Consider the following 72089-nt stretch of genomic DNA (forward strand, 5'->3'; position numbering starts at 1 on the left):
ACTCAGGCCAAAAGCTTTGGATTCATGCTTGACATCTCCTTTCTTCTTAGATCACAAAACCAAGTTATTAACTATTCCTGTTGCCTTCATATTCAGCATATATCTAGAACCCAACTACTTTTCGTCAGTTCCACTGTTTCCATCCTGGTGGAAGCTACCATGATCCTTGGCCCAGATTATTGTGATGTACTCCTTATCATTCTCTTTGATTCTGCTCCAACACACTATTATCTCAAAAGAGCAACTACAGCAACACTCTAAAACTGTAAGTCAGATCATGCTGTCCATTTACTCAATGACTTCTTATCTTACAGAGGGCAAAGGCCAAGATCCTTGCAGTGGCTGAATAAAAGTAGGTGGCCATATAATATAATCAAATCAGAATACTTACAAGAGTTCTAAGATGCTGAATGTCACGAGACATCAAGAAAATGCTCACAGACAGTGCTTTCTGAGGAAAAGCTGGGCCTATGGTCATCCTTCCTCTAAGACTCCATACTATCTGTCTCCTGTCTATTTCTTTGGTCTTTTCTCATATTACTCTCCCACATGCTAACTGCTCCAACTATGCTCCCTTTCCTGTCCCTCGAACACATCGAGAACATCCTACTCTCAAGACCTTTGCAATTGCTATTCCCTCTCTCTGAAGTGATCTTCTTCAAGGTATCCATCTTGCTTGCTCCATGAAAGATATTTGGAAATTTTAGTGGGGATTTCATTTAGGCCATTGAATACATGGCTCATTTGTTCTACTAACTGCAGATGTAAATTTGTGAGTTATCTTCAGTGAAAGTGCTGACTAAAGTTTTGGGCATAGATAAGATTGTGCAGGGGAGACATTAGAGAGAATAATGGCACTCTAATGACTGATGAGACAAAGATAATGGAGATGGAGAAGGAATTTCCCCCAAGACCTGCATTTACCCTTTCTCCAGTGCACCACTAGCACGGTAACTTTTAGGCTGTGGTCATGACTTGTAGTATTAGATTGCTTGGGTTAAAATCTTAACTCCAGACCTTAACCTCTAACTAGCTAAGTGACAGTTAGCAATTTGCCTAATTTTTCATGATTTTTTACTTTAAAAAAATAAAATAAAATGAAGATAATAGTACTCATCGGATTGGAGTGAATTGTACATTAATTAATAAATTTAAAGTGACTAGAACAATGCTTAGCCATATTCATGATGCTTGGCTCAGTAGTTATGTTGTTATCGTAGGAGACGTCCTCCAAAGCTCTGAACTTCTATTTAATTCAGGGCGCTGGCTCTATGAATTGTCTCATAGTCTGGAAACTGGGTGGAAAGTCATGTCTTGCATGATTGTTCACCCAAGCTCTCTTTCTATGCGCAATGGAATTTTCTGTTATAATTGTTTAGAAAAAACTATGTCCAACTCTCACAGTCAGCCCATCAAATAGGATCCAAATAATAGGACCTTTATCAATTACCCACCACCAAAGATATTATATTATGCAGGGTTTTTTTTTTTTTTTTTTTTTATCATTTTAGCCCTATTGTCTCTTAACAACTTTGAACTGTTATTCTCACTTTGTTTCTGGTGACCTGGTGATCTAGAGATGCACTTCGGCCTCTGCTCACTCCTGTCATCTTCTTTGAACCAAGGAGTTTATTTCAGCTGGTCTTTTTTCCACTTCCATCTCCAGACTAAAAACACACTTATGCGGAGGTTTTCCAAAGCACTGGCAACACTTCACTCTGTATCTCTTGAGCCCTTGATGGTCCATCCTGAGAATATGGTTAGAAAGTATGTCATGTCTCACATAGGTAAGCCATTCCAACATTTCTATCTTAAGTTATTTAATTCTCCAGCTGGAAGGAATTTTGTGATGTCTCAAATCATTTTGTTCAATTTGGGCTGTCTTAGAGGGCCGGTTCAGTCAATCAACCATGTTAATAATTATAACCTAGGTTTTTCTGTTAACTTTCACATATTGGTACATTTTGTCTGATCTGAATTGCACAATTCTTCTTTGTCTAGTACCTCAAAACCCACTTCCACACATATTATCCAGATTTAGAACATATTGTTTATTTTTTTCTTTCTTTTTATTCTTAAGTCTCCTCCTGCGATTGACTTTTTAATTGTTACATTTGTCCTTCAATGTGTTCTGACTCTACTTATAAATCTGGAGACAATAAGCAGTGGTGGGAGCAAAACATGAGGAGAATCGTTCTGTTTTAGACATATTTTCATTTCAAGAAAGGCAGAGATATTACCAGGAAGGAAATAAAGGGTATTATTTTACATAGCTAGAGTAATTTAATGTGAAATAGGAATATTTGAAGAGGATTCTTTCAAAAATCTCATGCAGACTTGTGGGTCCTATTATTTCCTACTTACATTTTGTTATACAAGGAATTTGAAAGCCCATTTAGATTTATGTTGGATTTTGCTGATCTGCAAAATTAAGGTTTATATTTGCTTTTTGGTTATCTCAAACATGTGCAAATACATGTGTTTTAAAATGTGTTTTTTTATATTTATATATTTATTTTTATTTTATTTTAGCACACTTAGAGAAAGGCCATAACTTTCTTCCTGCACCTTGAGTCAAGAAGTTAGGGATATGAACTTGTCATTCTCTTCCTGTGCATCACCAATGAAGCAGACACACTCACATGCAGTCCTGCAATTTCTCATGAAATTTAAATATCCTGCTGTGTAGCAGATGTCACTCATCCTCTTCAGCCTTAGCTTCAAAGTGCAAATCATCCTGGGTGATCACAGATGTGAGTCTTATCTCCATAGGCTGCCAAATTCTCATTTCTGCATACAAATTATATTTTCGTATATTTACCCCTAACCAGCATAAACATTTGATACCAGAGTTTTTCCATTTTCCTGATTATCTGTTAACTGCCATCACTGATATTACCAATTGCTGGTCTAGTTGGGGTTCTTTTTTACAAACAACCTAAATCAACTTAGGCTGTTTTAAGTAGAAATGTAACATATAGATTTTGTCTAATGTTCCAGGAAATTCAGAGAAAGTTATAGAACCCAGGCTCATAAATAAGCAGAAATGAAGAGAATGCTGACATTCAGAGCCATATTCAAAATCATACCCCAAAAGCAGTTTGGTGAAACCTTCCTAGCACTGAACATTAGATGCTATTTTGGGCATAAGGCTGCAGATAGAATTAAGATTGCTAATCAACTGACCTTGAGATGGGGAGATTATCAGAAATTGTCAAAGTTCCACGCAATGTAATTATAAGAATTCTGATAGGGGCACCTGGGTGGCTCGGTCGGTTAAGTGTCCGACTTCGGCTCAGGTCATGATCTCACAGTTCGTGGGTTTGAGCCCCGCATCGGGCTCTATGCTGGCAACTAGCTCAAAGCCTGGAGCCTGCTTTGGATTCTGTGTCTCCCTCTCTCTGTGACCCTCCCCTGCTCACGCTGTCTCTCTCTAGCTCTCTCTCAGAAATTTAAAAAAAAAAAGAATTCTTATAAATAAAAGAGAGAGGAGAGTCAATGTCAGAGTGATGCAATGTGAGGAAGATTTAGCCAAATATTTCTGGCTTTGAAGATGCCTAAATTTAAAACTTCACATCATTTAATTAAAATGTGTAATGCAAAGTGGCTTTTTCTCTGTCTCTCTGTCTCTGTCTCTCTCTTTTCTCTACATGAGAAAGAGATATATACACACATATATGTATCAGCACAGTTTGTGGGTTTGAGCCCCATGTTGGGCCTCTCACTGACAGTGCAGAGCTTGCTTGGGATTCTGTCTCCCTTTTTCTCTGTCCCTCCCCTGCTCTCTCTCAAAATAAATAAATAAATAAACATAAACATTAAAAAAAAAATTTTAGGGCCCCCGGTGGCTCTGTCAGTCAAGTGTCTGACTTCAGCTCAGGTCATGATCTCACAGTTCGTGGGTTCTAGCCCCGCGTTGGACTCTGTGCTGACAGCTTGGAGCCTGGGGTCTACCTCCAATTCTGTGTCTCCCCTCTCTCTTTCTGATCCTCCCCAGCTCATGCTCTCTCTCTCTCTCGAAAATAAATAAACATTGAAAAATTTAAAAACATTTTTTAAATAAATAAATCACATAGAGTAAGCAAACTTCAAACTATAAAGTCAAATGTGCAAGACTATACTTATAATAACTAAAAGAATTTGATGGTAGACAAGGGCCTGACTCAAGAGGGCAATGAGGCAGTGTGCAGTGGTGATAGAAAAGCCTCAACTTGCAATTATTCTTAATACTAATGTTTGTTTTCCCAGATCCTACTTACTTCCAGCAAATTACCAGCATCCTCTTCCTTGATTACTCCCACTTTGGAGACCACCGAATTTACAATGTTATTATTTCCAGGGATTGACTCAAATAGAATGTCCTCAGTTTTCAGTATGCCCCAGAGTTTCACTAAATCTGATGTAAAAATATGCGAGATTCCCCACTGAGCATTATCTCTCTTCTGCTCAGAGATTATTATCTCATATTCCTGAGGTCGTTGCATTATTAAGCTAGAGAGTTAGAATTCAACATGCTTTTTTCAAGTATGCTTGAAGAATTCAATATGCTCCAGGGTTCTTGAGTGTACACATCCATTTCTTATAGCTATGAAAAGTGACAAAAACCAGGAGTGTTTTATTATGATATTTTATTATGGGTGTCTGTAAGAAAAAAAGATCAACAACCACATACAAGCTTACAAAGTTAAATTTCAACACATTCTCTGTGTTACTGTGACAACAGCAGCCCCATTTGTTTCTTGTTGTTGTTGACTTTTACAGGATCAAGGGACAGAGTCCTCTGAAGTGACACGCCAATAAATCATTTTGACAGGAGACAGGTACAGATGGTGTGCATTTACGTTTTGAAGGCAAGGCAACAATTCTGACCTAGGGTTTTTAAAGTGAAAGTACATTAGCACCATATATGTGTCTTTAAAGCCTTCCCAAATATCGGTAATCTTGATCATTTGAGCAATGACAAGAAAAGAGAAAAGCACCTTTAAAAGCAGTAGATAGCCAAGATTCAAATAATTGTGGATTTTAAAATATTTCCTTAAATTCTTGTACTATACTGTTTTTTTTTACCAATGTTTTGGGAAGTGAATGAGTGAAATTCATAAGTTTTGCTAGTTTATATAATTTTTCTCATCTTCTTGGACTTCTATAGTTCAACTGTATTTCTGACCAGGTTGAGGTAGTTGAAACAGGGAGGTCTTTCCTAATTTCATGTTTGACTATTTCAGAAAGAAAGGTTATCTTTTAATGGTAAGCCTAGTCATTGCTCTGCAAATGGGCTAGGATTCAAAGAATATAACACAGTGTTATTTTAAGAGTGTTGAAGTTTATTTATTATAGCACCATTGAGACATTTTGAAATTGGAATTGGTAAAAAAATAGAACAAAAAGTATTTGAACTGTATTTGGTGTAAGAGCAAAAAAAAGTATCCTTTTTTGCCAAATTATACTTTTTCCAAAACTTTTGGAAATAAATAACTGGAATTGAGTTGGTCACTTGTACTGGTTGACAAGGTTAGAACGAGAGGAACACATATGGAGTGTGAAATTTTTTGCTGGGGTTTCAGATAGAGTTTGGTTTATAAAAAGCAAACGGGGCCAATGTCCACACCAAATTCTTGATCAGGACCACCAATATCATAGGGCGCAATATCTACAATAGGTAATCTCACAGCCTTGCGTGTTCGGTATTCGAAGACCGTCTTGCCCCATTCCCCAGTGTGTTTCTGTAAAAAAAAGCAAAACAATGTAAGTGATCATGACATTACAATTATTTAAAACTTCCTCCGACTGACCAAGTTGCAAAAAAATAGTTTGCTCTAAGGGAATTGCCAACTTGCCACGTTATCTTCCATGCATCTGTTCCATTTTAAAGCTATAATCGTCCCAGATAATAAGCCATATTGTTCAACAAAACCTTACAGAGCTTCAAAGTAAACCCAGCAGAGGGATCACTATTAGGCCAGCGCATTCTCAGGAGGCCTGGTTCTGTCTGGTCACTGCTGCTGGGTATATGGTAGGTTCACTAAGAAGTGAATAGATCTCTCATAATGGAATTTGTGGTATTAGAAGTATTTTCTCCCTTTGGTTGTAAGTGATAATAACAAAGAACAGATATAAAGTTAACCTTGAAAATTGAAAAGAAAGTAGAGATTTTAGATTTGAGTCCATATGATGGCTATTATGCAGAATGTATAGTAACCACCCAGATTATCTGATAAAGTTTATATTATGGATTTAAATTTTAATTGCTTTCATTTCAACTGGTTTCACCTGGAAGTTGAGAAGATAGATTTTTTGCAACGAATCAGTAGATTCTATGTAACTCGCACCAAATGCCATCTTTTGTTCACCCTCATTATTTTCCTTTCTGCTTTTCAAAATAACACAATTAAACTAGAAATGCTGAGATCATTGTGACCCTTGCTTTTAAAAATGTTATTACTTACAGTGCAACCGTCCTCCAGAACTGTGTATGTGAATTTGCTATTCCCTTCAGCCTTGAATTCACCTTCATTTGACCCCATCAGCCTCAGGGCTTTCTTTACATTTCCACTGGCCTGATCCATGTATGCAATGCTATTCTTGCAGTGATACGTGATGTTCTGGGAGGCCCGACTGGAGAGAAGTCGGAGGAATGCCAGCTGGACATCGAGGACATCTTCAGGAAGTTCGGGGTTGCCATAGCTAAACTGTGGAAGGGAACAAACAGGACTGCTTGAATGTCTTAGTTGCAACCATATGTCCTACAGGATTCATGCAGTATAGTATGGTCATTATAATGTAGGTTATTCGTATATTTCATACATGAATAGTCTATATAATTAATATATATACGTTTTTATTACACGTATAACATGAAGTGCGTAGAGTAAAAAAAAGGTATTAAGAATTGAAGGAGAGGTGGTTGCATAGAAGAATAATTCAATCTAACCTGGCTTTGGGAGAGAAGTTATAAGTTATAAAATTAGTCACCTGAATACATAAAATCATTTGGGCTCTTCTACTTATTAACTAACTTGTTTGTGATAAAAAATTGGGTGGAAACAAGAAAAGCCAGGTAAATAGGAATGATTTAGTTTAAAAAAAATATGTCCTTTATACCTGAAAACCACCATCCATGGATTCTCCAAACCAAACATATTTCTTCTCGGCACCAGAATCTATCCACCAGTTCTTACGTGGAATACTCAGAGGACTGGCATTTATGCATGTTTCCCCAGTTTCCATATTACAGAATACTTTAATAGCATCCAACTTGCAGCCTTGGTTAGGATCAACCCAGTATTCTCCTGAAGAGTCACACACACAAAAAAGAATGGGAATTGGTTATAAAATCCAGTAATTAAGTTTGGGCCAGAATGATGTTGTTTGTTTACCTGGTAAAGTATACAAAATGCCACTTGCTAATGCGTTTGTATTTTATAATACAATATAATACAGAAACTTTTAGATTGAAATTCTTGAGGTAAAAAGGGTTAGTTTGTTAATTAGAAAGCATGGGAGTAAAATATAGCTTCCTGATATTGAACAATAATGACATACTAAGCCAAGGCATTTTGATTGGTATTTTGTATTTATTGAAATCTCTCTCTCTTTTTTTAAGATAATTATCTATTTAATGTGGATTTACTAAATAACGTATGTTTTTTGTCTAATTTAGAGCTATGCCAGTTGGTTTAACTCAAAGTCCCTGTGACTGATGATTAGTCTCTATTTTAAGTAATTTTCAGAAATGACTCCTAACAAAGGCAATGTTGCATTGCCAAGATACTTGAAAGCCTGAAATAATCTTTGCCTTTCAGAAAGAATTAACCCAATATATGCAAAACCTTACAATATTACAGTACTGGATTTTATTTTATATAAATTTGGGATTTTTCATTTAATTGTTTCTTAATATGAAAAATCTAATAATTAGACTTATTTAAAAATTAATTGCATTAAATAAATATTGCAAGAGTTAAACTGCAGATGATGTCTGTTATCAGATTATATAAATTTTATCCTGTAAACACCGTGATATATGTTGCTTTATCACTCAAAAGAACTTTGGAAAGATATGCAGAAACATACCAAACTATGATTTATATTAAAATTTCCACAAAATCCTGTCTTAAAATTTTCCTACATTTGGAATATTTTCAAGGCGTCTATGCTACAGCTAAGGTACACCTACAGTTTATATTTTCTTAAAGTATCAAGCAGTTTCAATTCAACTAGCGTTCTTTAAGTACTGTTTTGGCTATAAAAGTTTTTCTATTCTCAGTGAAGGTTTTTTCTTCCCCAAATTCTAATATAAGCAGCTTTCTCTGGGGTCCTGTTGCCATGAGTGCGAAAGACTCCCCAACATACCACTCTGGAGTTCAGGATGGCAGAACTTCAGGTCTCTGCAGTTCCGAGCGGGGTGTTTCCGGGACCCATCAGGACTAATGAGGCTTTCTATCTGTCCATTGACTGATTTGAGTGAGGTCATAATCTCCTCAGTGTTGATTTTGAAATCCATTGGTTCATCTCCATAATATGGGGCAAATCCACCAGCTTTTTCAGCTCCAAGACCAGCAAAGGCAGCGCCGCCAGCACCACCACAGCATGGACCAGGGGCACCAGGGGGTCCGGGAGGACCCGGTTGTCCTGGGTGGCCTGGGGAGCCCTAGGATGGGTAAGAACAGGCATCAGTGAGGTGTACTTGGTCTTTGCGGAAAGAATATGTTGCTAGGCTAATAAAATGCATTAAAAATAGTCATGTTATGTCATCAAATTACATTAAGAAAGATTTATTTGAGTTGTTTCATAATCAAATGATAACCAACTTATAATAAATTCGTTACCATAAAATGTATTGTGCTCCCCTGTATATGAATCAGTAGAGTTAGAGCACAAACTTTACTCTGTCACGTTTCCTTCTGAATAAATGATGTAAACAATTCTAATTCTTTTGTGACAGAGGGAATGTGATCAGAAACCTAGATCCTGACCCCAGAATTGCCATTAACTTTGTGTCTTTGGGTGATCACTTAATTGCATTTCAATTATCAATTTCAATTATGTGTAACTTGGGGCGGATAATAATTTCATTCCATTCATGCCAAAGACATGGGAGAGGAAGGTAGTAGGAGTGATGGTATCAGTAACGAAACAGGAGTCACGGAAGCCATTTGAGCCATTTGAGAAATGAGATGCACCACGTGCTTGCAAATTATAAGGATTATCATAAGTGTGAGATCTCTAGTGTGAGATCAACGCTGTTGGCAGAGTTCATTTGGTTAATTGGGCTCTTGCCTTTATTCTGATATAACTGCTCTCTGATCCAACTGTTAAAAGGTTTTTTCTCTTGTGGTTATAGTGTGCCGGAGAAAGTCTTAACGGGGTAGAGAACGTCTTAAAGTCATTGTTCATTTTCTAAATTAAGTTGGATGCTTACGTTGTGTTTAACTCACTATCTCAGTTTTAAAATCTTGCAAAGTGTTTCTGAAAATGTGAAGACTTGTAGCGGATTAAATACACATATTTGCAAGTGATGTCTTACCTCGGATCCTCTTTCACCTCTGTTACCTCGAGGCCCTGGGGGTCCAATGGGACCTGGATGTCCACTCGTTCCATCTTTGCCGGGGGGCCCGCTGGGTCCAACAGGTCCCTAAAAGTGTCATGATATCACAATGCTAGAGTATCTTTCTCCCGCGCTAACATTTTAAAAACACCGATCTTCCCATATCGTTCTGTGGCACTTACTCTGGGGCCCGCGGGTCCTGGACTACCAACTGCACCTTGGTGACCAGCAGGACCCTGCAAGGAAGAGAAGTGTGAATATGAATGAAGACTTTTGAAGGGTTTATGAAACTGTACATTCAAGATCAAATCAAGAAACATGGGGATCGTTATGGAGTATGATTTCCCCCTCCCTTAATCTCCCCATTGTCTCATGCCAACTACTATTTCAAATAAGCCCTTGAATCCCTTTCTCACCTCTGTTAGCATATTCTTTTAAAGAGGAGCATTTTTCTTTGGCCTCTATGATTTGCCTATCTCCTCAGTTAACACACACCGAAGGGAATTTTCTAACAAAAGGGATGTACTTACTGGTGCACCTGGGGCGCCTGGATTACCAGGGAATCCTCGATGTCCTTTGATGCCAGTAGAACCACGTTCACCTGTTTCACCTTTGTCACCACGTGGGCCTTGGGGACCCTTTACAAACACATTTCAAGGTAAGGTCTTAAACACACATATGTATTGGCAAAACAGAACCGTTTATAGCAATTAAGTCCATTTGATGACATTCTGTTAGCTACAAATCCCATCGACACTGCATACATGCAACACTAAAGATTGTTCTTGTCATTATGGTTTTTGGACGGATCATGGCATAAAACCCCAGTGTCTGATACATAAGCCCTTGGCCGCAAGAAACTTCTAGATCCTGAACTGCTTTCTGCATCATCAAAGGAAAGTTAAAATTCTGTTCCATAGACGTGTCTTTTGTCATCTCCTTTTCCCGAACAGGCCAGTCAATAGAACATGTCTTATACCGTGGAATGAGTTAAAACAAAAACAAAAACAAAAACAACTCACAGGAGCACCTCGGGAGCCAGCAGGACCTGGAGCCCCAGCAGGACCAGCAGGGCCCTGAAATAAAAACAAACAACAGGGAGTTGTTTACTGATTGATCTGGTTTGTTTTCTTTAAGAGTGAATCATTTCATGGTGATGGAAGAATGCGATGCACACTAGCATTGAAAGTTAGTGCTATTTTCTCCTTCAAAGAGCGTCCCCTGTGCACATCCTTACCAAGAGATCTAAACAGGAAAGCCAAGCAGGCTTGTTAGTTCAGCCTTGTATGAACCCAGTGAATATACAATTGGTCTGGTTAATGCTGCTTTGAATTTACTAATGAATTCCTCACTGATTCCTGCCAGAAACTTATCAGACCCCCTATTACCACAGTTACCTAAGGAAAGACTAGCATAAAAACTAAAACAAATGATAGTAGATCATTTGGTTGGCAGATCTGGAGGAAAAGAGGTAAACAAAGAAAGAGAGTGCTCATTAGGACTCACGGTTTCTCCTCTGTCACCGCTCTTCCCAGCTGGACCGACGGGACCAGGTGGGCCTGGATGACCAGGGGCACCGGGAGCACCAGGAGAGCCGTTTTCTCCACGGTCGCCCTGAGGACACATTCACAGATCCAAAATAAATATGATCAATAGTTACTGTTTTTAGTGCACAGACCTGGATTATGGGTTTATTATACCTTGCCACCAGGAGCTCCATCTCGGCCTGGCAGACCATCTGATCCTGGGTTTCCCTGGTTAAAAAAAAAAAAAGGAGAAAAGAAATCAAACTCTTTGGAACCATTCAAATACTATCCAAGCCATGTATTCTCAATGGTAGCAATAGCATCCAAAGAGCATAAAAACTGGTTCTCAGCGGGGCACCTGGGTGGCTCAGTGGGTTAAGTGGCCCATTTCGGCTCAGGTCATGATCTCAAGGTCCATGAGTTCGAGCCCCACATCAGGTTCTGTGCTGACAGTTCGAGCCCCACATCTCAGAAACTGCTTGAGATTCCGTGTTTCCCTCTCTCTCTCTGCCTCTCCCTCACTCTCTCTGTCTCTGAAAACTGAATAAGTGTTAAAATAAAAAACAAACGAACACCTGGGTCTTAGGACTGAAAAATCTTAGATATTACAATGGCTATGACCCTTCAAAGGGTCACAATATATAAATAGATAAGCAGTATGCCTATAGCACTAAAATTTCACAGATGAGAGGGGGAGAGTGATTAGGGGGAAAAAATGTTTAAAAGGAATTCCTAGGAAAGAAATAATAGAGAAAAGCTTGAAAAACGGGTGCACCTGGGTGGCTCAGTTGGTTAGGTATCTGACTCTTGATTTCAACTCAGGTCATGATCCCATGGTTTGTGAGTTCGAGCCCTACATCAGGCTCTGTGCTGACATGTGCAGAGCTTGCTTGGAATTCTCTCTATCACCTTCTCTCTCTGTCTTTCCACCTTGACATTCTCTCTCCTCTCTCTCTCTCTTTCTCTGTATCTCTCTCAAAATAAGTAAATAAATAATTTCTTTTAAAAGCTTGGGAAATAGTAATTTAAGCTGATAGTGGAAATCCACAATTTAAGAAAAACCTTAATCATGGATAACACACAGCACATTTTCACACAGGAGGGATGCTATAAATTGGGGTGTTCCCATCCCCAACTTGTTTCTTTATTTAGATAGCATTCATATGCTTCTCCACTAATGGTCATTCATCAGGTAAATATTAATGAACTTGAACATTTAAGATTATTCTACATTGTAATAGAAAGGATATATGTTATTAAGGCAAGAAGGGGAACTCTGGCATTTGGCAATATTTACACTCTTAGACATCAAGGCACAGTTTAACCCTTGCTTAAATAAACTACCAAATACTACCTGGATAATAGGATATTTCCTAAGAGCTAGTACTTACATCCCTTCCAGGTTCACCAGCTGCACCAGCTAGACCAGGAAGACCCTGGGGTCCAGGAGGACCACGTTCTCCATTGTGACCGCTAGGTCCTGGTTTCCCACTTTCACCCTGTGCACAAAGAAATCAAAGACATTTTATTTTCCTAGTTTATTTTAAGCAATCAATTAACGTAACGTTATGAGATGTCCTTATTTTTTAAGGAAAACCTTTGTTTTATTAAAATTCTATTGATTTTTTTTTCCCTAAAACTATCCCCACCACTGGGGAAAAGCTATGGGGAAGTAAGTTGTTTGTACTTTCCACCTTGCCTGGTGACTCTGGATACCAAACAGCTGAGTAATTACATGGTCATATTATTCAGAATACATTCTAATGTAAGATGTATAAATAGACATGACCATTGTAGGAAACAAGAAATGATTAACCATTATGAAATTATAGGTTTATAACGACCATCAGAATTAGGTTACTTTCGACATTTGGCTCTATATAAAGAATATACATTTATCAAGTATGTTCATATAAATTGAATCCACTTAAATACTGTATCTTAACTTCATTACAATATTATATGACATTTTGTTTAAAGAGGTACTCAAAGTGTCAAAATGCGGGCCTTAATAATACAGAATTATATTATCCCATTTGCTAAATGGATACTTAAGATGCCAAGCACTAGGATGTTACAGTAATAGTAATGAAAGAAAATTCGGAGTGCAAAATAAATTGAATTAATGGACAACTGTCATTAATTAAAGGCTTTCATAGATTTATAAACTACTTCCCTCTTCAAAACTGACAGTCAACAAACTGAAGGATGCTCACAAGTCTCCTAATAGATGTATTTAAGATGGCCAGGTATGTTCTCTGATACCAATTTATTTGTGTTTACGTTCGAGGCTGTCCTGTGATGTGCGCTGTTTTTGTGTTCCACAGCCTCTTCATAATATGAAAAAACGAAAGTATCAAGAATTTGCATCGATTACAGAAAAATTTGTTCATCACATACTTGTATGGTTAAGAGGTCTCCAAAGGCTACCCAAGGAAACAAGGGTCCAGTGAGAGCCGGCCACACTCACCTTGACGCCCTGCGGGCCTGGGTTTCCTCTGGGGCCTGGTATGCCTGGTGGTCCTGCAAGACCCCTCGCTCCTGTGATCCCGGCAAGTCCAAGTGGGCCCGGAGCTCCCTGTCGGACAAATAATAAAGCCTTAGCTCTTCTTTATATGCCCATGTTTTCCTCTATTGAATTTGAAATTACAAATTAAACAGTACTGTCAATCAATAAAGCAATGAAACCACTCACGGGGGGGCCCTGGGCGCCGGGAGGTCCCTTCTCGCCAGGCTGGCCAGCATCACCTTTAGGTCCAGACACTCCGGGGTTTCCAGGAGCACCATTGCTACCAGGCGGGCCAGGGGGCCCATCCTTGCCTGGAACACCACTGGGGCCTGGGGGGCCTGGGTTTCCCTACAAAGAAATTTTTGAAACTTGAGTATTTTATAATGAAAAAGTGAATTGTCTTCCCTCTTTTACTCACATTTTATATGAGATTTAATACCAAGAAAAGTAGCAAAGGTAGGTTTCTCATTTTAGGCATATATGAATGTTCTTTGTGGGATAAAGAAAAAATATTTTATTTTATTTTATGTTTATTTATTTTTTGAGAGAGAGGAAGAAAGAGAGAGAGAGCAAGCGAGTGTGGAGGAGGGGCAGAGAGAGAGGGAGACACAGAATCTGAAGCAGGCTCCAGGCTCTGAGCTGTCAGCACAGAGCCCGACGTGGGGCTGGAGCTCACAAACCGTGAGATCGTGACCTGAGCCGAAGTCAGACACTTAACCAACTGAGCCACCCAGGTGGCCCGTAGAAAAAATATTTTTAAAAATACTTACATTATTACCTGGAGGACCAGGAAGACCACGACCACCGGGGAAGCCAGCAGCACCCTGTGAAATGAGAATGTTTTTGAATTTCAGAAGTTAAGCAGAATGACTAACAAACTGCTAAAAACCAATAGCCAATGTGAGAAATGTGCCAGGGTCTGCATTCTACTCTGGAATCACTTCTGGTTTGTTTTTCCCTCTTAGAATTTACCTGTAACATATATGATTAAGGGATTATAGTTTGTATACGCTCTATAGGGATCTAGTGCTTTCAAAGCAGTTTTTATACAGATTGATATTAATTCATGCTTTTCAATAATGGTTTAGCGAATGCTAGTTTAAGAGAATCAAGACTTACAGGACCACCAGGGCTGCCACGTTCACCTTTGACACCTTGGGGACCAGGGGGACCCTATATGGAATGGACGTAGAAACGGTTTATCAGAACACCACCAAAATCAAAATCTGAGAGAAGCATTAAGTCTTTGCAAACCAGTAACTCAACTTACAATGATAATCATTTTGTGATGTGAACCCATATCAAATCATTACGTTGAACACCTTAAACTTGTACCCTACTACTTGTCAATTACATCTTAATGAAACCGGGGGAAAAGCTACACAGGCCCGCAAATGAACAAACAAACAAGAATCAACAAAAAGTAACCACAACGTGGGTAAAGCAACTTGATTGAGACTATTGGAAGACTCTAAGCTCATCACCATGACGACCTCCCTCAGTATGAAGTACCAGACTATCCAGAACCATGAGTGCTTCTGTTCAAAAGCTTCCTGAAGGAGATTACTCACAGCGGGCCCGGAACCTCCGGGGGGTCCTGCGACTCCAGGGGGGCCTCCTTCACCTTTCTCACCAGGAGCACCTCTTTCTCCTTTAGCACCGGGCTCACCATTCTGTCCCTACATTCAGAAATGAGAAGCACCCGTGAGCTGACACCCTTCAGAATACACGTGGCCGATCCTACTCTTTCTTTGGAAACTAGAATTCTTCAGGTGGCGAGGTGTTGAGACAAAATCGGAAGAGAAGGTTTTCTGAAGGCATGGCAAAAGGAAGCCCATCAAAATACTTCAGTGATACAAGAAAAGTAGAGAAAATGTTAAAATGCGTGTTATTTGTCCTAAGGGAGAAAATCTCTCCAAGGATTATGCTTTGCAAATAAGCACCCGTGGATTCGTTTGAGAAAGATGAGGTTTGGAGCACATTTGAAGTAGTGTCATTTGTAATGGAATAACTTCTAAAATTCTCGGAGTGTTTTAAAATCTAGGGTATCTCGTGAGCCTCCTTGATGAGGCATAAAGGCAGGGAAGGTATTTTTATCTCCATCTCTTAAAGAGTGTGAATGAAGTAAAAAACAAAAAGCAGTGGGTAAAACAACCCTACGGGGAAGGACCAGCTGAGGCTTGATTGGAATCCAGATTCAAACGTGTTATTTTTCAGCGAGACAGTGATTGTGGGCTGCGTGACACGTATGGGTTCATACTTACGGGAGCACCAGGAAAGCCAGCAGGTCCCGGAGGCCCATGTTCACCTCTCTCACCCTGAGGTGAAAAATATTCTCGTTGGTCACAGTGAAGACATCTTCCCAAAGGGACAATGACATATCACCCTCTGTATCATCTTATCTTTCCTTTAAGCGGGGAGCACGCCAAGCTAACTGACACGGTTTGCCTTCTGCAGACTTTTCCATTTCTCAACAATGTCAGGAGTGGACAACACCAGAACCCTGGATTCTTTCTGCCTCTGGTGGTTCTATTATTTACAAGAAACATAACTGAGAATTTTGAAGTGTAACCACGTAACTTCTAAACAACGGAAGTATTTAAAAATGGAGTAGAAGAGTTCACTGAGAAATCAATTCATGAATTAAAACCAATTACTGTCTGTCTGTCCTGAGTTGCAAACCCTGAAGGTAGAGGATTTTAGGTCTTGAAGGTGCCTCAGGCAAAGATCCTGTAGGTTTGAGAAATATTAATTGACAAAATATATATTACTTGTGTGCTTTTTTATATTTTTTTCCAGAATTTTTTTAGGAGAGAAGATATGATTTAAAATGGTCTCTTGTGAAACGTAGATTTAAGGACTTTGGCCTTCCTTTACATGTTGTATGATTCCTAAGCAAACGGTATCCCACCCTTGATACTCAGAGCCCTGGGGCAGAATTGCCCAAGAAGTAAATGCATATAGCCGCTGCCCGCGTGGGGTTAACAAGCACACTGACGATGGGGTTTTTAACACTTACAGGGCCTCCACGAGGACCAGCTATACCCGGAAGTCCAGGGGCACCACCTTCACCCTAAAAAAACAAGACGAAAAATATATCGTCCTGCATCCAAAAAGCCAAGGACATTTTCTTCTTGTTTCTAAGGAGTATTAAGTGTTACCTTATCTCCAGGCTGACCAGCTGGGCCAGGGGGACCAATGGGACCAGTCGGACCCTGGAGAAAATAGAAATACATTCTTAATTTTAAAGATAAAAAGTATCCTTTTCCCTATTAATCAAACAGGGAATATAGACATAACATTCATCTACTCAACTAGATAAGAGGATTTCTTTTACGACTCCAATGATATGCTTCACTTAGAGTGTGAATCCTGCAGAGCTTAATAAATATAAGATTCTCTGCAGATGTTTCTAAAGGACCATAAGATTCGGTGACAATTTATTGATTCATTTCTCTTTCTGCTGCAGAAGATAAATGATGTGCTGTGAGATCTTACAGTAATCTCTTTTTAAAAATTAAGGTACATTGCCTTGTCCAACTGCTTGATAATTCAAAATGTTTAATTGAACTACTCGGAGTATAAATACACACACTGAAGTTTTCAGAGTGACATTTTTAAATCTGAAAGTTTTACCTATATTACATAAATGAGATATTAGGTGTTTTTAATTGGTTGATGGCTTACCCATCGAGTCTGTCAAAAGTGAATTTTTTATGAATTTCTTTAAGGCAACTATAGTAAGTGTAACTCTGTCTAATGACTTATCGTGCTTACTTGCTGCAGTCATATCTAGAAGGTGTTTGCTAATGTGAATAGAATTAATGGTAATGGTTTTTTTTTTTTCATTTTGCTTGTTTTTAACCACAATTTTAAAGTAGTTATAGATTCCCAGGAGGTTGCAAAGGAGTTTCCAGGAAAACCCTGTGCACCTCTCTCCCAGCATCACTCCATGTTAATATCATACACAACTATCAAAGAATATCAAAACCAAGCAACTGACATTGGTCTGATCTGTAGAGCTTAATCAGGTTTCAGCAGTTACATCTGCACTCACTTGTGAGGGTGGTGTGCATAAGTTCTATACAACCTTAGGAAGTGCAGCCTTACATGCTTACCACCATAATCATGATACTCAAATGTGCCATCACCGCAAGACTCCTTTGCATCACCCCTTTTAGTCACACTCATCTTCCTCTCCCCTATTCTTAACTGCTGGCAATCACTAATTATGTTATTTCACAAGTGCTACATGGATGGAATCAGGCAGCGTGTATCCTTTTGAGGTTGACTTTTTTTCACTCACCCTGGTGTCCTTGAGGTCTGTGTAAATTGTTGCACGGATGACTAGTTTATTCCTTTTTATTGCTAAGTAGTATTCCAGGGTAGGATTGTACCACAGAATTGTACTGTTTATAAAATCAAGAACTTTCTTCATGAGCAGTATTGATTAGATTGGATTTTAGCGGCTCATTCTGGCTTTAATTTGTAAATAACCTTTCTCATACTTTTGAGATTTTTCTATTCTCAGGTCACCATTGAGCTATCAGGTAATGATTGATATAAATCAGGAATTTTAACAATCAAGTCCTTTGGGCCTTCTTAATGGCCAGAAAATTGGAAAATATGGTCTAAGGTATCGTGATGCGTTTTTAGAGCAAATAGAAGTTGAGGGGAGGAATTATCCCACATCATGTACAGATAGGTCCTGGTTTTTCCCCGTGCGAATACTCACCCTTGGACCATCTTTCCCTGGAGCACCATCAGCTCCTGAGCCGCCCGGTTCACCCTGTCAAATGAAAGCCAATGGCATCTGATTAGAAGCATCCTCAATGAAAATCTGCCAAGAAGAAGAGCAACCCTAACGGTCTGCTGTGATGCAAGGTAGGTGTTCTGATAGTTGCCTTAGCAATACGTCTCAAATTTCATTTACTATTAAAATGATGACATTAATTTCGAAAAGAAGTTACTTTACAGCAATGTTTCTTTCCCTTCAACTACAGAGTCTGTTTTACGACATAATTAACAGCAGATAAGTGGTACCTTGTCACCCTTGGGGCCGGGGGCTCCAGAGCCTCCTCTCTCTCCAGGCATCCCTTGCAGACCAGGAGTACCAGCAGCGCCAGGTGGCCCAGGGGGACCGGCAGGCCCCTGAAATTAGAGGAGAAATAGTCAACCGCAAGAAGCAGATTGGGTGCATTTGGTGAAATCTGGGAAAATTGAATGACGTGGAGTTACCTTTCCTCCTTCGGGACCAGGAGGGCCAGCTCCGCCTCTCGGTCCAGCGGGCCCGAGGGCGCCGGGGGGCCCACGTTCACCAGGGGCACCGGAATCCCCCTGGGGGCAGAAAATGGAACAGCTCTGTTAGAAAGCCCAACGCTAAAAATAAAACAGAAACACCCTAAATTGTACTATTCTGATGCACATCCCTGGTTTTTTTAAGTTATATTTTTGAACAATTTGGAAAATTTTATAGTTATCAAAAGAATGAGAAACGGAAACCAAAAAAGAGTCGGTGTAAAGGAGGTAGCTTTGAACCCTATTCTGATGAACATTTCTTATTGTTATTATTTTATTCACAAAGGCAAATATTTAAAGTTTTTCCACCGAAACGGTTTTCATGCAGAATCAATGCACTGGAAAGATTTTTTCCTTTGCAATTTCTTAGTTGCTTCTATAGTCAGAAAAATTGGTTTTCCAGATGAAGCAAATATACTGGAAATGTCTTGGGTTACACTGAATGTAGACACCAAATATTTGAAATGTTGTGCTTCTTCCAAAAAAAAAAAAAAAAAGACTATTTGGTTTGATATACTAAACATGAATCACTAATCAATAGCTCTATAACAGGCTGAAGAAATTAGAAAATAAATTGAAATATTTACCTTGCCTCCTGGAGTCCCAGGTGAGCCAGCTTCACCCTTCGGACCCTAGAAGATTGTCATCATATGATTAGGCCTATATCAGAATGCACGTTACACGAATACAGGCAAAATACACACTTGATTTGCTTGCATTTTGTACAGTTTGTTAAATCTTGAGCTACGTACGCTTTCTTTTACTTTATGGTAAAATTGAAACTTTCCATGGGATTGCAATGATTAAATAATATTCAATTGATAATATTTAAAAGCTAAATGTTTAAACTCAGAAACCATGGCGTGGCACAACTATGATGTATGCTTTTGGTTTCTGAGTTTTGGAAAAAAAGCATGCGACTTACCGGTTCCCCAGGTTTTCCATTTTCTCCTGGAGGCCCACTGGTTCCAGGTAAGCCCTATGAAGGATCATATTTGCATTGTGGGATCATGGCAAACACTGCTTACGGTAAAGCTTCTCCTATGTATGCTTCTGCAAGGTATTCGGAATGGTTTTAGCGGTCTTTTTAAGGCTAGGAAACGTGTGGCTTTCAAAATTGAATGACAGAGACGTGACAATCATCTCTTCCAAACTTATGTTTATCTGCCTCTAATTTTCCCTGTATATAAAAATGAATTAATAAGTATGGTAAAATGGATGTAGCTATGTGAACTTAAATTATAATAAAATTAAGTAGAAGCATAGAGAATTATGCACACTTAGGGGGCGCCTGGGTGGCTCAGTCAGTTATGCATCCGTCTTTGGCTCAGGTCATGATCTCACAGTTTGTGAGTTCAAGACCTGCATCAGGCTCTGTGCTGACAGCTCGGAGCCTGGAGCCTGCTTCAGAGTCTGTGTCTCCCTCTCTCTCTGCCCCTCCCCCACTCACACTATGTCTTTCTCTGTCTCAAAAATAAATAAACATTAAAAAAATAATTATGCATACTTAATTTAAAAAATTAATTCTGGAACAGGTGTGGAAGTTTTGCCTGTCTCTTAACATTGCCTGTCATTTTATTTCAAGGTGGAAGACAGACCCACACATATTTGCTTCAGATATATTATAATCTAGTAGTGTCACAAAAAAAATTGAACTGTCAATTAGCTCAACAAAGATACAGCTCTTGAGGGAAAGTACTGAATTGTCTGGTTGAAGCAGGAGTCCAGTTTAAATAACAAGTTCTTACTTGTAATCCTTGTGGACCAGGGGGTCCTGCATCTCCTTTGTCACCAGCTGGCCCCTAATGTAGAAAGATACAATGAGAAGTTCTATTGCAAAATAGCCTTTCATATTTAGTGGACACAGTTTTCCTTTCAACAGGCTCATTACTTAATTTAAAGACGAATTAACGGAACTGATGCAAGGGAGACATGCGATCTAATCTCTGCTTCTAGTCAGACAGCATTCAGCTAGCGAAGCAACCACGCCCCGTAACTGCTCTGGTGAACTAGAATGATGTAGTGTCAAAGATGATGCAATTCCCGCGGCCTTTTCCCCGCCCCACTCCCCCTCACTTTCTTCTTCATCTTCTGCGAGTGAACTTACAGTAGGTCCTGGGGGGCCCTGAGGTCCAGTTTCACCATTTTTCCCAGCAGGACCCTAAAAAAATAAAGCAGTTAGGGAAGAGGTAACAGAGATAATAGAACTCATAGGTTGGAAATGAATGCATCTATAGAAAGTTGGAAAGAAGTTAATGAAAGCTACATACCTGAGGGCCGGGACCTCCAGGACCACCTCGTTCTCCATTCTTGCCTGGTGCACCCTAAAGAAGTGGCCAGTTATTACTAATTCTCAAAAGAAATTATTAGTTTGTCTTGTCCCCTTTTATTTTTGATCTGCCTCTTACACACACACGCGCGCACACACACACACACACACACACACACATCCACAACCCAAAACGACTTTCCAGAACTAGATTTCCATAAACTTTGCCACTCTTTCCCCAGAACTCAAAAAAAAAAAAAGAAAAAAAGGAAAAGAAAAAAAAAGCTCCCTGTCCCTCATGGTATTTTGATTTTCATATATTCTTCTGTGCTTTGAAGTGAAGATCAGATTTTGGCCATCTCCACACTCCCATATGGAAAGTAAAAGCCTTCTGTCAAATATTTATTGAAAAAATAAAGGAAGGAACTCACATCATTTCCTTTAGGACCAGGGAAACCCATGACGCCAGGCTGACCTCGGGGACCAGATGGGCCTGGAGGACCTGGTCGACCACTTTCTCCTTGACTTCCCTAATGAGAAAAACATTATATTGATACAGGTTTGATAAAGATCTCATCAAAATATACAATACACATATCAAGGCTATTCAATATATATCAAGGCTAGGCCACACTGTGCATTCCATTATTCACTGGGCTTATAAAATGAGATGTTAAAATGTACATACGGGAGGTCCTGGTTTCCCATCACTGCCTGGTCCTCCTGGGCTTCCGGGCATGCCCTGAATTGAAGAGGTCAGCCAGTCAGGTGATTTTAAAAGGATAATTAAAAAATACATAGCCATCTGTAAAATTCTGAGGTTTCATGGATAGCCTTCTATTTCCACACATTTTTCTGCATGTAAAGTCTCTCAGTCAAATATTCTATTTTCTGGTTTTCTTCAGTCAATTCTAACCCTAAGTTATCTTTTTTTAAATTTTTTTTTATGTTTTATTTATTTTTGAGACAGAGAGAGACAGAGCATGAACATGGATGGGGCAGAGAGAGAGGGAGACACAGACTCTGAAGCAGGCTCCAGGCTCTGAGCTGTCAGCACATAGCCGACGCGGGGCTCGAACCCACGAACCGTGAGATCATGACCTGAGCTGAAGTCGGACGCTTACCCGACTGAGCCACCCAGGCGCCCCTAACCCTAAGTTATCTTAAGAGTATTTTGTTTTGTTCGGAGGCTATGAAAGTATAGTCTGCTTTAATTTGCCTTTAATCCTTTATTTGCCTTTCTTCTCGCTAAATGGCAGTGTCAATCAAACGAGCGTTTCTCTGTACCCTTATTCCTGGACCTCCGGGGACACCATCTCGGCCGGGTTCTCCGGGAGCTCCTCTCGGCCCTGCAGGGCCTGGACCACCACGATCCCCAGCGGGGCCCTACGAGGTGAAATCAACCAGCAAATATGTAAAAGAAACTTCATTGACCTCGACATTGACAATATTTAGGTTAGAACTAGAACACTTCCTTTTGTCTCTTAAAGAGAGTTGGCGTGTTGCTCACATGCCCTGTATAAAATCACTGTTATCTATTAGCTTGGATGATCATATTGGGAATCTTCTGAGGCAACTTTGATGAACATCACATGCCAGCAATATTCAGCGGGCATAACAATGTATATTGTTATGTGTATAAATACACATTTGTGCGTATAAATCTGTGCATATAAATACAAATTTGATGCTATGAAATCATATTTGTATAGGACTTTATGGTTTTCAAAGAACCCTCAGGCATTTTAATTTATCTTATTCTTACAATTATACTGAAATAAATAACTGTCAGGTAAGCTCAAGAATTCTCATGGAAGTTAAGTGATTTGCTTTAGTTAAAAGCTAGGAGAATGACAGAGCAGGGGCTGGAACCATTGTTTTATACTGGGAATTGTTATTATTTTTAAACTCCAGTATATTTCTTTCAGATATTTAGGTTTCAGTTAATGGGGACCTGTACGGAAGAATATAACCAGTTGTAGGAACAGCGTTTACAAAATAGAAAATAAATTAGCTACCTTTTCTCCTGGAAGGCCGTTTGCTCCAGCAGGTCCTCGGAACCCAGGAGCTCCCTGGGAATAGTGACAGGCAAATGTATCAGCCCAAAGCATTAAAACTCTTTCATAATTTTTGAGAAGCAATATGTTCCCATATTATACAATGCTTCAAAACCAGTATTTGGGATGGAACATCACGGTTGTCTCCCCATGAAGGTGACGTTCTGTGTGGGTGATAGTGATGTGACTGATGTTCATGGGAAACATACTCTTTCTCCTGCAGCTCCTGGAAGTCCATTTGCACCAGGTTCTCCGGGAGAACCGTCTTTGCCGTCTTCACCTTTAGGCCCCGGGATGCCTGGAGAACCAGCTTCACCCTGAGAAAGGTCGTCAACAAAGGAATGACTTGGTTGCACAATTTTCACCCGAAATGAGAAATAACCAATTCTGTTGAGGAAATACTTACACGTTCACCACGTGGCCCTGGCTCTCCCTTGGCACCGTTTTTACCGGGTTCACCCTAAATGACACAAAATCTTGGTGTAAAAACAGGGAGAATAGACGAACAAAATCAGTAGCAGCAACGGCTGATCCAATTATAAAACCAGAATGAAACCAGCCCTAAATTCAGCTGAACGAGTACAAAAAGTCTGTTGTTTATATTTTTGGTGAGGGAATTAAGCCACACCTGTCAGGCAACAAAGGAAAAATGGGCAACTTACTGCAGCACCTCTCTGTCCAGGAGCACCGTTGGTACCAGATGGCCCAGGGGGACCCCGGGCTCCTATCAGTCCGGGAGCTCCAGGGATGCCAGCGGGACCCTAAAAGTAGCCCAGGGACACTCATATTAGTCAAGCATGAACTTTCTTTTCTGAATAACTCACTTGGACATCACAAATGTCTTGTCATGAACAACGCAAGGGAAGTCAATAACGTGTGTGGGTGAAATGAGAGTGAGGGGTGAGGGCGTCTTACCATTTCGCCTTTACCACCAGGACTGCCATTGGTCCCAGGAGGGCCCTGGAGGGGGAAAAAGAGCATATTGAAAACAACACAAATAGCAAATATGCGTTTGTAAATATAGTGCTGGGTGTTGCGCTTTATAGAGATTCGGTGATTCTTCCAACTAGAGAGCAACACATAAAATGTAGGCAGAGAATTATCATTATCTGAATAAATTAAAGATCATATGCACTTGGTCTAACTTATTCAATAATGAATAGAAGAGGTTTTTAATACTGCTTCTTCTCTGAATTTCTGTAATTGGTGATTAGTTGGAGCACATTCTTTGAAGTATCCGATAACTAGACATCCTCAACTTCACTTGGTCATATAAATGAATAATTCATAAATCTAGAAGCGCATAAACCTCAAAAACATGATTTTTAGCACTGATCTAATCAATTTTTACCACAGTGAAGTCATTTCTGAAGACCAAGCAACATTTTTTCAAAAACATATTTTAATCCATAGCAACGTTTCATGGTTTCATGAAATAAGTGTAGCAACAGTTCACAATGGCTGTATTTGTTACTTACAGGAGGACCTGGAGCACCAGCATGTCCCTGAGGTCCTGGTTCTCCTCTTTGTCCAGGGGAGCCACTTGAACCAGGAGATCCCGCAGGTCCAACTTCACCCTAAGGGATAAAACCCTGAGTAGTCAGTTTCTCTTGCCATTTCTAATCATTAAGCTAGTTCGAACCCATCTCCCAAAGGCTGAAGTAGTAGGACTGTATATTCTATCAAAAGCAAAGAATCCTTAATCACAAAGGCAGAGAACAATGGTAACTATGTGTGAGACTATGTTATCTGCTCTTTAGAAAGAGATTGGGGAAAGAGAAAAGGCATATGAAGAAATATCAGAATTGTTGAATGCCAGGGGTGACCCATTTGGGAATAAAAAAACGAGGCTTTAAAAAGTTGAGTAGGAAAAATACATGTACCTGATGGGTAACAAAGAGAAAATTATTTTCAAGAAGCAATCCAATGATTTTCTGTTATACTCCCCAAGATCTATTTTATATCCCATTATAGACACACATGCTTACCTTAGCACCAGGGGAACCAGGGAATCCTGCAGTTCCAGGGGGACCAGGGGGGCCCTGAAAAAATTAAATATAATTTCAAGAGCTCTTAAGTATAACAAGAGCAAACACTACACAAACTACTAAATAATAAGTTCGGGCATACACAATTCGGGTATTGTGTATTGTGTAGGCATACACAATACAAGACTATTATGCAGATAAAATAGTATTTATCATTCATGGATGAGTGTTATGTGGAGAAACACTGTGATAAAGTAAAGAGAGAGTAAAATGCTTCTGCCACATATTCTGTGACTTTGTGCAATTTACATATCCCTGAGCTCTCATACTTTTGTTTATAAAATAGAGGTGACATTATTATCTATTTTGCAGGGCCCTCTTAATTGTCAAGCCCTGTTAACAGACACTGTAAGCACTATACATTCACATCATTCCAACATTCCATACCGTGTAATCAGTCACTACCCTGAAGCCACTTAGGGTTAGATCAAAAGTTACTTACTGGTTGTCCATCACTTCCGCGAGCACCATCATTACCTCGAGCCCCCTAAAAAGAGAATTTTGTCTCAAATATCTTCTTAATTATGAAGAGCTAGTCACAAGTAATGTTCTGACTAAAATTCTGATTCCACTGAGTTAGTTGACGTTTCCTCCAGTGTATTCAAATCTGCTTATCAAGTATATATTTTTAGAGTCAAATTATTAAAATTCTGATGTACATGGAAATGATCTGATGTGGAAGTACTGGATTCTGCATTTAACAACCGAATGTGAATATGGTTCTAACAACGTATGCAAATTAACACTTAAAATTGTTTTTAAAAAAAGGTAATATCTATAAAACCCTTGTTTGTTTCTCTACCATTAAGGCTAAAATTTTATGGAGGTTTCTTTAAATGCTATTTTATAGAGAAGATTTTCTACAAGATTGTCACAGCCTGAAAACTTGGCTGAGACCCTTATCCGTGACTGTGGGCGGGAGCTGAACAGTGCGGGTTGCTGAACTCACAGCGGCTCCAGGAAGTCCTGGCCGTCCTCTCTCACCAGGAGCTCCTCTTGGTCCCTACAGAATAAAATGGAAAGAATGGTCGTTCTTTAAACCTGACCTGTGTAAGAACAGCTGGGGAAAGAGCAAGGCAAGTTTTGTTTTAGATGGAGTCTAAGAAAATAAAACTGAAAATTACGTGAGAAATGGAATTACCATGGGTCCAGGAGCTCCGTTTTCACCAGGCAGGCCATTTTCACCCTAGAAACATGTAAAATGTGTTACATTTTGTAGAACGGGGAGGGCAATTTATAGTTTTTTAAGCACAGCATATTATGAAGAATATTACAGAACCTAAGAAAAAGATGTACGTTTTAGCAGCATCAAATTTTTGTTAGCATTTTATGTATCATAAATCTCAATCTGCATTTTGAAAACTTGAGGATGTAATCTTACTACTTACAGAAGGTATCAATGAGTTACTCAGAGATGCACAATCATTTCCAATCGAGACAGTTCAAGGCATCAGCTTTCATGGAAGCTTGAATAGACCATCTGAACTAGTCACTATTGTTTATCTCCCAAAGTACAAAATTCAGGTAAATTTCAGAAAAAAGTTAACCCCAAAATATAAATCTTTATTATAGCTATAACATCTCAATGAATTTACCTATGAAAGTGTGATTTTCTTTTGATTTACCTTTAATCCTGGGGCACCTGTTTCACCCTTTTCTCCATTTCGTCCATCAAAGCCCTAGAAAATGTATAAAAGTAGTAAAAATATTAAGATCTATTAACTATCCAGAATGGCTGAAAAGTTTACATTGAATTTTTCATAACTAGTTTTTACCACACAGCACTATTTTCACCATTGACATAAACAATTTAAGGCTCTTTTAAATGAATTGAAGACATTTGACATTGATTTTATGGTAAAAAATCTTAACTAATTAGCAAGTATAATTCAGTTCAATTAGGAAGTTGCCTTAACTATAGCAAATATCAGCTTCATAGATTTTATTTCTATTAAGTTGTTAGATTTGGGAGTCAGTTGGTTGACTCTACCTAATGTTTGCATAGAATAAAGTTGCTTGATTCAATTGGAAATCACATTGACTAGGTCCATGAATAACGTCTAGTTCTCAATAATATATTTTCATTTTTTTCTGAAAGTGGTGATAAGAAAATTAAATATTTCTCTCCCAAGCCTTTTCATACATTTAAAATCGGTTTAATCTATCTGTAAAATAATTAGTTGGTTTGGTCAACAAAGTTGATAGATAAAAAACCAAATCAACTGGCTGTCAAAAAATATATACGTATATTTTTGACACATACTCAATTACCCAATAAAATTGGTTAGGCAAGTAAACGTAACTAAATGAAACAGCTTATAGTCAGTTTAGAAACTCTACTTACTCTATGTCCTTTCATACCAGGAAATCCAGGCATGCCAGCTGGACCTTTCATACCCTAAAAATAAGGAAGAGAAAAGATATTAAGGAACTTTCAAATAGAATCACAATGCAACAGTAAAATGTCTTCTATTTTTAAGTTTAATCCCATTTAATTATATGATCATTTTCAAGCTAAGATCATTGTGATTACTCCAACTAGTTCGTTAGAAACTGGACTTACTGGAGGTCCGGGCAACCCTCGCTCTCCAGGTCGCCCAGGTCTTCCTGATTCCCCCTAGATGGAGAAATAAAAAACACATAGATGCTTGTGTAAGAGTAAACACATTGTAGCCAATTAGCCAACTAATTACTTAGTTTTTTTCTCCCCAAAGCCTCATGAAAGTGAAGCTAAGCCTATAGTTGTTAGGACAGCTTTCCTTGTAGAAGGAACGGGGAGGGCCTCTCCCATCTCCATATGAACTTGTGAATAATGCAGGCATTACTCTTCCTTGAAATAGTATGACTATCTCTCAATCCACTGAGAAAAATTTGCCATTGGAAATTAAATGGGAGAGGAAGAATGGCACAATATTGAAGGTGCTTTTAAGTTTCCGCATTCATAAAGTATTGATATCAATTTGTCCATTACAAGAGGCAGAGAGAAGATACTTGTTTCTCCTTCAGTTAAGTGATATATTCACTGGATGGGTCTTCTTGACACTGAAGAAGCACATGTAGGGGTTCTGTTAGTTTGGAATTCAAAAAATAATGTATATATAGCTATACAAATACTACATGTTCAAAAATTAATATGAGCTAAAATGTCATTAGGATAAGCCACAATTTTTTGAGTGAGGGCTTTCTGAGTTTAGTATACAATATATGCCACTTCCGATATTCCAACCTGAATTTTGACATATCCCCATTCAATCTTTAAAAACTTACATCTTTTCCAGCAGGACCAGATGGGCCTATAGCACCAGGGGGTCCTGGGGGACCCTGAAAATAAGGAAATAAAATACAAATATATCTGTAGGTTCTTCTGTTACAACATTTGATGGTATTATATTATGTGCTTTCCTCAAAGGAACCTCCTTTTAGAAAATACTCTCAACATTTTTCATTTTGAAAATGACACTTTGAGTTAATATTATGCCTATATTATATCAAGTTTTTACTCTTTAATGTATCCACGTTTTATATCACGTGTGTGTATGTATAAACCAATATGGACTTTTATATTTTGTAAGATATTGAATCTTTGATATCTAGGTATTTCCAAATATTTTGAAATATTAAACTAACTTCACCTCACTTGCTTGTTTATACAGCATGTTTTTTTGGAAGGCTCTATTAAATTATGTTTATTTCTGTTAAATTAAGTTTTAAAAATTATATGTCAGAAGAGTAGATAGGAAGATGAACTGACTGGCTACAGGAAAATTAAATCTATATTTAAAGGAAAGAAGATTTGCATCCACACTAGGAGGTAAACTATTATGGTGGCTAATTAGCCAATAAATTCCTAGATTAAATAGCAAATGTCTCTAAGAAATCTAAACCATTAAATGAGTCCAAAAGATCTTTGAAACTAGTTCAACTATCATAAAAAAAATCAGTTATTACTTTAAAATTTGAGCTTAAATTTAACCTATACATTTTAGAACTTGTGATTATGTTTTAGAAAATGAAAGTGGTTTTTATATGTCAATTTCTTAAATATAGATATAATTGTTACTTACTGCAGGACCAGCTTGCCCAGGTTCACCAGGGGGACCTTGGTATCCTGGAGAACCCTAGTGGGTAGAATAATGTGCAAATATTTTAAAAGTAATGTAATATTCATATCAGGCATTTATATCATGAAGACAGTAGGAAATCAGGATTCATGAAGGCAGTGAGTGAATTTTATTCCAATTTATAAATACTGAAATAAAAAATGTGCAGATCAGAATAAAGCAAATTTATTCCATTCTATTTACTCCATTCCAATGAAATTGAATTTTTTTTGAACAGGGAGCCATATTACATGCACATTAAGCCTATGGCTTTGAATTCTGTATTTCTCTCTCTCTGTCCCTTTCCCACTTGTGCACTCTCTCTCTCTCTTTCTCTCTCTCTCTCTCTCTCTCTCTCAAAACTAAATAAATAAATAAACTTAAAAAATATATAGTTCTCCTTCTGGCTTTGCAAAGCCCATGGCTTAATTTTACCAAGGTTTTAATTGCTCATAGTTATTGGTAGAAAGGAATTACATATGAAAGCCCCACATCTTTGAAGAAATGATAGTTTTTGCTTGTGGTTTCTCTACTGAATTGTGATTATGCATGCTGGAATGGCGAAATTAGAGCAAGATCCATGTTACCTTCATTTATATAATATGCATGAAAAAAGAAAGCACCACCAATGGCTCTACTTACCGGGGCGCCGGGATGACCAGATGTACCAGGGGGACCAGGAGGCCCAGGGGGACCCTGGAATGTAAATTTGTAGAATAAATACAAACTAAATGCAGCTGAAATACACTTTATTCAGGCATCAAAGAAAAACCTCTGTTTAGAAATGACTACATTCAGAACAGTGAGAATTTGGGCCAGCTGGGTAGCTCAGTCGGTTAAGCAACCGATTTCACCTCAGGTCATGATTTCACGGTCTGTGAGTTTGAGCTACATGTTGGGCTCTGTGCTGACAGATCAGAGCCTGGAGCCTCTTTCGGATTCTGTGTCTCCTCCTGTCTCTCACTTCCCATGCTCATACTATGTCTCCTCTGTCTCTCAATAATAAATAAAAACATTAAAAATATTTTAAAGCAATAAGAAAAGCATACCTTGTTATATGGTAACTATTCATGGATATGACTAATTTTATTAGGTATACAGTGAAGATATCACTAAAAACATCACTCTAAGTGGAATTTCCACAGAATTATTAAAAATTATTGGTAAAATTATTAATAATCCCCCCAAAAGGAATTCAAAATCTGGAAAAATCCATGCAAAATGCTAAAAGAGTCCCTGTAATATTAGGATGAAACTGGTACTGGTGAAAGAAGCATTTTCTTTTATTTGCCTGCCAGCCCAACTCCCTGTAGAAAAATATTTATCTGCAAACTGCAAATCCAAGTTTCTAAAAATAATGATGTAAATCAACCCAGAAGTTCTTAACTACATCACTGAATTATGCTGACATGCAGATCTAGATGTCCATATGAGAATCATCATACATGGAACAATGACACATTACAATAATAACCAATTGATTTATCATTGCTCAGAGTACAGATTAAACTAGAAAACCTTCAGTTTTGTAGCATGCTATTTCTAAATACTGACAATAAAGATACAAACCTACAGGTTATAATTACATTTTCTCGTATAATTTCTTTTCTGGAACGTTAATAAATAGTGTTTTCTTTTTAGTTTTTGGGTTGTTTTTAGTAAAAACTATGTATAGGATTAAAAATTAGGATTCATAATTTGATTTAAGCTGAGTAAGACCAGATATTTATATTGTTAATACAGTTCTCCATCTTGGGGCATCTGGGTGACTCAGTTGGTTAAGAGTACAATTTCGGCTCAGGTCATGATCTCATGATTTGTGAGTTCAAGCCCCACATTGGGCTCTCTGCTGTCACCTCAGAGCCTGGAGCTTACTTTGGATTCTGTGTCTCACTCTCTCTCTCTCTCTCTCTCTCTTTCTCTCTCTGTCCCTCTCCCACTTGTGTTGTTTCTCTCTTTCTCCCTTTTTCAAAAATAGATAAATAAAAACTTAAAAAATATAGGCCTCCTTCTGGCTTTGAAAACTAAACGAAAGCAAAAAACCAAAAAAAAAAATCACATCCCCCAAAACTTTAGAGATTTGTAAAGTTCTCTTTTTATAATTTATATCAATTTTAAGGGTCTTTCCAAACTGGCCATTTGGATATATTCATTAACATTTTGTCTTCTCTAGTTTTGGAAGTCACAGATGTGGTGTCTAATGATCTGGGGGGCAATTGTCTATAATCCTTAGAATCCAGTGTCATGTTTCATTTATATTTACACACCTGTTACTGGCAGGGAAGGCATAATTTTCCTCACGTTACTTTTCCTGACAACCTATCCTACAGTAAGGATCATTTGCCCGGGACACCATGCATCATCTCAAGGTGCCCAGGTTTCAATGATTTTCTTCTATTTAAACCCCAGGTCATTTACATTCAAGGAAATCCTTTGAGTAAAATGCAAATAGCTACCAATTGTAATAGAAGAACTTAAAGATTTAATAAATTCTGGAAATATTTGTATTCGACTTTAGGGTTTTAGGTGAGGCAGATTGTAGTACTGGACAATTCCTCACTCAGATTATCATCTAGAAGGGAACATTTAATTGATGAAAGCTCATAAAAAGAAGATTCTGAACAACTTAGGGAGAAAAAGGGGAAATTAAATTGAAAAATAACAAAATTTGGTTAAAAGTAGGGAATATATGAGTGTGAGACCTAACCATGAAGGCAGATGGGCCCCTGGTAGGGGTGTTTCTGTAAAGAAGGAAGGGGTGACAAAACAGGCATGAGACGAAAGGGGGTGAGGAAAAAATGAATTCGGATAGAAGGATCATGAGAATCCTACCGTGTGTATTCCCAGCCTTAATGGAAAATAAGCTATTTTGTACAAGTATGCAGTAATACTGTATTACTAGAAAAACAACCACTCAAGAATGAACAGACTGGAAGCTAAATAAAGCTCTAAAATGCTGAGAAACATTTGTACATACCGCTGGCCCGGGGTAGCCTGTAAGTCCTCCTCCTACTACTCCGGACTTGACGTCATATGATTCAAACTGAGGAGAATAGTTCTGCAGCAAAGAGAACAGATAGATATGATCATTTTGATATAAAGATCATAGTTCCTTCCAAAAGCATTTAGAAGAGGTGCATGTAACATCTATGATTCACTGCTAAAAAGTTTCTGCATGTCAGAGTATGTGATCTGTCTGTCTGTAGCTTTGGAGAGTAGCTACCCTACAGAAATACTTCCTTATGAGATGCACAGATCTTTCAACTAAGTCTATGCAATGTTAATCTCAAATAATTTGTTCCTATATGATCTCACTCAAATTATTATTTCTAAGTTATGTCCGCAGCATTAGAAATATAAGATCATATACTATTTGATCATATACTAGTTGAAAGAGCCTTGAGATCATATAGTCTGATCTTCTCATTTTGAGCAGAAAAAATGAAGAGGTCAAATTACTTTACCAACATTTAATGATGCAAGTAAAATTTGTGTCCCCTGGCTTCTGGTTTACATGCCTATCAAATTACCTCCTCCCAAAGTAAACATCCCCATAGAAAATAGGCACAAGAATATGAGAAAAGTTAATTTGCTTATTGGATTTCTTTGCAGATTATTTTGTTTTGAATTTCAGGAGTACAAATGAGTTATGTCTGGTACCAGGATAAGAATAAGTTAGATGATATGCTTTGCTTTCTGTTGAATTGAATTTTGAACAGCATTTTTTTTTTACACTCAGAGTGATTTGTGCATATGTGGTTTCGTATTCTCCTAACCCCATGTAGCAGACATTTTGTCTTATTTATTTGTTTTGGTTAGCTGCTTTACATGCAGAGTTAGTTGGTTGTCATGTTTTTTAGGAGGAGCAGGATGTGCTCTGAAGGCTTGGCAAGGGTAGCTACATAGGCTTGAATAATCCTGTTGACTTGAAGTCAACAAGGAGTGCTCGCAGCTCTTCAGCTGCTTTTTGTCCAGACTTTCAGAGGCTTCACCATTAAGGTTATGAATAGAATAAGGCACAGTTGCAGCATTTCCTGAATACTCCAGGTTAATTATTTGGGAAGTTAATGGTTCATTTCACCACCATAGTGATATATTTTATGCCTGCTGAGAAGTTGGGAAATTTTGCTGAGATAATAGTAGCAGCACTGACATTTTGAGAAAAAGTGAAATCTATAAAGCACTTAAATTACTGCTCCTCACTTAGAAGCACTAAATAAGAATTTGTTAAATACATAAAGTCAGAGAATAGATGTAAGGAATCCACAAAAGTGAGATGTAACATAGGCTAAAGAAAACGAAGTAGGTAGTTTTAAAGGGGGTGGGGAGGATGTTTTTGTCCAGGAATTTATTACCTGAGGACCAGTAGGGCATGATTCACAGATTCCAGGGGGGCCGGGAGAACCAGGGGAACCTGGCTGTCCTGGAATACCAGGATCACCATTTCTCCCAGGAATACCAGGAGGGCCCTAAAAGAATCAGAGACAAAAATTCATAAAACAGTGTAAAATCCTAGTGATTCAGAATCATTACCGAATTGGAGCTTCTCTGCCCTGTAAGATGAGGAATCAATATATGTGATATATATTTTCTCGAGAATTCATACACTTTTATCGAAATCACGTGAATAATTTCAGTGGGATTTATTGTATTGTATATTGACCTATATTTTATTTTTCAAATTGATATTGGAAGTGAAGATATTATTAAAGTTTGGGAAATTTAAATATTCACATGTACAATTATGGATTCTCAGTTTGAGTTCTTTTGTGTCATTATTTAAATATATAGTAGTAAAAGAAGTATCTGAATGATGAAAACTCAAATATGAAAAGGCTGTTGGAAGAAGGAAAAAAGCAAACTACTAAAGGAACTCAATTCAACCCACTGAAGAATGTTTACTTACTGGATCTCCCTTAGGGCCTTGAGGTCCATGACCATTAGGAGGGCGAGAAGGCTAATAAATGGAAAAGGTACAGATTAAATAAGACATAAGAACATCTTTCCCATGAAGTGTGTCCCAATTTGCATATTTATTTCTTATCCCAAATCATAGCCAATCCCTAGTTTTAAGCCAGAATGTTCACCTTTTACTTGTAATACCAACACGATTGTTTGGCAGACATTACTTTCTTTTCCTTTCAGGCTTCTATGATATAAGAACTATTCATGTGTTACAACATGACTCTTGAAGATGTACAGATTTTTTGTAAACTCACAGCTGCTGGAGGCTGTGGACAAACTGCACAACATTCTCCAAACGGGATCTCTGGGTTGGGACAGTCTAATTCTTGTTCGTCACATATTATGTCATCGCAGAGAACGGATCCTGAGTCACAGACGCATATTTGGCAAGGTTCTGGCTTCCAGACATCCCTATCCGCATAGGACTGACCAAGGTGGGAACATCCTCCATCAACAGCTGGAAAATAAGTTAGATAGGGTGTGATGTTATCTTATGTTTTGGTGAAATAGGATTTTTGTCACGCTCTCACGATTTTCCAATAACCAAAGTGGAGCTAGTTTGAAACAAAAAATGTCTTCCTTTTAGTAAACTAACTTGTATATTCTTATAAGAATGATTTTGCCAAAAAAAAAAAAAAAAAAGAATCCACACATTAAATTACCAAGCACATCACATTCTCTCCTCAGAATTTGCTAACTGGTAAGAGATTGCTTAAAATACGAAATCTTTCGATAAACTTCAAAATGGCACGTCATAGTGAATTTTCCTTAAGGCCAGTAAGTGTTTTAATTTAAATTATAGTAAGAATTTAATACCAACCACTTAAGCGTGTATTGATTCATTGTGTAATTGAAAACAAGCCTTTCTAGCCATCACCATCCTTTGCTTTAACAGTAGATAAGAGTATTAAACTATAATGATGATTTTGTCACTAACTCTGAAAACTTTCTGGATATTATTAAGCTAATTAAGAAATTCAGTGGAAAACAGATACTCCTGGTTGCATAAAACTCTTCCAAATTCTTGAGAAAGCCTTAGCCATGCTTATTGTACGTATTGAATATCATTCCGCTCCATCGGGCATTAGTACGTGAACGTGATATGACATAATATATGGTATGTCCTGTATAGATGTAAAAGGATTTCCAAGTCACTAAAAATAAATAGTGTTTTTTTAAAAATAAATGTGGGCAAGGGATAAGTAAAAATAAAAAGGAAATATATGAATCATGACCATGTGCATTTGTGACTTAAAATGGTCAAAAATTTGCTTCAACCAAAGTTTTAAACTTCTTTCCTAATTATATGTAAGGTACCCACATTTCAGCAGCCATTAACAATGAATCAGCTCAGGGATTGCCAAAACAAAACCTGCACTCAATTCTTAGAGCATTAGCTGTGGATTGTGGTTAAATACAACTTTAGTTCTTGAGGATTACTATGATAGCTTGCCAGTACTTGAGTAAATAAGTAAGAAGTTTCTAAACATCTGCAAAAATTTTTACAAACAACAAATGATGTACTGTTCAGGATTTATATTTTTGGGAAACAGTGGAATTTTATTTTCTAAGAGCCAAGATCTTTAAAATGTCTGCTGAAAGAGGCCTGCTCGGGAGGAAGCAAGTGGTTTAACAACCATATTTTTGCTGCCTTGTGACCAAGATGTCTTTGAGGGGGTCCTGAAGTTTTTCCATCTGGATATTGCCTACAACCATGAAGATCACCTTGATAAGGTCCCATTTCTACATCCTCTCATATCTGAAGTAATAATGATTTAAGTTCATGCTAAATACTTTCGGCTCAGAGGTTTTGCCAGTTTAGCAAAAGTTCACACACAAAAAGGTATTTGCAGAACCTATAGATTCTACAGCATACTGAAATTGCCTCCATTCCTCCTTTCCATTTTTGTGTACAGATACAACCTTCATGATCTAGCGCAATATTCTTGATCAATTTAGGAAGTGTAAAATCTGTTCTCACTGTGTTACAATTATCCAGTGTGGTCTACAACTAATAAAAGAAAGTTTCTTTGTTTAATTGCAATTTTAAGAAGGCAAGAATCTGTTTATTTAAAAAAGTTCTTCTAGTTCTTCCTCCATGTTTGAAGCAGATATATGAGAATATTGGAAACAAATATCATCCAAGACTTTGGAGGAGCATTCTGTTCTACTTAGTGAGCCTAAAAGCTAAATGCCAAAATGCTTACCTAATGCAAATGAAGTAGGTCTATTTAAATGGTGTTATGAAAGACATGCTTAAGAAAAGCATAATTTTTTTCATATTATTATGAACAAAAATAATAAGAGAGGGTAGAGGCATCAAATTCATTTTTCTCTAAATGGAACTGGCATTTTATATTTAGGACCTAAGTACACTGTTTTTCACAAAAAGTCTGAATGTTTTAATGAGATGGAAGATTGTTTAGTAAAATTGCATGAAACACATTCTTCAGTTTTAGCATTGGCTTCATTCTTAAAATGAATCATTTTAAAACTTTCTCTAAATTAACATTACATGTCACATTCCCAAAGATTAGTTTTAGCTCAAGATTTCCCCCTTCATAATGTGGATTTCAGGCTCCCCAGCCTTCTCGACAATACCACTGGTGCACAGCATGTTGACTACAGGTAATAATAGTGTATTGTATACTCAAAACTTGCTAAGAGAGATTTTAAGTGTTTACACACACCCCCACCCACAAAAGGAACCTATGCGGGGTGACTATTAGCTAACTCATTTGTGGTAATTTTTCACAGTGTATGTTTTTATCAAATCATCATGTTGTACACTTTAAAAACATACAATTTTATTTGTCAATAATACTTCAGTAAAGCTAAGGAGAGGAAAAAAAGGAAAAAAAACCCTACTAATTTATACTAATGATTCTTTCAGGTCTTTGTCTCTGGATCAGGAATATCTTTCTACATTAACACAGGACCTATGTTACAAAACTTAGATATTGAATACTAATGATTTATGAAAAACAAATGATAGTAACAGTTAAAGTAAGAGTCAAGCATCTCATATATTAAATATCTTTTCTTAAGTTCTTAATCTGCCCTAAAATTAACATAAAGTTTCCTTGTATATTCATCTTCCTGTGTCTATGTCTCATTCAAAGAATCATCACATCACTAAAATAGTGTTTTCCATTTGCTCAGTAAACTATTAAGGAAGCACAGTCTTTGACTCTTTAAAATTGTAGAAATGAATTTGCTAGAATTGGGTTAAACCCAATGTTATCTAAATGAAAATGATTACTTCGCCTCTTGTTTCCAAATCTTATTATTAACCATGTGTATTATGCTTTTAAAAACACAGAGGTCTCAATATAAAGGCTGAATTACCTTAGTGTACATCTCTGTTTTCATAAGTGATATTGTTCTAAGGATAAAGAAGAAAGTTGGGATGTTTGAAAAATAAGAATTAATGCAGTTTGTTTATTGCCATACTTATTTCACATGTTTAAAAGAAATGTGGCTCTCCTCAAGTCAGTTTCCATAGAAACGTGCTTGGAAGTCAGACTTTTCTCTGTTGCTCTATCTCAGTCACCTTTGTTGAAAGAATGGAGACTTTCATGCAGTTTCCTCTGATTTCTTGTTTTGTGCAAGAAGCTAAACCTCTTACACAGATGTCTCAGGGCCCTCTGGTTTAGTACCTCTGTCTAATAGTGTGTGGGAAAAGCATGGGAGAGTCAGGGGAAAGAATGTTTTGTTTTCGAGAGGAATAAAATATTCTAGTTTGTCACTTGTAGCATTTAGAAAATGGGATTGAGAAATTCAAAATGGTAAATCAAAGACAAATAATCTCATTTTTCTATTGGACAAGTAATAGATTTTCCAATTACTTCCTTTACTGTTATTGCTTAAACTAAGTCTCCCTGTTCCAATATGTAATTAATTTTAAACTCCACCTCTCACGCCATTTGATGTTTTTGTTCCTTATTACAAAACACAGTCCTCAAATTTATTTGTGGCCACACACACAATGCATTAGACTAAATCATCTCCTTATTGGCATCAAAATTATAAAACAAAATGAAGTTAGTAAACGACATAATCCACTCTTAGCTTCTTTTATTGCTTAGCTCTGTTTCAAAACTCAAGAGAAAGAAAACCAAGTAACATAATCTAGTATTTTTAGATATGCATAACACTTTCCTTTTTATTGTTTTTGTTTCCATTCTTTAAATGTTAATTTATGCTGATTTGCTAGAGTTTTATTGTTGTGACTAAAAAATAATGTAAATTATGTTTGTCTTAATTCCATTTTTGGAGTAAAAGTAATATGTCCCAAAGCATCCAATCAAATTGTTAATTTAGCCTGAATGATAGGTTTCTTTTTTTTTTTTTTTTTCCTCTTCTCTTCTTACTGAATTCTTTTCTGGGAAAAGGTGTTCTTTAATCTGAAAATTAAAAATAACAGATGTGATATGCAAATTATCATAACATTCTTTCCCTGTTATTTGAGAAAGTTGAATATTTGTAAGTATGAATATGTAGACTTTATATAGTTCCCAACTGAAATATGTTTTGGTTTTAAATGATACTTTTTGGAAAACATACATTTTTATTAAATATGTTTCTGCTGCTTATATCTACCAGAGCATTTTAAAATATGTTAGATGAGTTAACAAAAAGAAATTCAAGGAAATATCTATACATCCTATCTAGGGGGATAACTTCAATTTCACAATGTTTTATATGGCCAAGGTGGATCCTGATTATTCTTGTCCCCACCAGAAAAACCACAAAACAAAAAGCTTAATGAATCATCATTTCTAGATGTTTCCTTGTTTTATTCTTTATAGATATATGATTTTTATGTCTCCCATTAGTAATTTCCTTTAAGGTGATTAACATTTTGTCCTGTGAAAAATAAAAATAATTAGAGTGTTAGAATTCAAAGCATCTGACAATCAGCAATGGCATTATAATATAAACTGATTAGTAAATTATAGCAAGACTGAAGAAAATATATTCTACTTATTTTATTAAAATTGGCAAACATTTTCAAATTTTACATCTCATCACCAAGATTTTACATCTTACTTTCCTTATCACTAAGCCACTAAGTGCTTTAATTCCCTACAGTAATTTTATTTTGCGCTGCCAGTAAAACTAATACTAGGCAGAGCTGGTATAATTGCCTATGTGGTAGGCACTGTTCTGAATGCTTTGAACATCTGTTTCACTTAATTTTCCCAAAGGCCCTGTGGTGAGTGCTGTCATAATCTTCATTTTACAGCTGAGTGATCTGAGACACAGAGAAGTTTAGTAATTTTCCCAAGGTTGCGTGGTAGAAGCAAAGCTAAGAGTTGAACCTGGGAAAGTTATCTCTAAATTTGATACTCTTAACTCCTATATTGTATTCTCTTCCTGCAGTTTCAAGGGCAACTTCAAAACCCTATCCCATTATGATTTCTAAGCCCTGCAAGCTTAAAATCAGAGTTAAACATGACAGTGGGTTGTTTTCTTTTCTTTTTTTAAGGGATAACATTCTTCTCCAGAATATTTTTCTATCTGGTTTCAAAACAAGAAGATAGCATCTGGAGTTCAATTCTGTTGTTTATTTTCTCCTGACCTTATGAAACAGAGATATATGTCTCCAAGGTTCCCCTAATGGGATACAGACCCCCAACATGATTAACGTGTGACTGGGAAGCCCAGCATACATTTTACTGTATACAGAGCAGGCTGATTCTCACAGCAACAGGACAAACAGATAAGGTTTAGGTATCCAGTGCGAAAAACGAAAACAAAACCCCCCAAAACATAATTAGGGTGTCTCACCAAGATACTGATTCTGAAAATCTATTTTTCTAAATATTTCATATTGATCAACTCCTAACTTCATTAGAGCTTCCCTTCTAAGTTTGAACATTATGAACATACTCTGCAGCTCCAAAGAGTGTTACTCTGATTTTAATTCCCTTGAGAAACATGTTCACTTTTGTCATCCTCCACACTAAATATGATAGAAAGCATAGTTTCAGGAAAACAAATGCCATTTCACTGTAACAGGAATTTCTCACTGCAAGTTTTCAAAGCAAATTTAACTTTTAATAGGTTCTGGATCCTTTGTCTTTGATTTTTAGATCTTTTGGGCATTTTAACTTGGGCCCTCTTCTTTGAACTTTTCATTTTGTTCATTAATTTACATTTTAAATGGCAGTTCTTGACCCCAGTCATGGAAAATACAAGGGTTTTATTAGTTAATCTGAAAGGAATTCACTTCTGCTGTGTTTTCATTAGACACAGACAGACATTCTAGTGGTTCATGTAACTCCTCAAGCTGCAGTTAACAAATGATTTGTGTAAGAGTAGCTATCTCATTTTTTCCGTTGTCATTTTGATATGAAACAGGCAAAGTTCCCCCTTTGAAAATGCTGGATTTTTTTGCACTACACCTCCTTCTCCTTCTCCTTCTTTTTTTTTTTTTTTTTTTTTTTTTTTTTTTTGGGGAAAAAAAAAGNGTGTGGAAAACAATGGAACTGAGCTTTTTTCCAGGGAAAACTGTTTTACAAGAAACAGTACACTGAGACATTTCCAGAAAGTTATTGCAGACCTGGAAACTTTACAAATGTTCTTCATGTCCAGCAAAGGCAATAACATCTTTCATCTTTAAAACTTTAACTCTTAAGCAATCCACTTTAATGACTTCAAGGTGGTGATATCATTTGATGTTACAAAATAAAAGACTGGGCTACAAAACCTCTGGAAGTTTGCACCAGAGTCATCTGCAATGAAAACCATGAGGTTTCAGTAGATGGCACTCTTCTCTGAGTGACCACTCAAGGTCTGGCAAGTGACTCTGTAGGTAGAAAACAGAGGCTTTTCTCTTACTTGATTCTACTCCTGGAAAACTCACAGCCAACCGTTCTTAACCTTTTAATATAAGCCTGGAGATAAGACATCAATCCCAGGAACCTGAATTAGTCAAAAGGCACATTATCCCAGTCTTTCCTTCTTTCCCAGAAATGTTTCAGTGACTTTACTCTTTCCACTTATGATAGTGAGATGTTTAATTCCAGAATTTAATCAGAAGATCTAATTACCTATGTGTCTTTAGATCATCTGATGTTGAATACTCTGTGGATGGTAAAAAATGCAAGGTGTCATGAATGAAAAACACAAAACTTTGTATCGATACTTTATTTACTTAAAATGTTTATGAGTACAGAACTGAAGATAATTTCTGGTTAAATCGTAACTGAGACTTCTGTTTCTCTTGTTTAAAAATAGATTTACCATTTCAAAGTAGAGTGTTAAGCAGAGAAAAATCTACCTTTTTTCCCCTTTAGAATTTAGAAATGCATTCGTTCATATATTTTCTAGGATAGTATGCAATTTTTTAGTATTCCCTTTCAACGACAAAGTGACAAGAATGAGCAAAGTCAGATACTCTAGATTTAATGTATGTTCTGTGTTCTCTAATTGCCTAACATTTAACAGATTTTGGTTCTTGTCTTAACCCTGTCATTTCCTGGTTGTAGAATCTCAACGAACGCACTAAACCCATGTAGGATTACTGACTCTGAAATACATGAGCGATAATGCATTCTCTCCTCTTGAAGGAGAATTGCTTCTCATGATGTTACGCCATATTTTCTTCATTAGATAGGTTTAATTTGGGGGGCAACTCAAAGATTGCTACTTGATGGGTTACAAACTCTCTCCTTAAGCATAATGGAAAATAGACTCTCATAACCTGTAATGGGGAACTGATTCTCTTAAATCCATTTATTTTGTAATCCTAAAACAATTATAGTCCCACAGTTCATTATTACAGTGGAATTGTCATGGTAGCAAAATATAAGCTATTTCATTAGAACAGTTTTAATTAAAATAAAGTTTATCTCCTTACCCTAACGAAGCATTATTACTTAATAATATCTATTATTTCAAAATGTGGAATTTTGAAAATGGCCATAACATTCAAGCTCATTTCCAGTCTTTGAATATTGCTACCATGTGTTTGTATGCGTGTTTGGCAGTATTTTATCAGTAATACACTTACTTCCTTAGGAAAGTAATGTTTCATATTTAAAATTCACACATGTAATGTTTTTAAATCTCATTCTAAAATATGGAATCCAGCTGGGTAACATTTATGTTGGCATTGGTCGTGTAAATGGTAACACTGTCAGCCGCTAGGTGGCGAGTCTTTGTGCTTAAAATTTGGCATCTTTATAAACTACAGGAAATATAAAACAGACCACATTTCTCCATTGGTGGAATAAAATACATGAATTAAATAGAACTTTATAAATTTGTCAAGGGACCAAAATTCTTTGGGAGGGACGTGTTTTATGCTTCAGAAAACTTGTGTGAGTAGACTAGAAGTTAGTATTCTTTAGGGTTGGGCTATTTCTCTTTGAGATTCTCAGGACAGATATAAGAAACCCATATCCCAGAATTATATTTTACTATTCTCAGTATGCTGTATACTCAGCCGCCTTCTGTAACCTCCACAAAGCTAATCCACCAGCAGAATTTTCTTGTTAAATTTATAGGGAACACAAGAAGTACTTACTATCTTAAAATACTTAAACTTTTTCTCATGACAAACAAAAATCATTAGCTGACCAAAGTCCCTCTCAACTTTTGATCTCAAAAGCACACAAATGTAATGGCAAAATTTCATAACAATTGGTTATTTGCTGTAGCTAAAGAGAAATGGAAAAATAAAAAGAACTTGTGTGATGTAGAGGTAATAAAGGAATTAAACACTTTTTTCCCCTTCTAAAGTTGGATGGAGTAGTAAAACAGACATGGTGCTGATAAAAGATTGTCATCACTTTGCATCAACTGCAAACATTTTGTCAATCTTTTGAACGAAACACCAAAAGTTTGTAGTCTTTCCAATAAATGGCAACTCTGTGATTCTCCCCCCCCCCCCCCCCCCCTNGAGCTGGGGATCTAGTGGTAGGCATTTGGTACACTTGCCAAGGACTAAGAGCTGTAGCAGGTTCTGGGAAGGACAAAATGGGAAGAGGAAGGAGAGAAGAGTGAAAAAGGAAGGAAGATTAAGAGTCCTAGGGAAAGAAAGTGGGAGGAGGCAAGAGGAAAGAAGAAAGAAAAGAGACGGAGGCGCAGGGAGGACACATGGGGACCAGGGAGGGCGTGGTCAAGGAAGAGAAGCAGGAAACATGAGGAAACATGGGCTTGCCTAGGAAGGGGAGGCGGGTGACCAGTGAAGGAATGAAAAGGGGGAGGAGGTTCAAAAGAGCCAACTGGGTGGGGAGATAAAGGAGGGGATGGAAAGGGAAAAGAGGAATAAAGGGGAGAGGAAATGAGAGGAGCAAGCAATATTGATGTTTCTTTTCTTTGGTGGCCACAGGCTGATCACAAATGAAGAGATGTCATTCGGTGTACCCTCGGCCCCCTCCCCCACTTATATATGACTTTCAAGGACATCAAAGCTTTGAAATTCAACACAAAAACTCTTTTCAGACACACGTTTGCAAACATTAGATTGATATGGAAATCTTTCTGATTATGTGCAAATAGAAATTGATGTGCAATGATTTCTTCTAACATCTTTAAATTTAACAATTAAGTATTTATGTCTGTGAAAGTTTGTATCCCAGAGCACCCACCATTTTCATGACTATGAGAAACATATGAATTGAAAGAAATATTTTCACATAATCAAATAATGAAAACAAATGTGGTTTGGGGGAAATTAGAGCAGGAAAACCAATGTTTGCAGTTATTAGAAAATACATCAACTTTTTGAAGTCAAACAGCACCAGTATCTTTTTACCTTGTTTGCAGAAAAGTCAAATATTCCTGTTGAAAACACTTTTTTGAAAACATTTTTTAAATATTATCCTCATTAATGCAAATGCAGTTAAAATATAGGATGTGTGGAAAACACTAGATCCTTAGCAATAAGTTATTAGAAAACATGTATGAATCAGCCATGTAAGTGCTTGAAACAGAATAAATATAGGAGTGATGAAACATTTTTAGCAGTTTGAATCCATTTAAAGAACACTGAAGATACTTGCTTGTTGCCATTTTATAGAAATCTATTCAATAACAATAATAGTGTCTATTTTCCTTTAGATTATTCTTAATGCATGCTGTCCTTAAAATGTACTATCTTATTGAGAAAACAATGCTCGGTATTCTATCCTTACAAAGAATCCAGCATACAAAAGAGTGTAAAAGTGTTACAAGAGACCAATAACTTCCAGACTGCCTAAGGAAGCATTCCAAGATGTTAACAATCCAGAAGGGGAACTTTTTTTTAAGCCATTTAAAAAGTTTCCAGTGCCGCTGACATGAAAATGAGTTAGGACAAGAACATCTTTATCTTAGACAGCCAGAAAACTTTTAAATACAAAAATGACAACATTCTTTCTAAGCAAGTGTAAAAAGCACCATCACGGTCAGTTTTACGTTCCCATTTGGGAGCTTACAGATGCAATTCGCTTCTCAGAGACTAATTTCCCCCTTATACCTATTTGTAAGGAGAAGTAAAAACAAAAACCCCATAAAGTTTCTTGAAAGCGGTACCTACTCACCTTCTTGTTGTGCCAAAATAACAGTGGGATGAAGCAGAGCAAGAAGTAACCAGGTCCCCTTTTGCACAAAGCTCATCATGTCTAAATATCAGACATGAGACTCTTTGTGCAAAAAGGAGAAAAGAAAAGCAGTTCAAAGTAGCACCATCAGATGTTCCCTGCCCTTCAGCACCGGGCCCGTCATAAAACTCAGCCACTGAGATTCCTTTGCTTTGGCCTTAAATAGGAAAAAGTTTGGCTTCCCTCACTTTCCAGCCCCTTTCTGAAATATGAGAGCAGCACCCATCCCCTAGCAGTAAAAGAAGTGATTAATATGTCTTTTTCCCCTTATAGAAGACACAACCCACAAAGTAAGAAAAAGAATACATCTGGAGTTTGTGTGCATCAGTTTGTGTACAAATTTGCTACATATTTTATTCATATACATATATGTTTATATAACTTAAAGAATATATGCCCAAATGCTCTGCCCTGTGTTTTGATGAAAGAATTAAATGTATATATTTTTCATTTAGCCTGACAATTAACAACTGCTTGACAACATTAACAACTGCTTGATTTGGAGAAATTGCCTGATGCCCTTTTCTTGGGCATGGTTAATTTGCAAATCTTATCTTCCTAGAACTTTTTTATATTGGGATTTTGCCAGAATCCACCCTCACTCAATTTAAGTAGGGAACTGTAAGAGATTAACTGAAAGAAAAGCCTCTGTTTGTCCCTTCTGATCCACCCGCTCTGGGTCCTAGAAGTCAGTTTCAGGTGAATGTCAAAAGACTAAGTATCTGAGCTATGTTTGCATGGCATCTTAAAAGTTAGATACTTATCAGTAGCTGTTTCTATTTTTCATAAATGTCTTTGGCAAGCCAAAGAGCGATTTCTTGTGAGATTTCAAATGTTCATGCTGCTTGCGAAAGCCAGAAGAGAGTTTTCTAGAGAAACATTTAGCTTTTTCATGTTTTGACTTTGTAAGAAACAAGAAGGGAAAGGGTTTATCTCATGGAATATCAAAAGAGTACCAGTAGAAGTTTTCATTTTATCTAGATTGATATAAATATTTCCAAATTTAGATGTTCATATGTATAATTTCCAGGCCATGTTAACACAGCTTTCAGTGTAGTTCTGGGTCTAAAGAGTAATTTCTGGGTCATATTTGAAAGAGGGGCAAATACCATCTGTAAGTCTTTGGTAAGTCTTTTCCAGAAAAGCATGCTTGTCTGCAGTATCAAGATATTTTTAGTAAGGAGGATATTTCTTTATACCTTAGTCACCAGTCACCTGTATATTCTACCTGGGCTCTTCAATGCTGGTCAAGGTCATCTGTATTTATTTTACTTTTTCCATGTTAACTCAGCTGTGGCCCCTTGCATGTGTCCATGTGCCCAGAAAATTCTCTCCACCTCACACCAATTCATGGAAGTCACTTCTCTAAGACCCAGCTCAAAACTGTCCTTCTTTAAACTTGCCTTCATCTCTCTCTTTCTCTCAATTCATGTTCCTCAATGTTTACTCAATTTACATGTTCTGTGTATATTCTCAGGTATATATCTATTCTGTAAGGATGGAGAGTGGTACGCTTGCCTCCCAGGCCCAGTTACAAAAAGCACAGAGATGTCCCAGTGTAGATGACATCATCTGCTGACAGGAAAAGAGAACTGGTTGGACCAATCTCTTGCGAGTCTTCTGGTTTTAGATTGGAGAATCATCACTTGAGGGGAAAAGAAAAGTAACAGGGATAAAAGCAAGTTGTTTTACTGGATCACAGTGAAGATGTTGGGGAAAAGACTGTTACATACATCTTTGTGTCTTCTAATAACCTTCATCCTATACTTAGAAACAAAAACCAAACCAAAACAAACAAACAAAAAAAGATCTTGCATTCAAACTAAGCCAGAAATGTGATTCATTTTTCTCTAGGTGTCTTTGACAGTTGCATAAAAAATTTGTGTATCTATATTTATTATTTTATTGCTTTAGATGGTCAATAAAAGTTGAAATTTGTTGAATTTCTTCACTAAAATCATTTTGCAGTGTGAAAAATTACATCTATTATTTTTAAATAATGTTTTCTATGCTTTATTTCAGACATTACATACACCCTTTCAATTGCATTTTGTTATTCTTTTCCATACATCCCGTGACTCCACTGATATTAACCAGCTCCCACAGACATGTCATTTTGCTCTCTGCGTTACATTTGGAGCTTTAACACAAATCTAAACACCAGCACCCATGAAAGCACTGATGAATCTGGCTCTCCTTGAACAAAGAGAGAGATTGGAAAGATGAGGCAAAATGAGGGTGTGGCAAGTTATCAACCAAAAATTCGAATCTCTTCCAGTTCAGTGGAAAACGCAGCCTGGGAGAGACGCATCAGCACAGCTGTGATGAACTCAGTAGACCAGGGAATGTCAGCAGTGCTCTCTACAATTGCAATAAGAAAATCAATTATCTCCATCATGAGAAACACATGGAAGAGAACTGTCTCCTTGTACTGCTTCATTGTGTGATTTCTTTTTCTAAGCCAAGGAGATACATGATTTTTATGGACATTTTCTATATGTTTTCAAATCACTGGAAAGCCCTTTAAAATGTATCTATGACAGGATTCACCTAAAAATATACCAAACCCATAGCAGAATTGCACCCTAAAATAGGGGAATTTGTCATCCAATTGTAAAACACAATGCAGATTTTCTTTGCTATTTGTGGAGAGATGGATCAGTTATTTAGTTTACATGTGTGAAAACACATTTGGAGAGTTGTGTTCCCTTTAAAAGAATTTGGACAAATACCACTATGTGTGTAGTTGAGCTAGAAATATGGTTGAAAAATGTCGCGTTGTAGGGTGGTTGGGTGTAGGGTGGGTGGGTGGCAGTCGGTTAAGCAACTGACTTCTGCTCAGGTCATGGTCTCACTGTTTGTGAGTTCGAGCCCCATGGCGGGCTCTTTGCCGATAGCTCTTAGCCTGGAATCTGCTTTGGATTCTGTGTCTCCCGCCCTCTCTGCCCTCCCCCACTCACACTCTGTCTTTCTATCTTTCTCTCTCTCTCTCAAAAACAAATAAACATTTTAAAAAAATGTCATGGTGTAGATAAAGAACTTGGCATATATAACCATAGATAAATCCAAGATTGAAGCAATGACATCGGTAGTGGACATGATAGGCAAATATTTGAGTGATTTACTATGGCCGATTATTTGTCTTCTTATTCTTGTTCCCATAGAACTATATGGATAACTAGTTCTTTCTAGCCTAGAAGTTTTACTTACGGACAAGACTCACGTTTCCTTGCCATTTAGTAAAATGAAGTGTGCTACCACATACTCATTTTGTAAACACTAAATAGCTTTATTCCCGTCTATTCTTTTTATATCCTTTGCTGGTACGACTGAGGTTCTGCATTTCTATCTTTGTGTTTTTCGACTGAAAATTACACCAAGTTCAAAGAGGTTACATGACTCTCAAAATTACTCACTGGGATTGGAATTAAATAGCACAGTTTCCAATTTTTTTTTCAAATGTTTTCCACTTGGATTAGTCACTGATTGTGGTAAAGATATTTTTATGCAATTTAAGAATTGGGTGAACACAAATTTGGCACTTAATTTAGTATATCTTCTAAGGGAGGATTGTAAAAGGATGGAAAGAAGAGAAAGAATAAAGTTGCAGAGTTAACAGCCAATTTAAAAATGGCTATTCTTCTGATTTCTGGCTTCTCATTAATTTTTATGTAATTTTATAAAATTTCCAGTATTGCTCTAATTAAAAATTTTTTGAGTAAGTACTGTATACTGTATTCAGTATAACCCTATCATACTGAATGATGGGGTCCGATCTTAGGGCATGCAGGAGAATTCACATATGTGTTTGAATGTGTTTACATGTGTGTCTATGTGTATGTTTGTATATATATACTTTTAAGTATTGACAAAAATTTGAGCAAGTACAGTTTCGTGGAAGTTGCCTTAATATACATGTTTGAGTTTATGTGAAAGTTTCTGAAGCATTGTCAGTATGTCCTCTTGAATGAAGTCTTTATATACTTATGAATCGGTGATGATTCATTTGCCATCATAATTATTATGGTAATTATACTTGAAAATTCATAGAAAACTGAAATTCATCTCATTACCTAACACACTGACTCATCCCTGAACAGTGTGATTACTTTATAAATTTTGCCACAAAGGTGACGGAGGCTTGGATGCAACATCTTGTAGGAGTTTAGGAGTTCCCTGTTGGGTCTTCAGTTAACTTATTCATTCTCAGGATTGAAGCTCTTCTCTGCAAATCCCACTAGACTCTGTATCAAATATAATTTGTCATTTGAGTCATACTTAGGAATTTTCAGCAATATCCAACACAGCTGCAATAGCTTTTCAAATGTAGCCAACTCTGTCTACAGATAAAAAAGGAGGCCCAAATCATGATCTACAGATAGAAGCATTAGATAGGCCGAAGCTGAGCTTGTTGGATTTATCTGCTTCAAATGCAGACTGACTTTAATTCTTATCAATATTTTCATATTCATATGTCCATTGGGGGGCGGGAGCTATGTGTGCCTCCATTAAAAGATCCTAAATCTGGATCTTTAGGACACAGAAATTTTGAACTATCTGCCTCCTTCTCCCCAAAATAAATGAATATGTGGCCTTTCCTTGTTTAACTTTATGACTATTACTTTATACAACTAAACTGTCTTCAGGTTAGCATTAGTGTTCATGTAAAAAATATTCTGTTTTAATTTTCTAAAGACTCTATTTTTGACTTTGCATTAAATTGAGTTTTAAAAAGCTCTGTCTTTAGGTATGTTATTGGTCTAGGGAATAATACCAACATTAAATTCTTGGGTGGGTTGGAGCTATGGTAAATGGGCTCCTTTATTTCCAAGGATCCACGTGCAGCCCTCTGGAATATTAGTTTTCATATGGCAATGCCATTTTAATAGCTTTATATTTATATTTATTCATGTATTTATTTTATTCCTATTTATGTCATTCTTATTTATCACCTCATCCTCTTTTTGAAGTCGTGCACTGCAACCAGCGCAGTCCCTTGAACATAGTAGGATTTTGGAAATGTGAAAAAAATTTATGGGCTTGGAATGGAGTATTTAAACTATTAAGCATTCTCTTTCTGCCATTTTGGGGCCTATGGAAGACTGCTGGGAACAGGATTTCTAAAATGAAGGTATCTTTGCAAGAGTGTGGTCCAAGACCATTTTTGTTTGCTTAAGTGGGGCCTCCAGAACCAGAGGACGCACGTAGCTCCTCTTAAAATTGAAAGCACTTATGCCTAAGATAAAAATGGAATTCTATTTGGGCAATAAACGTTCTTCGGCATACAAAGGACAACACAGTGACTCCTGGTGGCCAACCAAACAAAATCAAAGTAATCTGGGGAGAGGTGCCAGTGAAAACAAGACATAGTTCCTGCCCAATTCTGAGGCAACCTTCCTGCTAAGGTCATTGGACACAGAATCTATATGATGGTATAGACCTCAAGGATTTAAACTTACTGAAAAGTAAATAAATAAAAGTGTGGAAAATTTTAGGTGTTTAATAATATAAGAATTTCTTAAAATTTACAGGAATCATCCTAAGAATTTGCTTCCACCCTTCACCATTTTACAGATGTTAGATACATTTCATGATGTGATTAAGTCAAAACATCTGACTAATGAAAATAACCACTCCAAGTAAAATGTTTCCACATAAAAATTATGCCACTTAGCATTAGCAAAGTGCGAATCTCTGGATGGTGATACTGAATAGATTAATATTACTTTATTTCTATTCTTTCATGTCCCTATCCACCCTTTTCATTTCCCATCCCCACCCCTACAAGAGGCAAAATACTTTTAGATAATTCCCAATATGCAATTCATCCTGACTTAGGCACTACATTCTTAAATCAATAGCTCTCTTTCTCTAATATCTACCCTATATTTATTTGTTTCCACGTTTTTCCTTGTGTTGCCTTTCTGTCTGACATGACCTTTCCTATATCTGTAGATGCATCTCTATATGAGCTTTCCTCTACTGCATTTTTAAGACTCAACCCACAGATCACCTAATATAAGAAATCTCTCTGATTGACCCTGTTGAAATATTTTCCTCCTCCCCTAACTTCCCTGCTTTTACCCATGGTTGTCAGTTTCTTTTGATTTACAGCTTTTTATCTCCCTTACTAAAAGGAAAGTTACTCTAAGGTAAGATTTAGGTTTTTTCATCTTTTTATAGCCCACAGTAGTTGTTACAGGACCTTGCATATAGTAGGTGATTAATAAATACCAATGGCATGTGATTTAAAATATGAAACACTTAATCCAACAAAATACATATGCAGTAATCTATTTTCTTTGTATTCGTTATTCATCTAATTTTCAAAAAAGTTAATAACTCCCAGTATTTCTATCACTCTGTAAGAAGAAAGGTCACTCTTTCCAGCATAGGAAGTCTTTGGGTTTATAATGGATTTTTAAAACTTCCAGATGTTATGAATTTATTTCTAGAATAAGAAAAAATAAACGATAGAAGTGGTTAGCAAACAAATGGAAAGCAGTCAAACTCTGTGTTTACCACAAGTATTACAAGTAAAAGACCACTAAAAAAAAAGTAATTTGTACAATGGAAAGAAACACAGGTAATTTACCAAGTATTGTTAAGAGAAAATTACAGAAAAGCCATAAGTCATTTCACAATGAATTTAAATAATTGAACTAGAAATACACCACAATTTTAGTGTGTTTTATTGGAGGATGGTGTAAAAACAAAAAAAATGGCATATAACTGTGTATCATGAGAACAAAATACTTGAAAAATGTGTTCTCACATGTTTTTGTTTGAACTGTTTTACTTCACTTGACTCAATTTCCTTGCAATTGAAATTTTAAAAAGGAAAAAAAAAGTGTAAAATAGCAAATCAAAATGCTGAAATTTCCCTTCTCTTCCACAAATCCAAACACCCACACAAAATGTAACACAACTGTTTAATGCTTTGTTTTATATTGCTTTCTCTATTGGTTTAAATTCCATGGAGCAGTGTGGAAACCTCAACATGGTTAGCTGAGCATGCCGACAAATAGAAGTCAGGTAACGGTATTCTCAAGAGGTCTCTTGTGTGTAGGAATTGGACTCCAGTTTTTGGTTGTTAGGGGCAAGTTTAACTCACAAGTGGGCAGCTTCTCTGACCTAGATTCAGCATCAGGGTTGTATCATTCTTGATGGTATGAACTAAAGCAGTTGCTCCTAAAACTCCAATTAAGGTGTGACTAGCAATGGGAAGCCAGCAGCTAAAGGTTAGTAGCTTGAGGCAGTATGTGGTTAAACTGGGTAGGATTGTGTGACACTTCCCGGACTCTCCCGGTCTCCCAACTTGAAGTGGTGTAAGCAACATACATTTATGTAGAGGAAAGGAAGACGAAAGAAAGAAATATGTTTGCTAGTTATGATGATTAGCTAATTAAGAAGAAATCCATAGCTAAAATAAGGCTCTTGGATTATTTTAAAATACCAAAGAGTTATTATTTCCTATTCAAGATATAATCAAGAATGGATGGACTCTTTGAAATCATGTAAATTTTGTAGGGGAAAGGGGGAGAGGTTACAGCTTGGGAGATTTCACTGAAACTAACATCAAGTTGAAGAAGGTAATTTTATATCTGCACTTTTTGCTATAGCAAACAACGGAGCAAAATATGGCCAGACAGTCAATTGGGACAGCATGACACACCACTGGAAAAAATGATGTCGAGTACAAAATTACAAGAAAAGTAAAATCATTGTTGAAGCCACGTTAGCATACCCTGCTCAAAATTATATCTGATTCTCTAGACACTTCTTTTGGAAGATTCCCCAAAACAAAGGCAGAGAAATTACATAAATGGTTTTCCAGGCCAACCTTTCTGATTTAGTGTGCTGTAAGTCCCTTGCAGTGCTTCTCCAAGTAGGGGATCCAGGAAAATTTCTAGGGGCTGTGGATTTTGGAACTTCACCAAATTGTTAACGATTGAGGCCAATACTAGTTAGCAAAATCCTTCCTTGCTGTTCACAAGAAGGAAGAGTGACAAATGAACTGAAAGAAACAACAGCAGCCAGGACAGCCTCCTCTAGTGTCTCTGTGTACCCATCATGGTGTTCCCTTTCTTTCTTGTTCTTCCTAGCACTTCATTGGTACAGTTAAATTTTTTGGTCTTCAGCTAAAAAAGATAAGGGCAACACTTCTCATTTTCTCTTTTCAACAGCTTAGAATTGAGGGGAAATCGTCATCAAAAGTTTGGGGTAAAGAAATTGTAAGATACAGGATTCTGAGATGTTGAGAAAGAACGCCGAGGTATGCACCATATTGAATGACCACATTCCCAAACTGCTTAATTTGTTTTCTGATATTTGTTTATTTATTATGGTAGTTTATTTGATCACGCATAGTTATTATTTTATATTTCCTGCAAAACCAAGCTCCACGGAGAACAGATTGCTCCTGTTCTTGTGGTCACCGTTTCTCTAGCACCTAGTGTGCAGTCTCAAAGAAGAATCTCTCCCTAAGGACCTGTGAGCGGAGGAGACGCTGAGAATCTAGTCCAAAGCCAATGACTCTAAGTTCATTAGTGATTTCACTGTTTTTCCAGTCTAATTTATATAATTTAAATTTTAAAGACCTCCCAATTCTCAACCTTGAATAGTGGCTTTATAAGAAAGTCATCACTTTAGAATAAAAGTATCCATCTGTAAAATCCAGTGACAGTTTTCTTCATTTCTTTTTTTTTTTTAATCCCAAGTAAAATCCCTGCCAAATGAGAGAAATGCAAGGAAACTCAAATAATTTGCTGGAGGCAAGTTTATTAACATTTTCCCAAACATATCTTATTTGAACTGTTTATTTTGGATCCATATCCAAGAGATAATTTTTTTAAAGCCTTATAAGAAAAAGCTTGGCCCATTGATGCTGGTTTGCACAGATAAAGGCAAGGAATGGGATTGAGTGAAGAAGAAGTCTTCCACAATTAAAATATTCTCAGAAATTGTTGTTGCCTGTGTCATCTAACCACTTAGTCCCAAAAAGTGCTAAGCAGAGAGCTCCAAACATCTCATAATAAAATCTGAAAACTGTCAAATATCTAAAGCTTAATGCGGCTCCTAGCATGTAAAGTGCTCAGTAAATATCTGTTTAATGAAGCAGGTTTGCATGCTTTTATTTTATTAGTATGGAGAAGGGTATTGTCATGGAAAAATAATTGTGGATGATTGTAATGAAAACAATAAACAAAGCCTTTCTTAATAATGGTAATAGCAATTCTTATACAGTAAGACCTTGGTTTGCAAGGATAATTTATTATGGAAACATGTTTGCAATCTAAAACACTTGTATATCAAAGTGCATTTCAAGAACCATTCGCTCAGTTGTGATCATGTGCCTTTAGGCGTCACATACTACTCATTTTGCCAGACATCACTCATTCATCAAGTTAAAATTTATTGGAAATGTTTGTTCATCTTGTGGAACACTCACAGAACAAGTTACTCATAATCTGAGGTTTACTGTATTTGTGTTCAATATATTTAAAATATAATATATAAAAGTATTATATATGTATTTCATTTAATCCTCACTACCACCTTCTGAGCTTATACTTCTATACCTGTTTTACAGATGAGTACAATGGCCTGCAAAGGATCACCTTGGCAGTGACTGCAAAATGAATGCAAAGCCAAGATTCAAACCTGGGAAGTCTGGTTCTGGAATGCACTCTTTTTATCCCCGTATAGTATGTTGAATTGAGTAGCATTAATTTCTTTGAAAGAAATCAGAAACATTAAATGAGCATTTTCTCAATGAAATATTTTGGGTAACTATACTTAGTTCAGCTTGCTTTCTCAATTGCATTCTTGTTTGAAATATATTATTTTGAATATTTCCATTGGTGGATCCATGAAGGGCAGGCTTAATTTTGGTTTATTTATTTTATTCTATTTTTCTAGACTACCCAAAACAATTTGCTGCAATTTCTGACAAGTAAATAGGAATAAACAAGTTGAGTGAAATTGCATCAAAAAGCAAAATGTGAGGGGTGCCTGGGTGGCTCAGTCCATTAAGCGTTGGCCTTCCGCTAGGGTCATGATCTCATGATTTATGAATTCAAGCCCTGCATCAGTCTCTGTGCTGACAGCTAAGAGCCTGGAACCTGCTTCGGGTTCTGTGTCTCCCTCTGTCTCTGCTCCTTCCCCCGCTCATGGGCTCTCAAAAATAAATAAACATTAAAAAAAATGTTAACGTGAATATAAAGTAATAGTTCCACTTTTCTTGCATGTCTCCTAAAATGATTCAAAACACCATTCCATAGAATAGATCCAAAAGTGTTTTTTCTAAAAAATAATATGAGGAGATAGTCTAAGAGGTCTCCTTTCAGTTGTGTTAGTTAAAATAAAAAGAGAGAGAGAGAGGATAAAAAAAAGTCTCAGTACTCTGTGGAATTTAAGTTAGTGAAAGAGTCCTTTGAACCTACTGTTGTGCATGGAGATGCTGTGACTATACCTTGGAATGCAGAGATCTGTATAATGAGCTGTCTGGTTGTGAGAAGAGTCTCACTCCTCTACAAAATAATATATTTTTAATCCTATTTATGTTTTTCTCAGAATCTGTAAGGATAGTCCAAGTTTACTGTAGTCAATATTAAGTTAGAATTGGAGAAGTAAAACCAGAAAGTGAAAAATTAGGCCTTCCCCTCCCCTCAGGCTCTGTCCACGTTGTACACTGTACAAGATGATCCCATCCTGACAGTGCAGAAATGAATAGTTTCCAGCAAAACTTACACACGTGGCAGGCGCTGTCCCAAAATGACATACTGAGACAAATATTTCCAAAGGATCATAGGTTTTACTTTACAACAGTACTCCCTAGACTTTTCCAACATTTCTCAACTTGACCTTCTCTTTATCATTTTCTCTCTTGATCATTTTTTCAAGAAAGAGTTGATTAATTTTCAATTTCTTCAAAGAAAATTTGTTAATCAGAGAAATTTTTATTTTGATGTACATGTTATTTAGTGACAAGAAGCAAATGAAGAATACATAAAACAAACTGGGAGACAACTATGGATTAACAAATAAATTAAAGCAGCTAACCAAATCCAATGTTTATTGTATTTCTTTTTAAAATTTTATTTTGTTTTTACACTTTAATCATTTGATTGATGTGCCATTTCCTTTCACTCTGTAAATTTGGATTTTCAAAGACATCATTCACTTTCTACATTTTTGCCTCCAAACATGTTACTTTCCAGCAACTCATGCAAGTGCCCTCAGGTGAATAGTGGTTTCTAATTGATGGTTCCAACAATTTTCATTGGCTTAATTAATTATGATACTCAAATACCTATTGTGTACAAGGCACCACACTGAGTTTGTTAGGGTATAAACAGAAAAAAGTAATGTAGAAGCCTAAGACGTAAAGCCTTAGCATAAAGTCACATAAAGCCACTCAGCATAAATTCATTTATGAAATGATAAGGTTAAGCATGATTTGACTGACGTTTATTCTAGTTTAAACATTCAACAATTTTCTTGAAAAATCATATGGGATGCTTTCCCCCCAATTTAAAAGAGGTATAATTATTTATTCAAATTTGTTTCTTTCTCTCAAAATATGTATTTATAGACAAGTTTCTATTTTACAAATAGCTCCCAAAGAAATAGATGCAACTCTTCTCTGGATTTAACAGAACATCATCCTTTGTTCCAATAGCACATTACTGTAAAATACAGGTAAAGAAAACCAAACATGTTTTGGGACACCTAGCTGGCTCAATTGGAAGAGCAAATGACTCTTGATATCAGGGTCATGAGTTCAAGCCCCACACTGGGTATAGAGATTACTACAAAAATAAACAAATTTAAAGAATAAAAAGAGATCCAAACATGGTGTGTGTGTGTGTGTGTGTGTATGTATGTGCATGTGTGTGTCAGATGTTAAGCTATTTAAGCTCTCTCTGGAGCTGACATGTGGATGTTCTTCACTTAAAGGCCATGCTAGATTTTTTTGTACTTTAAAATAGAGAATTATACATAATTCTTGAACGATCTGTACTGTTACTATGTATTTTTATTATTGAGTTCATTTTTGTTTTGAGCAGCTTGACTAATCAATGTTTTAATTTTGAATGGGAGGTTTCATAATGATGCAATAAGCTTAGAATCTCTCACAAATGGTAGGTAACATCTACTTTTTTCTATTGTGTACAGTTCAGTGAAATAAGCCTAGAAAAGCAAAGGAGGAAGCTTACCTTCTCATTCCACCTATAATGTTTCTTATACAAAGAGATCAAAGAAATTCACATCAAAAGAAGTACAGTTTTTAAAAATATTATCAACTACTTGATAAATATTGGGGCTGTTATTATCCATGATTCAGAGGCGGGTGTTTAGCATATTCGTGATTGCTGTGTTGAGTTAGAACAAACATAGTCTTCATCTGGCTGTCACATTGTAGTATTTTTCAGCTCTAGCAGTTGAGTCTGATTCATATTGCCCTATAGAAGGCTCAAGCTCTTGCATGCATGCATTCTTCAAGCATTTCTAATCAAATGCTTCACTCTGGCCTGAGAAAGTGCTGACAATAATGTAACCCTTATTTGTGTAGAGAAGAGTGAATATGCTTAAAAAGGAAAGAACATAAATCTCTTAATACCTTATGATTAAACAATTCTACATGTTTGGGGCTAATTAGAGATGCCAGCTTTCTTCTGTATACTACAGAGTTCCCATTAGAGAATTTTGGCAAAGTCTTTCATACTATAACTTTGTCAGATAAGTGAAGACATCTTCGTTGGATAATACTGAAATGGGAGACGTGAAATAAGTTTAATTAATATTCCTATAAAATAATAACTAATAAACACAGAAATTCTTATCAAATTTGTGACACAAAACTACATATTGCATGATAGCATTATGATTAAAATAAAAATATCAGAATATTGGTGAACTGAACAACTTAAATCAAGCTATATAAGAGATTAATGTAAAAGCATTAAAAACTGCACAATAATACGGTGAGGAGAAATATGGCTGTATAGTAGTAGTTGTGGGAAAAAAATTTTGATAGGTTAGTTGATCCTACCATGGAGATATGACTGCTGAGTTAGCCCATGCCCTCATTCATGAATCAAACTTACATTTATTGAGTGCCTATTATGTGCTTAGCATTATGCTAGATACAGGGCTTAGTGATGAAACAGACCTGATCCATGTCATTAGTGAGTCTACGATCTGGTCCGGAGGGCTGACAAGAAACTTTCAGTTTCTATTCAGGGTGATTAATGCCATGATAAAGTTGGTACCAAAACATTAGAAGGGGACATGATTCCCTCTATAGGGCTCAAGATAGGTTTACCAAAGGAAGTAATGTAGAAAATGACACCTCATATTTTTCACCAATCTCACACAAAGAGATTCATCCACTGACACCTAGATCCCAATCCTAACCTGCTCTATAATGATCTTGCAATCCTCTGCCTCTCCTATACTATCTGGAAAAGATTGAACATGGTATCATTTCTAACTTCCTCAACAACCCAGAATAGTCTTACAAATGTGAAATTGGGCAATGATAGATTCTGAGAATCAAAGAGCTTCCATAATACTTCTTGCATCTCCTTCATAACAAAGAGAGCTGCATTCAAGTTGGACACCCCAATAGCCTGTTTATGAGATAGAGAAGAGGATAGATAGAAGAAACCTAAAAGTCAGATCTCTTTTTCTTTCTTACTTTCCAGATATTAACCCCAATAACCTCAAAACATTCTGAGGAGGAGAAAACAAATCTACAAAAAGTTAGCCCATGAAGAAACCTTATTCCATAGTACTCTCCATAATGTTTACCATTAAGAGAAAAATGTTACACGTTATATTCTATTAAAGGAGTTAGGTAATTTTGTGATGTAGTTAGAAAGAGTTCTATCTAAATGTCTGTAATTTAGAGTACCTAGACATCTTTCTATCATGGCATCCCCTTTCTCCTTCTCCTCCTTTTTATTTCTTGTATATTTTATGGCTATAAACTCCAACATAGATTGATGGACACAAGGCATACTCCTGATTTACAATTTTTGCACTTGCTGATCCCTCCACCCCAGGATCTGCATATCCGCATATCTGCTTCCTGATCTTCTGCAGGTCTTTCCTCAAATTTCACCCCAGCAAGTACTTCTTTGACTATCTCATTTAAACTCTCACAACTTACCAGCCCTCTGCCTTCTTTTTCCTGCATTATTTTTTTCTAACCACTTATGATCCTCTGATATATATCTTATTTATTTTTCTGTTATGGTCATTAAAGCTAGATTCTAAATTCCATGAAGACAAGGACTTCTGTCCGTTTTGTTCTTTCCTGCAGTGCTAACACCTAATACTCAAGTGCCAAGTACTGGATGTGGTAGATCCTCAACAAATATATGTAAAATTTGTGAGTGAATAAATAAACCCTAAACATTCACTTCACTTCTGACCTCTTTCCTGAAGGCCATGCATCTCCACCCTAGAGATAGTGCAGTCCATCTCTTCTCGGGGTTTGGATGCAACTAATTTCTAGTCTTATTTCCAGTCTTTCTTTTCATTTTTTTTTTCACATTTATTCTCTATGCCTTTCTTGAGAAATTATTCTTAAATCTGCTGAATTGTCATTCCTCAATGTACAATTTGCCAGTGGCATTTTACCACTGTTAGAAGAAAAATCTACCTTTATAGAAAAATCACCTCAGCTTTCCTCATCTCACTTTGTCTCAGTGCCCACACTCCAGTCTTCACTGACCATCTGAAACTAATTTCCTCACACTCACCTTCTCTTTTACCTCCAAACCTTCACAGCATATATTCTGCTTCACACACATCTCACAGCTCACATTATCAGACTGACTCTTCTTCGTTCTTCATTGTCAGATGGTCTGGTCCTGGGAAGCTTTCCCTGAAGCATAGAAAGGCCAGCTTTTCCTGGTAAGTACCTGCTTAGCACTTGCACTATCCTAAAGTAACCTTCACACACACACAGTCTTTAAGTTGATTATTCTTCTGTGTCCTCTCCTGGGGCCATGAAGGAAGTCATCTTGTTTGTTTTGCTCACACCCACGTCTCCATCCCCGGAGTTTAGCATGGTGCCTAGCTTATAGGATGCATTTGATATTTGTTGAAACTAAAAGAGTTGAAGAAGGAGTAAGAGTGGATGAAAGGGCAGAGAGGAGGGGGGATTAGACTTTATCCTTTATTTAAAAGAAGACAAGCTTAGATTACCCATGGTGATAAATTTTATTTTAAAGGTTTTTTAATTGGATAATAAAACTGCATCTAAAATCCAGCAGAAAACATTTAATAATTTTCTTTAAGCCACTGTACTGTTTTAATAACCCAATAGCTCCCTACGCCTTAACAGATACCAAATTTATATCTGGAAAATAACTCACAAGATTGTTTTTCTTTACAGCCAGATAAGAGGTAATTTTTATGAATATATACAGATTGTTTGTTCAATAAACTTACTATACTTCAGTGAGATTGTTCAAGATGCCCTCCAGGCTAGGACATGGTTCACACAACTTAGTGTTCACTATAACTCAGACGGTGACTCCATAGATAGAAATAGATGGGAGAACCTCAGAGGTCATCTCAGTATGATGGATTTTTTTTAAATGTTTATTTATTTTTGAGAGAGGGAAAGAAAGAAAGTGTGTGTGTCTGCATGCATGAGAATGGGGAAGGGGCACCGAGAGGGAGAAAGAGGATCTGAAACAGACTCTGCATGTACAGCAAAGAGCTCAATAAAGAGTTTGAACTCACGAACTGTAAGATCATGACCTGAGCAAAAATCAAGAGCCAGACTTAATTGACTGAGCCACCCAGGAGCCCTCAATATAATGGATTTTTAATCAAGTAATTCTAAACCAGATGCATATATTATTTATATTTTCTTCAAAATTGCTATTAAAATGGTTATATCTTTAGGAGTCATCAACTCCTGGGAAATCAAATTCCACATCTGTCAGTCCTTGTATTAAATACAGGTTCTCAATTGTTGTCAAACTACCTATTCAAAACTTTGCAGAATACACAATACCTCTAATATTTCCAGATGTCTTGAACAACTCCAAACCACCAAATTATCAGCTTCCCTCTTACTTCCTCCAACTTTGATCAAAATTTTTATCTGCTCATGTCTTTCAAGGATACAGAGGCAAGCACTTTCAAATACCAACCTGCCTAGACCTGGAAATGGTGTTGTAGGAAAGGCTGGGTGGGCGTCACCAATGTATAGCCCAATTTAGAGGCTTTTTGTTCGTCCCTCCTCTCAGAGCTGTGACAATAACCATTCTGAAACAAAGTTGGAAATGTAGGTGAAGAAAAAGTGTGGAAGCAGTCTGAGTCTGGGACTGCTGCCAAGGCCATGTGTATTGATTTCTTCTCGCCAAAATATTATTGCCATTTTTCAGAACTCTGTTAAGGATTTGGAATCCATCTCTTTGCCGAGTCTGCCACATGTTACAATTCTCCTCAGACCATGAGCTCATGTTAAGGATAGCACAGCATCTGGTGTCATTAGAGAACTAAGCTCCATCTTGATGCTTAAGACAAGAATGCGGATGAGGGATTCCCATATATTATCAAATAGAACTTTCTCTTTCATTTCAAACTGACAAAATTATATCACACTAACAAAACAAAATGAAACAACAATAACTAAAGATTACATAGGAATGTTCAATTCCTTATTTGTTTTATTGAGTCTTAAATTTTTTTTGGTTGTGGTCAAAATATGCCCAACTCACATTATTGTGCACTACTTTTTCTCAAGTTCTGCTTACATAAGATATCTAAGACTATAGTAATCATTTCCTAACTGAATAAAAGAGTAAAATGTGGGAAACGGGACTTCAATTATGAAATATTAATATAAGAAAATAAGATTTTATCAGACTTTATCATTTAAAGCCAAATATCTGGCATATATTGTCACTGTTATACTGTAATCCTGTAGCTTTTTCTATTATTTTTGCAATTATTAGTATGATCCGATAATATGTTGGATATTAATTCATCACAAAATTATCCATTTACTGCAATGTGAGTTCTAGAATTTTGTGATCAATAAGTCTTGATATGTTAAAGTGAGATCTGAGCAGTGAGAAGAAAGAATGTGAAATTAACATCTGATATAATTTGGAAAAGGAATTGAGTGGAGTGAGACTTTGAGACGGAAAAAATACTTGAGGAAGTTTGTGAGGTAGGAGCCCGAGTGCCGGCTGGCTTATGAGAAGTGAAGACAGGGGGAAGAGATATAAGAAAACAGGTAGTTGGATAAATTCTATTTTATTTTACACCTGTAATTTGATTATTATCATTGGACCTCTATTTATTCTTTGGTCAATTAAAAAAAAACCTTGTATAATGAGTACTTTTCCCACCAAAATTCACATGAAGAAAGTCAGTTAAGGGACACCTCAGTGGCTCAGTTAAGTGTCCAACTTTGGCTCAGGTCATGGTCTCATGGTTTGTGAGTTGGAGCCTTGTGTCTGGCTCTGTGCTGACAAAGCAAAACATGCTTGGGATTCTCTCTGTCTCCCTTCATCTCTGTCCCTCCCCCACTTGTCTCTGTCTCTGTCTCTGTCTCTCTCTCTCTCTCAAAATAAATAAACCTTTAAAAAGGTTGTAAGTTAGGTTCAGGTTTTGCCTTATGTTTAGTCACAGTCACAACATTAGGAAAACATATACACATTGTATTTAATATAACCTAAACATTTACTTATTTTTTCAAAATATAACTTATTTATATACCTGTATGCAATTGCAGAGCAAAAAAAAAAAAAAAAACTGGCTTATACATAGACTTATTAAAGGTGGCATCAATTTTTCTTTTCTTTTTCTGAATTATGCTGTGATTCCTGACAAAGAGAGATTTGGAAAAGAACATATCCAGCTTGTACTTGGAGCAGTTGAATTTTCAGAGGTCGGTGTGTTCCCTATGAGGTTTTATATTATTGTGTTCTCATTTTGATGAGAAGCACACACCCACACACACACATATGTATACTCTGGATAATATGAACAATAATTCTATAATCAAGTAGTGCCAAACACTAGTCTCTATATTTATGCTTGTATTTGCAGCTTTTTGTTGCCAAATAAAACCATTGTAATTGAGTTGAGAACAGTGAAAAAGAGCGGAAGTCAAATTATTAATTAATATATAAATGTTGAATTTTCTCCAAGTTCAAATGCTGTCATGGCTTGCTTTATAAATCACAGTTTCACGGTAGTTTGAAAAGACAAACATGGTAGGAAACCTTGAAAGGAGAATGAAGTAGAAGACATAAGGAAGAGAGAGAGGCACTTTCTGTGTATCCTTTTTTGTAATTTTGACATTTGAAAGCATACAACATTCTACCTATTTTTAGATATAAATTAATATAAATGGTAACTCAAAACCTGAAAGAACACTGAAATAAATGTCCTAATTGTAATTCCATTGACTACCATAAACATGCTGCAGGAAAAATAACAAACTAACCAAAATAATTTATGAGCACAGTGTTTATATACCCTCAGTCTTGAGCAAAGTATGGTGTGAAGAATCACAGGCAAATCCTGAAGTATTTTTAACAGGCATATTGATTGTACTACTGTAGGCAAAGCATTCTGAAACTGTTTTAGATGCATTAAATAATTGAATAAATGGGTAGATGGTTTGATGTTTCACTCTGGAAAAACAATATATATTGAATGGTGGAAAGGCAAGTATAAGCCCAAGAGGTATGGATTGGAATTGGAAATAGTAGTGTGAACTTATGAATTCTTACATATGTTTATTAGTATGTATGTATATGCATGTTTATGTATACATGTACATATGTATGTGGGTATCTATAGTTTAGATAAGTGTAAATATATGTATGTATATATATGTGTGTGTATATATACATATACATATATATACATATATATATATGCATTTTTTCTTAGCTCAGCTCTGTCCAATAAGGATCAAGAAGAAATGACACGTCAGTAGTAGTGAAACCACCTAGTGGCCATAACTTCTTCTCTGTTACCACTCTTCCCTAAAATGAACCAAGGCACTCTGAAGAATCTGATACCATGTCTGTGCACAATAAGTACAAGATGCTTTTGACACTTCTTGTTATGCCATAAAGTAAAGAAGTACTGAAAAAAAAAGAGTGATGGAAACTTGTTATAAGGATACAACCACCAGTGTGAAGAGATACTTACTGCCCAAACCTAGGACAATTTTAGTACCAAAATAATTATACACCTTAATGAATTATAATGCACTAAATGAATGGGAATTAATGGGTCTATAATGATAATAAATGGAGAAATGAATAATTGAAGAAAGGAGATTTCTTTCAATACAGATGACTAACTGGTCAACGTGGAAGGAATGTCAAAGTTAGAAAATAATCATTTGATAAATATTATGTTATACATTGAATTGGGCAAAATTACGAATGTATGACAAACTTAAAAATATTTTTTTAATACTTATTTTTCAAAGAGAGAGACAGAGCATGAGCAGGGAAGGGTCAGAGAGATGGGGAGACACAGAACCTGAAGCAGGCTCTAGGCTCCAAGCTGTCAGTACAGAGTCTGATGCAGGGCTCGGACCCACGAACTGTGAGATGGTGACCTGAACTGAAGTTGGACACTCAACCTACTGAGCCACACAGGTGCCCCTAAAACAAATTTTTAATAAGTAAATATTTGCATTGTCTTAAAGTGTCTCTCCACAGATTTTTCAAGGGAAAAAAACTTGTAACTATACAATGGAAATTTAGGTACCTTTTTGATGAGGTGGTCAAAATTGACATCACCAATAAAGGATAGATGGATATGATATGTCTCCAGATGTGATAACTTAGAAAGATACAGCATGACTATGCAGTATACATAACATCAACTTAATCATAAGAAAACATCAGACAAACATAAAAGAGGAACATTTGGCTTAAAAAAGTGGTCTTAATTTTCCAAAGAAGACACCCAGATGTCTAACCGACACATGAAAAGATGCTCAACATCACTCATCATCATAGAAATACAAATCAAAACTACAATGAGATACCATCTTACACTTGTCAGAATGGCTAAAATTAGCAACACTAGAAACAACAGGTGCTGTTGAGGATGCAGAGAAAAGGAAACTCTCTTGCACTGCTATTGGGAAGCAAACTACTGCAGCTACTCTAAAGAACGGTATGGAGGTTCCTCAAGAAACTAAAAATAGAACTATCGTACAATCCAGCAATTTTACTAGTAGGTATTTACCCAAAGGATATGAAAATGCAGATTCTAAGGAGTACACGCACCCCAATGTTTATAGCAGCATTATCAACAATAGCTAAACTATGGAGAGAGCCCAGATGTCCACTGACTGATGAATGGATAAAGAAAATGTGGCACATATCTATATCATCTATATCTATGTCTATGTCTATTTCTATATCTATGTCTATGTCTATGTCTATGTCTATGTCTATATCTATATCTATATAATGGACTATTCCACAGCCTTCAAAAAGAATGAAATCTTGCCATTTGCAATACATGGATGGAACTAGAGTGTATTACACTAAGTGAAATGTCAATCAGAGAAAAACAAATACTATATGATTTCACTCACTGTGAAATTTGAGAAACAAAACAGATGAACATTTGGGAAGTGGGGGCAAAAACAAAATTGGGAAACAAACCACAAGAGACTCAATGATAGAGAACAAACTATGAGTTGACAGAGAGAGATGTGTGGGAAATGGGCTAGATGGGGGATGAGTACTCAGGAGGGCACTTACGATGAGCACTGGGTGTTATATGTTAAGTGATTAATCATTAAATTCTACTCCTGAAACCAATACTGCACTGTATGTTAACTAACTCAAATTTAAATTTTAAAAATGGGCCTTTACTCTTCAAAATGTCAATGTCATAAAAGATAAAAGAAAACTGCTGGAAAATGAAAGGAAATTAAAAATTAAAGGAAACTAAAGAGAGATGGCAGATAGCACCATATCTGGTCTCTATTAAAGAAGGAAAATGGTATAAGAGAAATTATTAGAACTGACAAAATTGGAGTATTGATGCTAAATTAGATGTAAATATTATATCAATGTAAATTTATGAAATTGATAATTATACTGTGATTACATCTTTATTTTCATATTTAGAGGCAAAGGACTATGTAATTTATTCTCACATAATTATGTATAGATATAACTTTCCCCTTAAGACTTGTAAGAAGGGAAGAATGATCACTTTCACCAGTTCTATTCAACATTGTATGCAATAGACAGTGCACTAAGGCAAGAAGAATAAATGAAAGCCATCCAGATTGGAAAATTAAAAAAATGGAACTACTAGGTGAAGTTAACACATTGGAGAGTACCAGATGTATATACTAAAATTAATTTTATCATACATACTGGCAACATAAAATTGGAAATTTAAGTTTAAGGAAATAGTATTTACAATAGCATTAAAAGATAAAATACTTAACAAATCTGAAAACTATGTACAAGGCCTATACACCGAATACTTTTAAATTCTGATGACAAATTTTGAAGGAAATTTAAATAAATGGAGACACATACCTCATTTATGAAATGAAACACAAGATAATATTAAGATGTCAATTTTCCTAAAATTGGACTATAAATGTAATGCAGTCTCAGGCAAAATCTTAACAGGGTTTTTATTTTTTATTGCTCATAGATTAAGGCTATTTGACTTTGAGACTTATTAAAAAGTTACACTGTCCAATACGGTGTGATCATGGTGTAGGGTAAACAAATGGATTGATGGAATATAATAGAAATTACAGAAATGGACATACACATACGTGGTCAATTGAATTCAGAAAAGGTACAAAGTCAAAATAGAATTCTTACATTGTTCTGGAATAATTGAGTATCCATTTATTTTTTAAAAATCTTGATTTTTTCTATATACAAAAATAAATTCAAGATAGTTTATAGAATTAAAGGGAACACCAAAACTCACAAACCACTAGAAGAAAAGGTGAGAGAAAATCTTTTTGATTTTGGGTAAAGTTTTCTTAGATGTAACACCAAATTCACAATATAGCAAAGAAATAGTTGATATATGGAACATCATCAACATTAAGAACTTTGGCTCTTTGAACAACACTGTTAAGGAAATGAAAACAGAAACCAAACATGGGGAGAAATTATTCACAAACCTCACCTCTAGCAAAGAACTTGTATTCAGAATACATAGAGAACTTTCAAAACTCAATAGTGAAACAGCAAACAACCCAATTAAAAAGAAAGAGTTTTGGGGGCACCTGGGTGGCTCAGTTGGTTAAACATCTGACTTTGGCTCAGATCATGATCTCACAGTCCGTGGGTTGGAGCCTCGTGTCAGGCTCTGTGCTGACAGTTCAGAGCCTGGAGCTTGCTCTGTGTTTCCCTCTCTCTCTTTTCCTCCCCAGCTAACACTCTGTCTTTCTCTCTCAAAATAAAATAAAGACAGACAGACAGAAAGAAAGAAAGAAAGAAAGAAAGAAAGAAAGAAAGAAAGAAAGAAAGAAAAAAAGAAAGAAAGAAAGAAAGAGTGTTTGCTTAAGTAGCACATATACTAAAATTCTAACAATACAGAGTAGATTAGCATGGTTCTTGCACAAAGATGACACACAAATTTGTGAATGATTTCATGTTAAAAAATTTAAAAAAAAACAAATGAGTTGAATAGACACTTTATCAAAGAATATGTATATATGTCCATGTATATATATACATATGGTAAAAAGTACATGAAAAGATGGACAACATCGTTAATCACTGGAAAAATATAAATTAGAATAACCAGATAACACTGCACACCTATTAGAAAGTCTAAAATTAAAATAGTGATGGGTTAAAATGTTGGTGAGGATGTATAACAACTGAAACTCTCATTCACTGCTGGCATAAACACCATATATAGCAACTGCTTTAAAAAAGTTTTTAGTTCCTTAGGAAGTTAAATATACTTTTATCATATGACCCAGTCATTTCATTTCTAGCTATTCTCTGAATAAAAATGAAAGCATGTATCTAGACTTGTTGACAAATATAATTTGTAATAATCCTAAACTGGAAACAATCCCTATCTCCAACTAAAGGTCAATGGATAACAAACTGTAGAATTGTATACAATGGAATACTACTCAGTTATAAAAAGCAATGAACTATGGACTCAGTCACCAATCTCAAAACATATGAAAATAATTATGCTGAGTGAAAGAAACCAAACCAAAAATGTATGTAATATTTGATTCTACTTTTATGAAATTCTATAAAAGGCAAATCCTTTTATGAAGGCTGAAAGCAAATAAATGGCTTTCTAGCACAGAGGGAGTAGGTAAAGTATATATAACACCTTTAGAGATATAAAACAATAAATGCACAATTGCTTTAATATTTCCAATATTAAAAAATCAAGGTGGCTGGGGTGCCTGGGTGGCTCAGTGGGTTAAGTATCTAACTCTTGATTTAGGCTCAGGTCATGATCTCATGGTTCCTGAGATCAAGCCCTGCATTGGGCTCTGCGCTGGTGACATGGAGCCTGTATGGGATTCTCTCTCTCTTTTCTCTCTGCCCCTCCTCAACTTGCATGTACTGTCTCTCAAAATACATAATCATTAGGGAAAAAACCCAAGGATTTATGCAATTAACTAAGTGAAGTCTCCTCTTAATGCATAAAAGAAAATACTTCAGAAAGACAAATTTTTAAAGAAGGGAACTGTAGATTTGAACATTCTTTACAAACCAGTCCTTATTAAAGAATTGCTTATTCTCTTGAAACTATTGCTGAGCAACATGTCATTTTTGAAATATGGAAATTTCATAACTTTTCTACGAAATTTTTAGTTAATTTGTATGCCTAAATATATTCCTAGCAAGTAACTCATTTAAGGAAAATGAATTTTTTTGAAAGTTTTTTCCTTTAAAGAAAGAAAATGCTAGATATAATGAGAATATGGCCTTGTGAAAAGAGGCAGATGGTTTTAATCGCTGGGGAAGGTCTTGGAAATATATTAGTAGCCACATGTTTCATATAGAAAATCACCTCCTTAAGATGCTCAAGTTCACAAATGTGTAAAGAATAGCTCTGTGGCAGGCAGCAAAATGACTCACCAAATATGTTCCTTGAACCTGTGAATATGCTAAATTCCAATGCAAAAGGAATTAAAGAAGTAGATGGAATTCAGGTGTCTCATCAGTGGGTTTTAAAATAGAGTGATTATCCTGATTATCTGCATGGATCCAGGGTAACCACAAGGTTTCTTAAATATGGAACAGTGAGGCAGAAGAGTTAGTGTCAGTGTAATATGATGTGAGAAAGATTCCCCAGCCATGGCTGACATTGAAGACGGAAGGAGCTACAAATCAAGTTATGAGGCAGCCTCTAGAAGCTGGAAAGTACAAAGAAAACTCTCCTTCAGAGCCTCCAGAAAAGTATAGAGCCCTAGCAACCCATCCAGTTTAGTTTGTGAGATCCATTTTGGACTCCCAATCTGCAGAACTGCAAGATAATAAATGTGTGTTGTTTAACACTAATTGTGTGGCATTTCATTACAGCAATAGAAAGCTAATACAATCTTCATACTTTCAATCTGGTATAAAAGCCTATGGCCCTGCCTGCCAGGAAATGACCATCCTGGGCTTTTATGTCACATGAATGAATGTATGGAAAGACAGTTTTCCTCAGGTCACATAATAAACTAAATATTCTCTGTGTAGTATCTGTTGAGATCAAACCAGTTATCTCAATTAAAATTTATGAGCTAAGAAAAAGAGGGGGGCAAATGTGACAACCAGTATTACTTCAAAAATCCTTTAATTTGTTTAAAAAGCAGATTTATACCTTGTACTCTTCCTTAATCATTTTGATGGATTTTGTCAACAGGTGCTCTGGTGAAGTCAGAAACGAGTCTTGGATTTTAATGAAAATAAAACTTGCTGTCACTTCCCAACTGGACAGAGATCTGCTACTGTAGCAAGTACAATTTGTTTAGAACTTCCATACATGCTTCTCTTTGCCAAACATAACATTATTATTATTATTATTATTGTATTATTATTTTATTATTATTATTGCTACCACTACTACTACCAGTACTACCACTGATATTTTAATGCCTCAATTACCTATAGAAAGCCATAATTCTTCTTTCTTTGCAGACTTTTTACATCAAAGTAAAGAACACCATTAAAATTCATAAAATTCTCCAATTATGTTATTAAAAATGGTGAGGTTTATTTTGGCACAGTTTATGTATTTTTGAGACATTCTAAAAAGCCACAGCAAGAGAAAAAAACTATACAAGTCTCTCCACACCCACTCATCATCATTACCAAAAACTGAGTTTTTGAGTGACACTTTGAATGGAAATATATTAGCTTCTCATTCTTTTATCCAGAAGTCATGCCTAACACTGCCAATGTGTAATACATGTTCTGACCACCCTATTCTTGACCTCATATGGCACCTGTCCTCAAATGAAGTAGAAGCATTTGTACAGGAACTAGAAATAGTGTGTGTCATTAGGATATGACAGCCAAAGGGTGTTTTTATTGAAAAATGCTGTTTGTTCCAAAAAATATGCCCTTCACTATTGTAGAACTGTCTCTTGACATTTTGCTGCTAAAAAAAATTTACCAACACTAAAAAAAAGGTAATTATATAATAGAGGTGCTAAATATTGCTTCAATGGCAATCCTATTATGGCACTGATATGCAAATATATCAAATTAATATGTTGTACACCTTAAATTTACATAATGTTACATGTAAAGTTCAAAAATTCAATAAATTCTTTATGTAAAAAATAGGACACATTTATGTGGTCTTTAATACTCATTGAATATTTTATATATGGCTCAATGTTTACACATATATCCAAAGAAACCAACAATTTACCAATCCCTCATGGATCTGAGCCTCAAACAATTACTTTCCTAATGAAATTTAGCTTAAAAATTTGAAATTTATTCTGTATAGGAAACCAATTGGTCTAGGAAAACTAGACTTATTACACATTTTCAAAGAGGTTAAGAATTTAAGATCATTTGTGTGTTTTCTCTTGATTTGATAATTATATCAGTGTTTGAAATCTCTCATTACTACCTCTTATCCTTTATCATCATATTTACTTGGTAGAAATGTCAGTGTAACAAGGTTTTAATGAGTTTGGTTAAACTTTCTCTCTCCCTTTTTTTTGTTTTTTTGGAGTTTATTTATTTATTTTGAGATAGAGAAGTGTGGGGGACAGAGAGAGAAAGAGAGAGAGGGAGAGAGAGAATCCCACGCAGTCTCTGCACTGTCAGAATAGAGCCCAATGTAAGACTCAGACTCATGAACTGTGAGATCATGCCCTGAGCCAAAGTCAAGGGTCAGATGCTTAACTGATTGAACCACCCAGGTGCCCCAGAACTTTCTCATTCTATTCTGACCAAGATAGCCATATTGAATGATATATAAAGTCACAGTTAGTACCTTCTACAGCTCATACCCTCCTTGAGCCATAATGAAAAATTCTAAGGTAAAATTAGACTGAAGAAAAGTAGACCTTTTGTGCTTATACTAATGAATATGATAACAAATTAAATGAAATTATCCAAAAAGTAAAAAAAAAAAGTATTGTATCAGTAGTTGAGATCTATGTTGAAAAGAAATAACATATAATATCAAATAACACTACTTTCACTACATCAGTCAGTTCCTTCCCCATGACAATAAAATATATTCAGTTTTTTTTCTTTTGTAACTAATTTCATTTTAATGCCTAGTCCCATATCTACAAGTTTTCCATAAGTAAAGGGAAAGATAAAAAATGAAAGAGTTAACTTTTATTGGGGAATATTTCTGAAAGATTTCTCAACCAATGAAAGATAATTCAGCTCAAAGTTAGAAAGGAAAATATAACAATCAAGTAACTGGCAGTTGTCCACAGGGAAAGATTGTTCATGAGCCGGCAGGACTGGAACGTTTAGAGAGATGGAAGCTGTGGGTGGAAAGTCACTGCCTACATTAAATAAAGTGGGTTTTGGCACTGCTTTAAACTTGATGTGGAATCCTCTGTCTGTACACTTTTGTCTTCCCAGACACTCAGTCTCACTGAGGGCAGCAGAGTGAAGGTGGGGGAAGGGAAACCAGTTGCAGCAATATCCTTTGGACTTGC

At 36.4% G+C, this 72089-nt stretch overlaps 1 protein-coding gene and 1 non-coding gene across 2 annotated transcripts; one reads left to right on the plus strand and one right to left on the minus strand.

The window, feature by feature from the left end:
• Positions 1-4611: 4611 nt before the first annotated feature.
• COL3A1 (collagen type III alpha 1 chain) lies at positions 4612-45057 on the minus strand. The gene is made up of 51 exons (XM_077780199.1): positions 44855-45057; positions 34574-34776; positions 34261-34311; positions 33710-33823; positions 32332-32412; positions 29997-30050; positions 29319-29372; positions 28522-28575; positions 27818-27871; positions 27599-27652; positions 26880-26933; positions 26396-26440; positions 26204-26257; positions 25697-25741; positions 25195-25248; positions 24685-24783; positions 24122-24166; positions 23869-23967; positions 23613-23666; positions 23416-23523; positions 23168-23221; positions 22437-22535; positions 21838-21891; positions 21581-21679; positions 21151-21204; positions 20988-21041; positions 20629-20682; positions 19806-19859; positions 19468-19512; positions 18821-18919; positions 18626-18733; positions 18318-18371; positions 16744-16797; positions 16602-16655; positions 15847-15900; positions 15154-15261; positions 14702-14755; positions 14353-14406; positions 13769-13930; positions 13544-13651; positions 12465-12572; positions 11248-11301; positions 11054-11161; positions 10570-10623; positions 10078-10185; positions 9730-9783; positions 9527-9634; positions 8353-8650; positions 7102-7289; positions 6447-6689; positions 4612-5723 (listed from the first exon to the last, which is right to left on the minus strand). The coding sequence occupies exons 1-51, from the start codon at positions 44931-44933 to the stop codon at positions 5577-5579; spliced, it is 4401 nt and encodes a 1466-aa protein (XP_077636325.1). The 5' UTR covers positions 44934-45057; the 3' UTR covers positions 4612-5576.
• Positions 45058-67477: 22420 nt separating this feature from the next.
• Positions 67478-67584, plus strand: LOC144244925 (U6 spliceosomal RNA). Its single transcript, XR_013339119.1, has one exon. It is a non-coding gene; the product is annotated as a U6 spliceosomal RNA (small nuclear RNA).
• The last annotated feature ends 4505 nt before the right edge of the window (positions 67585-72089 follow it).

Source organism: Crocuta crocuta, unplaced genomic scaffold (assembly GCF_008692635.1).
Source record: "Crocuta crocuta isolate KB4526 unplaced genomic scaffold, BGI_CrCroc_1.0 scaffold38, whole genome shotgun sequence".
Taxonomy (NCBI): domain Eukaryota; kingdom Metazoa; phylum Chordata; class Mammalia; order Carnivora; family Hyaenidae; genus Crocuta; species Crocuta crocuta.

What these genes read in the sequence shown, in the direction of transcription:
- COL3A1 (XM_077780199.1), bottom strand. Translation starts at nt 44,933, where the DNA reads ATGATGAGCTTTGTGCAAAAGGGGACCTGGTTACTTCTTGCTCTGCTT. An exon ending in AAGGCCCTAAGGGAGATCCA is followed by an intron (nt 33,824 to 34,260) that starts GTAAGTAAACAT and finishes TGATTCTTTTAG; the next exon opens with GGCCCTCCTGGTATTCCTGG. An exon ending in ATGGAGCTCCTGGTGGCAAG is followed by an intron (nt 11,162 to 11,247) that starts GTATAATAAACC and finishes ATGTGTCCTCAG; the next exon opens with GGCGACCGTGGAGAAAACGG.